The sequence below is a fragment of the Akebia trifoliata genome, chromosome 4 (genome assembly GCF_017979445.1).
Source record: "Akebia trifoliata isolate Shusen 1 chromosome 4, ASM1797944v1, whole genome shotgun sequence".
In the NCBI taxonomy this organism is placed as follows: Eukaryota; Viridiplantae; Streptophyta; class Magnoliopsida; order Ranunculales; family Lardizabalaceae; genus Akebia; species Akebia trifoliata.
Window position 1 is genome coordinate 21,274,255 of NC_141378.1, and position 68,777 is coordinate 21,343,031.

Here is a 68,777-nt window from a genome sequence, read left to right on the forward strand (position 1 = left end):
AGGCATCGTACGGTTGTGGTTGATCCATCACGTTTGATGGATCGAGTGCAATTTGTACCACACAATCATACTTGTATTTGATCGATTCCCGATCAGATACGATGGACAAATTAGTATCTGATTGAGAATGATCAAATACATTGGATCAAGTTAGTACCTAACCAGGATTGATCATGTGTGTTGATTCATGATTGGTATCAGATCGCGGACGATCAAATCAATTAAATCAAATAGTGACCGATCGGACGTGATCAAAACCATTTGATCACACATATTCAACCAATAGGTGTTGATTATAAGACATGTGACACATACCTTTGATAGGGTACGATCTAGATAGTTAGATCTGAGATCAAACATGATTCAATGGCTCTTGAACCAAGAGACATTGAGTCAATGTCTCTTGATCAATAGATACATAAATGGTTATAAAAAGCCAACTAGAGGTATCACCGAAAATTTATATGCTCTCTAATTTTCAACCTTAGAATTTGGCATCTTCAATTTCTAAATAATCTCTAAGTGTTCTAGGTTAAATCAGATAATACAAAATCTGATTTAATAACTTAAGTGTAGATTTCTGTATATCTTGCAAGCAATTCTTCTTAGACCCTCTGTGTATTGTGCTTCTAACTAGTAGGGGAGAAAAATGTCTAAAAGAGATCGAATCTTAGAGTCCTAATATATTGTTCATTGAATTATTCCATTTCCGTACACATTTTCCAACACCTATGTAGCGGCCCACATTGGTTGATGTTTATAAATGAGAGTTACTACTGCCACATTAACTTTTAATAATGCCACACTAGTTTTGTGCAATTCTTGGGCGATTTACATAAGAATTGATGAGATACTGGTAAAAGTTGGTGTGGTGATAGCAACTCTCTTATAAATTTGATCAAAGGTTTAATATGATTGTAGGAAGTAGGAATTTTTTTAAGAATCGTGATAATATGACGCCCCTCTGTTACATGCTCCCATCACAAACTCGTAGATCATTTGTCTTAGGAGACATAAGAAAAGATTTATGATTATGCATATCCCGAGGCAATATATCTACAGTTCTGTGATGGGGGTGTGTGTCAACGGGGCATTAGAAATCATTACACATTTTTTAATCTATGATCACATCAAGCTTTTTTGTTGGAAAGAAAAGAGATGTTGGAGGATTAAAAATCTCAAATTCCGAGAGTGAAATTAGGAAATCAAGGGTTAGAAGTACAAATCTTCATCTTTTTCAAATACCCATCTCAAAAATCCCAATAAATAACTACAAAAGCAAATAAATAAATAAATAATCCAACGGATCCACACATACCAAAAAATATAAAAAAAAAAAAGTTCTTAGAATAAGAGAGCTACTATTGGCACTCCAACTTTGGCTAACTCCAGACAAACTGTGTGCAATTCTTTGATGATTTACATAGGGATTGCTGTGGCAATAACAACGCTCTAGAATGATTGGTTTTTGGTAGAACAGGCTTCCAAGTAAGTTGGGTTTTGAGTGTCCTGGTCTTAGTGGGTATTACAATGATCCAGTCCCAGATGAAGATACAGTTGAATCACATTTTTTGATACGTCAGATTTTTATGGAGCCAACCAAAATCATGGTTGGGAAGGTAAGTGGATTCTTTGCTAAGAAGCTCATATAAGACTCGTTTGATTTTACATGCTTGGTTAGTTTAATTGGTTTTCTTTAAGTTTGGACAAAACATAAATCTTCAATGGTTAGTGATTTCTGTTCATTTTTTTGTAGTTTTGGCCCTATCCCCCCCCCCCCCCCCCCCCCCCGCCCCCCACCAATTTTTGGGGTGATTAGACATCCCTTTATACTTTGGTGTTCCAAAACTGATGATTTGCCCCCCTTTGAACTTTTCTTCTTTTCTAAAAGTACAAAGAAAATCTACTAAATACCATCGTTTTCAACTTATATCCAAAAATTCTTATTGTTTTCTCTTCCTAAGATCAGTCATTTTCAAGCACAATCTCTATAGAAAATTAGTTTTAATCTATTTATCTTCACTTTCAATCCATCATGTTGAGCAGTACCAGATCCCGTAGTCACATGGTTTAAAACATTGCAAAGCAACTTTTGGGCTCGTGTGTTCAAGTCCAGCTCAGCCACATATATATATATATATATATATATATATATATGGGAAATGTTCAGCACCCTAAGTTTTACCACACACTTTAACAAATGTTTTTTGTCCTACATGGGTTAGAAGTTTTGAAATGGGCTGATTTTTTGTGAGGATGATCTCTATGATTAGAAGATCATCCTCCCCAAAAATCAGCCCATTCCGAAATGTTTAGCCCCATGTTTACACGTTGAAAAATCATGGACCGTCCATTTTTGTAAACCATTTTTGATGGGGTTAAAAGTTTTGGAATGAGCTGATTTTTGGTGAGGATGATCTCCTCACCATAGAGATCATCCTCACCAAAAAGCAACCCATTCCAAAACTTCTAACCCATGTAAGACAAAACACGTTTGTTAAAGTGTGTGGTAAAGCTTAGGGTGCTGAACGGGACCCTATATATATATATATATATATATGGGACGTTTAAGAAAACTGCTAAGTAACCGATGGATGTCAATCGTTGGATATGGGAAAAACCACGGCTTGGATCGTGTGAGACGTCATTCCAATCTTTTATAATATTTGTAACAAATTCCAAACACATCCTTCTTCTCTAGTTTTTAAAAAAAAAAAAAAAGATATAAACTCTCTCTCTCTCTCTATCGTCACTGTCTCTTCTCTCTCTCTCGAAATCACAGATGATAGAACGACGGCTTCAAAGTCTCTCTATCTCGATCGATCGACGGTTTCAAAGTCTCTTTCTTGAACGATTCACTAAGTATCACCCTTGAGTCTCTATTTTTTACCACAGATAAATCTGCTCGAGAAGATCAAATCTAATTGGGCCTTTTTATTTTTACATTTGTTATAGATGCAAGAAGAGATCCCTTGGCATATTTTAGTCGTTAGATGTAATGATGATCTACGAAATTAGAGAAAGAAATTGCAACTAAAACCATGGAAGAATATATTAGAAACTAAAGGTTGAATGAAGGTGCCAGCAAGGCTTCCCTCACACTTTTAGAACAATTTTGCTTTTCGGAGAAAAAATAAAATTAATAGAAAAAAGGAGTGGTTGTCAAAGTCAATTCTAAGAAAATTCAAAGAATACTATTTTAGGCTAACAGACTCTTGTTACTATTAAATAAGGGAGATGGCCATATCCAAAGTTAGAATAATAGAGTATAGTATGTAATATTGTTTTGTAAACTGTAATATATGTCTGGTTAGATTGATGAAATTGTCTGAAAAAGTAGAGCATTATTTATACAATATCCTAGAATTATACCAAATTCAATCCTCTCCTTCAAGATTCAGTAATGGTGGTGGACGGAATTTGTTTGGGACTCCATTGCAATTGCGACCGATGGCGATGTTGTCTTCGTGGAGTCCTACAATAGGACCGTTGACCTGTACACGATACAAGATACTGCATGGATACTATTATGCTACAGATTGAGAGTCGATCGAGAGAGAGAGAACTCAAATCGTTAGAGACAGAGACCGAGAGAGAGAGAGAGAGAGACTTTGAAGCCGTTGATCGAGAGAGAGAGAGACTTTGAAGCCGTTGATCGATCGAGAGAGAGAGAGACTTTGAAGCCGTCGTTCTATCATCTGTGATTTCGATAGAGAGAAGAGATAGTGACGAGAGAGAGAGAGAGAGATAGAGAGAAGAGACAGTGACGATGGAGAAAGAGTTTCGATCTTTTCTCTAAAAAAAAAACAAGAAAAGAGGGATGTGTTTGGAATTTGTTACAAATATTATAAAAGATTGGAATGACGTTGCACGCAATCCAAACCGTGGTTTTTCCCATATCCAACGATTGACATCCATCGGTTACTCAGCAGTTTTCTTAAACGTCCCGTGAACCGCCCCCTATATATATATATATATATAGGGTCAGGTTCAAACGACAACCATTTCAACACACATATAGACAACGTGTTTTGTCTTATATGGGCAAAAATGTTTGGAATGGGCTGATTTTTTGTGAGGATGATCTCTGTGGTGAGGAGATCATCCTTGCCAAAAATCAGCTCATTATGAAACTTCAAGACCGTCCAATTTTTGTTGAAAAATTATAGACCATCCAATTTTTGTAAATCAATTTTGATGGGATTACAAGTTTTGGAATGGGATGATTTTTTGCCAGGATGATCTCCTCATCACAGAGATCATCCTCACAAAAAATCAGCCCATTCTAAACATTTTTTCCTATATAAGACAAAACACGTTGTCGCAATGTGTGTCGCAGGAACCCGACCCATATATATATACATCAGCTCATTCCAAAACTTCTAGCCCATGTTTTGAAAAATGTTTTGCCAAAATGTTTGGTGCTGAACATTTCCCATCAACTTATTTGCTAATAAAGTAGAAAGTCCATCCAAATTGAACATTCCACCATCTTTACCAAATTTTCTTGGGTAAAACCCCAAATCTTAATTTTATATATTTATGAAAATTAAATTAAAATAGGGGAAAAAAACATAATATTTAAATTACCTTGTAAATGTAAATCAGCCTAACAAAATTGATCCAGTTTCAACTGTGGTCTAAGTAATTTGGCAAATTTTTGGTCCAATTGTGAATAAATTCACTCGATGGGCCTACAAGGACTGAACCAGTGCTGGGAAATTAACTTATGGGCTTGTGTGAAAGGTACGCAAATCCAATGGCTAAGAATTTCTAATCAGACTGACTTTTGATTCGTGATTTAGAAAGGACCATGGGACTATTTGAATGGCTCGATGCATGAGAAATTCACTCAAGGGCCGAATTATTCAAGTCATGATCAATTTCTCCGATAAAACAGTTGAAAATTACTAATCAGACTGACTTCCTTTGTAGGTTTACAAGGAATGATTTTTTTTTTTTTAACTCACAACCCAATAAACATTTGACATGTGGCACAGATGACATCAGCAATAGAGAGAAAATTTCTCTCCCCGCTTCACATTGTCAATCTAAAACCACAGATTTTATGAAAAAACTCATAAAAAGAAATTTGTTCTTCAAGCTTGATCAATAGAAAATCAACGGCTACTGCGTACCCAAACTTAAAATTAAAATTCAACTGTGAAAATTAAAGTTTTGTATTTTTCTTTTATTTAAAAAAAATAAAATTCATAGAATTTTATCCTCTACAAGCCTGTTGGACTATGAGCAAATTTTCTCACATCCGTGTGAGAAAAAAAAGCACTCGTCTACAAGAAACCTGTTATTACTTAAGTACTGATTTCTTATGGACAGAAAGAGAAGAAGTTTGAAAAAATCCTGATTTTCAAATTGAATGTAAAAGAAATATATTACCTAAAAATAAAAATGGTTAAGGCATGCACAAAACACTATCATAAAACGAAATACGCCCCTACTACGGTACCACAGTTTATAGGCGTTCGTTCTCCTGAATACAATAACCCACATAGCCAAAAGGGTACTTTAAATTGGAAACGTAACTTCGAATTCGACGACGTTGTGTGCTCTCACAACGAAAAATAAAAGTGAACTAATAGTCGAAAATATAAAAAAATAATAAAAGATTTTGCACACCCCTGCTCGTACGTCATCTGTGCGCACACACATTAAGGTTTTCCGGACTGGTGGATCAAAATCCCAATAGGATCCTTGGGCTTTTCTCTTGGGCCCCCGTGTGCGTACATGAGCTCGCCCACTACTTCTATTCACTTTAAAGTCATTAGAAGTACAACTATTTAAGAATTACTAATCAATTCTTCTCCTAATCGATGTGGGACTAAAATTACTCAAGGCAAAAACAAAATTATCAACTAAACTTAAAGCAATAAAGTAAAAAGCATAAAGCAAATATGTGATTGATCATCTTATGGTTAATAGATTGATTTCCCATATGGTTAAAAGTAATTGAATATTAAAGGATTTTCAAATTCAACCCTCTAAATTCCAACAGAACCATGGGTCAAAAGCACAAACATGAGCTGGCCTAATAGAGCTTTCCAGAAGATTATTCGAAACTTTCAAGTATATTCTCTCAGTTATGGGTTGTTTTTCACCCACGTGTCTAATCATGAGAAGGCCCTTTATGTAAAGAAAATTATAAAAGAATGCTGATTTTCTAAAGTCTTCACTTGGTCAATACTTGGTTGATGTGGCATGGATATGGAATTGTATCTCGAGAAAAAATGATCTATAGTTCTGTGTTCATGCCATGTCAGTCGAGCATTGACTTAGTGAAGACTTCAGTTTAGTCATTTGCTTCCTTTGATCATATAATAAATTGACACATGTATACAGACTAGAGATACGATGATGTAAGTATCCTTCCACTCTCGAGATACCTGTATTTAAAAATAACCCATAACCTTGGTCTTCTCAGAGAAACTAATCGAAAATGACCTAAATGCCTTCATTCCACGAGTGTACATGCTATTGATACCGCACTACATGATCATGACTAGTTCCTTAAATTTTTAAAGGGCACTCTTTATTGATAATTGTACGAATTGATGATATTTAACTCTAATTTGTGGTGATTAATTATTGTTAATTTAATTAATATAGCCTAATTAGTTGGATTTTCTTTTTTGTAAGTCTTGGAGATTCAAATTAAGAGAAAAAGGCTAAGAATGAATTTTTGATGAATAAAACTTGAAAGGATGAAGGAGCAATTACGAGACAAGTTAAATGAAGAGCTAAAAAAAGAAAATTTTCTAAAAAATGGAAATCTCTACACATTCTCTTATGTAAAAGAATAAAAGCATATCTTATTTTGTCTTATTTTAAAAGATCTCATACGTTTCTATTCTCCTAACATTATTTATTTTTCTACACTTTTAATTTTTTTTCTTCTTCTTCTCCAATTTTCATCTCTAATCTCTCTTTCTCTTTAATTTATTTTAGTTTAATTTTTTTAGGTTGTTTATTCAATAATTTTGATGAATTCGTATATGGAGATTGTTGGTTAAAATCCTAATTAGAATTAAGGGTGAAATTTGAAGATTGTAATTTTATTTCGATCAACAATGGTGGATTAATGTTTATATTTTTTTTAGATTGATTTAATTATTTTTGTTTAATTATATATTTATAAATTCTTTTTGAGTTTTTGTTTATGATCATGACATTGAATGCTTGAAAATTTTTCTTGATTCATTGTTGATTTTGTTACATTGATTGCTTAAGGAATTCATATGCAACACGTGGCAATCTTATATTTTAGAAAATATTTTAGAAAATAGTTTTTGATTTAATTATTATATCATTCGGTTAGGGAGAATCTTTATTTGAACCTAACCGAGAAAAAATGTTGAAAGAATAAAATTGTGATTTTTGAGTGGATCCTTGATGTCTTAGTATTTTTTAATTTATGTATTAAATCTTTTAATTTTTGCTCCATACGAAAGTGTGGAAAATCATCTTTTTAATATCTTAGGTCAAATCTTCTTCTACCTCATTTGTGTTTTATTTCAAAATTTACATAATCCCAGTGGATCAACCTCGGACTTTCGAGATTTTACTATTTCACTACAACCCTGCACTTAGGGTATTTAACCTAAACTATTTCAATCATAGAATTTATGCTATCTTGCATTGAATGAAAACACAAATTAATTGAAAACGTACAAAATGAGTATTCAACGTATGCAATTGGGTTTTTCTTAAGCTCCAACCTTATCACCAACACTCTCTAAAGTACATGAGGGTCCATAAGTTGAGTCCAAGGTTTTATAGGTCATATCAAGTCCAAGCTTGTATTGGAAGCGTTGCTTATAAGCTTGCATTACTAAAAAGATCAAGGATTCACCCGGTTTTTCACGTATCTTTACTCAAGAAGCAAATTGGTGACTCAATTTCTCCAAGCACAACTCTTCCACCTTTGTCTGCATTAGAGTCACATGCTTGGCGTCCAACAAAAATTCTGGATCGTGGAGTCTTCAAACATCAAAATCATGCTATTACTAAGTTGATAATTCAATGGGAAAGTTGTCCAACGGAAGATGATGGGAGTTTTATGAAGAATTTGTGAACTGATTTCATGACTTTGTGACTTGAGGACAAGTCAGACGGCAACAGGGGAGTATTATTATGCCTCCAACATGTTATCCTACCATGTAGGATGTGATGAGTCAATAAATCTGCAAATTAGTTTAGGATTTATTATTATCTTTTGATATCATTTGAATTTTGAATTTTTGTTAGTTTGTTCCTATTTCTTGGGAGAGATTTGAGACAAGAGTCTTAAAAAAGATGTAATGGGTTGAAGGGAAGGCAAAGAAGAATTCTTTTTTTTTATTTTTTATATATTATAAATTTTGTTAATTACTTTCCATTTTCAATAAGACTCTACCATTCACCATGTGTACGTTGTGTCCTTTGTTATGTGTTCCCACGGATGACGTTAATTGTAGAGGTCAATTTTTTGATAAATCAACTTTGATCATGGTTTCATCATTAAATCCATAAAAATAAAAAAAATGAAAAATAGATAAGATAAGGATTTTTACGTGATTCAGCAAACATGCCTATGTCCATGGATTTGGGGAGCTGTTTCACTATAAATCTAAGTTTTTGACACGACCTCCTCACCTCGGTTTTCCCATTTTCTTCCTCATTTTACAATGGCCTCAAGGCCTTTAAATAGAAAAACAATAAAAAGAATCTTAATCCTAATTAAATTATAATTGATCATATTACCCCTTATTTAAATTATGAATTACATAAAAGAAAAAAAGAATCCTCTTAAATTTAGATTCTTTTTTAATAAGATAGAGTCTTCCTCAAATAATACTACATGTCTGTCTTGAGATGCGTCTTAATGGTGCGGATGAACGGTCCAGATGAGAGATGATTTTATCCATTCATAGTAACAATTATGTATAGGAAAAATATTAATACAAGAAGATAAATCATCCAGTGATCCAAACAGAAGCCTTCAATCATTAGGGTCTTGTTAATGGGTGTCCTAAGGGCACACATTAAAGTGCATTAATTACACTTGGGGATAAGAATTTGGCAGGGGATTAGACCCAAAACCCAATCAGTTTCAATCCGATAACTTCAAGTCTAGATCGAAATTTTGGATTCCGATCCGATAAGGTTTCAATCTGATATGTTATTGGATTGGATCTGGATCAATCATATCCTGATCCGATAATATGTTAGAAAGTATATAAATTATATTATATATTTATTGAGATGTGGGAAATTTATTTAAATTTTGTATATAAAATCAGATTGACCCGATTTGGACCTAATCCAATTGTTAATGGATCGGATTTGGATATTAAAATTGAGTTTCAATAAAACCCGATCTGATAAGGGTTTGATTCCAATCGGATCCTTATTGGATCGATACGAAATCAACCCTGATCCGATCCATTGCAAGACCTAGCATTTAGGGGTATTTTGATAAAAAAATAATAATTTTTAGGGCATTTTTGGTATAAAATTAAATTCTCAAGTGTAGTTAATGCACTTTAATGTGCCTGGGAAATAGGGCATTTTTTAGAGCTGCTATTGCCACACCAATTTCTTCCTAAATCGGAATTGCACAAGTTGGTGTGGCGTTAGTAATTTTTTTTGTTTTGTTTTTATATAACATTCAATTTTCAAAATGTATTTACTGCAAGTGCCCTCAGAGCAACTTTGACAAGGAAAAAACTTTGAAGCATGCAGTTCGCTTCAATGAGACCCTCTCCGTTAGATTACACGTGGAATTTTCAAAAGACTTATTTCAAATGTGGCGGAAATGTAGGATGAGAAATCAATTCAAAGTGACACGTGTCAGTAACGAGGAGGGTCTCTTCACATTTTGAAGTGGGTTACCCGCTTCAAAGTTGGACTCCATTAAGAAGATCTAGAAAAAAAAAAAACAAAAACAAAAACTAATGATAACAGGACGCACAAAAACATACGCGGCTATACTCAATTGATGTGGCAAGTGTAAAGAATCGTAGATCTTTATCTTATGTATCTCGAAGAAAAAGATCTATGGTTTGATGCATTTGCCACGTCAAATGCGTTCGTGTGAGGCTTCATTTTATCACGTCCATTAAAAAAACAGTTTTAACCGTTTCACTCGTTTAATTGGTGAGTGCAAAACCGAGTTTGAAACCATGGGGCATCAAACTCGGACTCTGTTTGGATTAGGCACATTATGTGGCGCTCACCGTTCCAACAAAAATATAATAAATTACAGTCGTAAGTGATCCTTTGTACACTTTTTGAGTTGACTTCTCTTTGTATCCTTAATCAAAATACCAAATCGAACTGAGTTCCTCTTTTGTTGTTGTTGTTGGAAAGACATGTCTGGGGATCAAAATTATCAAATTCCAAGAGTGAAATTAGGAAATCAAGGCTTAGTGGTACAAATCTTCATCTTTTTTCACATACCCATCTTTAAAATTATCAATTTTTAGAATAACTGATTCTTGGTCGAACAGGTTTCCAAATTGGGTTTTGGGTGTGCTGGCCTTAGTGGGCATTACAATGATCCACTTTCAGATGAAGATGGAGTTTCAGTAATAAAGCATGCTTTCAACCGAGGAATCACCTTTTTTGATACCTCAGATTTTTATGGAGCCAACCACTCTAATGAAATCCTGGTTGGGAAGGTAAATGAATCCTTAGCTAAGAAGCTCATTTAAGTCTTGTTAGATTATACTTGCTTGGTTAGTTTAATGGCTTTTCTTTAAGTTTTATAAAATGTCAAAAAATGGCAAAATCTAGAAACTTACCTAGACATGCAGTTAATCTTAAAATAAGAGACTCCTAGAGGTAAGCCGAGCCTTGATAAGCTCCTCAGGAAGGGTAGGTCAAGTGTTCGAAACCCCCCGAAGCTAGGAATTCCTTGGGGCCTCTAGGGCTCGGTTGACCCTTAACTCAACCAGTTGCATGTAGGACTTTCCGAGGGGGAGGTGTGTAATCCTGTCGGATTAGTCTCACCTGAAGGGTGGGGATATCCACGATAAGAAAAAAAAATTATATATAACTGAAATTTGAGCTCCAAAAGACCTCTTTTTCAGATGTGTCTTTGGACCAATGAACCTCCATAGACCTCATTGTTAGCTTTTTAGTGGTATCTTACACTACTGATTCTGATAACTAATAACAAAGTAATGCTCGAAGTTAAGGAGTCTGAAAGCATCTTACGAAGTCATCTACAACATTTTCTACACTAACACCAAAAATTGTACACAAAGTAATATGGTTTTGATAGGTTGGGCAATCGGGTACCCATTGACACCCCTAAATTATGCTCAAGTAGCACATAGATTTTAGTGACACTCGTTCTTATGATATCTTTGCTCTTGAAGAACTTGTAGATGGTTCTGCTACGACTGAAATGGTGTAGATTAAATACCACTAGAGCAGGGTTGTAGCGGAAGTAATAAAAATCTCAGGAGTTTAAGGTTGATCCACGAGAATTGTATAAAAAGTGAATGAAAAACACGTGTGAGGTGAAAAAAGATTGACCTAAACTATAAAAAAGATGATTTTTCCACAATTTCACATGGATAAAAAAAAGAAACGAATTTTAAAACAGAAACTAAAAAGTGCTAAGGCATCGAGAATCCACTAAAAAATCACAATTTTATTCCATTTAAAATTTTTTTTCCGGTTAGTTTTAAATAAAGATTCTTCTTAACAGGATGATAAATTAACTAAATTAAAAAAATCATTTGTTAAATTATTCTAAAAAATCTAAAGTCGCCACGTGTAAGACATTCACATACCACAGGAGTTCTCTAAGCAATTAGTGTAACATTCATCTACAATGAATTAAGAAGTTTTTTTCAAGCATTCAATGTGATGATCATAAACAAAAACTCATTTTTATTATTATTATTTATAAATATGGAATCAAACTAACATAATTAACTCACTTCAGATCAATCCAAAAATATGAAAATTAATCCACTATTGTTGACCAAAATAAAACTACAATCTTCGAGTTTCACTCTTAAGCCCTAGTTAGGATTTTAGCCTACAATATGCATAGACGAATCCATTAAAATTATTAAATAAAAAAAATAGAAAAAATAAACTAAAATAAATTATAAAGAAAATTAGAGATGGGGAGAGATTGGAGAGGAAGAAGAAAGAAAAAAAATGAGAGGTTTAGAGAAATAAATAATGATATGAAAATAGACAAAATAGAAACATATAAAAAAATAGAATGAAAAGATATGGAAGGTGAGAGAAATTGTTATGTGGAAGATAGAGAGAAGAAAATTGAAATAAAAAGATATTAAAAGAGATACATGAGATCATTTAGAATGAAACAAAATAGGAGAGGCTTTGGTGCTTTTATGTAAGAGTACATGTAGGGATTTCTCTTTAAAGAAACTTTTACTTTTTTTTCTTGTTTAGCTATTCTTTTAACTTATCCCATAATTTCTCCCATCCTTTTGCAAGTTTTCTTCACCAAAAATCTATATTTAGCATTTTTCTCCTATTTTGAACTTTCAACACCTGCAAAAATAAAAATTTAACTAATTAGGCTCAAGTAACCAAATTAACATTAATTAATCACCATAAATTGAGAGTAAATACCATCAATTTGTAGAATTATCAGGTTCCATATGTGATTTTGAATTCTTAAGTCCTTTCAGGCCTTGAAGGAGTTGCCTAGAGACAAAATTGAGCTTGCAACAAAATTTGGTATTAAGGTGGCAAACATGACTGACATGAAAGTTTGTGGGACACCTGAATATGTTCATATGTGTTGTGAAAGTAGCCTTGAGCGTCTTGATGTAGACTACATCGATCTTTATTATCAACATCGGGTGGACACATTGGTACCAATAGAGGACACTGTAAGTACTACATTGATATTGTTCTTTATGGGATGATTATTTGATCAATTTTGTACTTTTGGAAGATAGATGGGGGAGCTTAAGAAGTTAATTGAAGAGGGAAAGATAAAGTATATTGGATTATCCGAAGCTAGTCCTGAAACAATAAGGAGAGCGCACGCAGTTCATCCTATCACTGCATTACAAATGGAATGGTCTCTATGGACTCGTGATATTGAAGAAAAGATAGTCCCACTCTGCAGGTTAGTTCGAAATCCAAATACTAGTTTGCTTTAAAGTAGTAATTAGCCTGGCACCCACACTGCAGTTGATCAGTTTGTGGTAAATCTTCTTTAAACACATTGACGGCAAAGAGATTTATATAGTTGTACTTGATAATACTGAGTTTTTCAAATTTTCATTGATGACATATAGGGAACTGGGTATTGGAATAGTGGCATATAGTCCTCTTGGTCGTGGGTTTTTTGGTGGAAAGGCGGTTACAGAAAGCTTGCCTGAAAATAGTTTATTGGTATGAACTTGGATTTGGTGAAGTGTTCTCATTAAGTAATTTTTTTTCTCATTAAATAGAGAGAACCATGAGAATGGATATTTTTCAAACATTGTGCCAAACATTTTTCAAAATAGGGGTTAGAAGTTTCGGAATGGCCTGATTTTGGTGAGGATGATCTTCTCATCATAGAAATCATCCTCACAAAAAATCAGCCCATTTCGAAACTTCTAACCCATACATTTAAAAAATATTTGGTTATCTTTAGAGACTTCAAATGCCAACCTATATATATATATGGGATGCTAACATCCACGATCTCATGAGGATGTTGCCGTTCTCCACCACATTCACTTTCCAATAGTATCCTGCTCGTTTTGTTTTTTAGTGAAGGGTATGCTGATCTTTTACATAATAAATGCTAAGGATATTTTAGTCTTTGGATTTAAATGCCTTATTTGCAGGTAATACTTTGACAATCAATGTATTTATTTTGTGAACAAAGATTTATTGAAAGACAAGCATTTATTATATAAAAGACTAATATACCCTTGTCTTTTTTACTAAAAGACAAAATGACCAGGGGTATTATTAGAAAGTGAATATGTTGGAGAATGCTAACATCTCCATGAGGCCTTGGATGTTAGCATTCCTCATATCTATGTATAATATGTGTGCGTGTATGTATGTATGTATGATACTAATTAATATAATTTGAATCAACATTAAGTATATGTCACACTTCCATACATATATTACATGAATACCATCCATTTTTGTTCACTCTGGATTAGACTACACATCCAAGGTTCACAGGAGACAATTTAGAGAAGAACAAACTACTGTACGAGCGAATTGCAAACTTAGCTGCTAAGCATGGTTGCACTCCTCCTCAACTTGCTCTCTCGTGGCTTCTCCATCAAGGTGACGATGTCGTTCCAATCCCAGGTCAGTGATTATAACAAACTTATCTCTAGCATCTTCTTTAAGATGTAATAGCATACCGTTTCTTTTAAGTTTAAGATCACAAATACTACAACTCATATAAACAGAGAACGTTCATTTGTAGATATCTTCATTTAAAAAAGTGGGGATCTGATTGTTCTTTTTGTTTCTTGCTTATGTGTTGAGTTTATCTAGGGACAACTAAGATGAAAAACATAGACAATAACCTTGGCGCCCTAAAGGTGAAGCTTACAAAAGAAGACTTGAAAGAAGTTTTTGAAGCTGTGCCGATAGACGAAGTGGCAGGACCTAGAATATATGAGAAGGTAATTTTACATTCGTGGAAGTTTGCAAATACCCCAGTAAAAACTAGCAACATACCTTAAAATCTCATTGACTTTTGACTAAACATTATCTGATAAGTGCATTCTTGTACTTGTTTGACTTCACTTGTGGAGGGCAAAATCATTTAGTTTTCTATGAATAAATCATTTTGTTGTTGTTGTTGTTGTTGTTGTGTAATAATGTAAAATAATTAGGTTGATAATTGTGTGCATTTTTTTTTCCCGTTTTGAATGGTTATGTTGTGCGTACGTTTTGGATGATTACACACAAGCATAAGAATGAAAAATCAAACTCAATTCCTATTATAACTTAGCTCCTTGAACATTAATCTGTCATTGTTAGTATGAATTGTAAAGAGCAAATGTGGGCAAATGCTTATTTGAGATGTCCTATTTTTTTAAATTGATGACACACACACATTGACCTCAGTGGAGCAATCAAAATTTATCTAAATGCCTTCGTCTTCAACCTCTCTGTCCTCAAAATCTGTCATCTTTAACATCTCATAAAATAAAATAAAAAACATTGATTTTTTCTTCCCTAATATCCTATCTTCTTATAGAGGTTTCAAGGTTGGAAATAAAGAGAAAAAATATTAACCTGTAAGAGTTGAAGATGATGGATTGGAGGAGAAAAATCAAAATGTATTTTGGCATTTTCTATTGATCTCTCTCGAAGTCTATACTCTAGGGTATATAATCAATTTCATATAAGGGTATCTCAAATACTTATCAAAACATGTAAGTATATATCTAAATCATAAAAAATGAAAAAATTAAAAATTATGGGGACGAGGGGTGTCAATTGGTACCCATTTAATGGAATCAAATTCGAAACTGAAAACTCCAGTGCAGGTTTCCTTTTTATTGGAAAATTAGAATTGGGTCTAAAATGAAACCGAACCAAACAGAACCGATTGGAACTGGAATCATTATGTTCTATCCGATGGGTATCCGCAGTACCTGAAATCAATTTATTTGTCACTTTTTATATTATAAATGATTTAAGGTTTCCCTTCATTTTAAAATTAGTACATATTATGCAAAGCTCTTCAGTTTTCCATATAAATTTTAACTTTGGAAAAAAATCAACTTATACCTTTAGTAGAACAAATTATAACTAAATCGATAATTTTATAGATAATTTACTGATTTTTTAAAGGAAAAAAGATTTTAGAATAATTTGAAATAATTTTTTCTCATTCGATTCTTGAGAATTGGAGTCGATGGGTACTCATGTTTTTGGCTGTTCGGGTTCTGGTTCCATTTCTGATAGAATTGAAATCAGAATTGAAAAAATATAACGATTTTGATTCTAAGGATCTTAAGAATCGAATCAGAACTGACCTATTTTAATCTTCTAATCAATTGTTGGATGACATGAATTATTTTAAGATTCAAGTCAAATCAGATTCAGGTTGTTCACAATGCTAAACAACTCTGAAACTGAAGATCAGCTTTGAAGTGGAAAAAAGTATAGCAACTTCAAGTTGGAAAACATGGTGGGAGAACCATGGCGTCCAAACTTAGCATCGTTCTTATAGTTACCGGAAGGACAATGCTAACTTCAACCCTCCATCAACATGTCCGTTGGGATGTTAGGGAGTTACGGACTCCCTAAGAAAAATGTATCCCTAGGAAAAAGTGTATTAATCCTTAGAAGATTGAATCCCATCTTCAGGAAATCAACATTTTTCCTCTGATCCTAACTGTCTTGTTGATGGACAACCTCAATCATGGGTTGAGGCTAGAAATGTCCTTATCAGAATGATCACATTTCATGCATAATTGGGATTCCAATGATGACAAGACTTTGGAAATCATCGCTAAAAATATTACTAATAATTACTATAAAAATCATATAGAAAAAGAGATGTTTTTCTTGATTAATTGGATAATTGACTTGCATCAAATTTTTTTAATTTACATTGGTCTCAATGGATACCTATTTAGTTGGAATCGAACCAAAATAAAATATCCTGATTTTAGATCTCTTTTTATTGGAACAAATTAGAATTGGGTCTTTTAGAATCAAATTAATTGAGAGCTGGAATCAATATAAATCGAAATCGATTAAGAAGTAAATTTTTGATCCATTAATTTGATAATCAAAACTTAAATCGATAGATACTAAAACCAACTAAATTTAATGATTCAGATTCCTTTAGGAGTAGAACCAGAACCAAAACATTGACACCAATAGAAACCAAAACCGATTAAATTTAATGCTTCTGTTCCTTTAGGAGCTGAACCATTGACATCTCACATTTCACAAAATATTTCATGTCACCATCAAAAGATATCATGTGTCCCAAGAAAGATTGAATTTTAGAGGGAAAAAAAAACATGGAAAAAGGAAACTGTCTTTGTTGAAATGCGTCAAATCTTTATAATAAAATGTAACGGCGTTCTTCCTAATGTTTATCCCCCCCCCCCCCCCCTAAGTGGAGATTGGGATTTAATCATGTCACGAATCTTGAGGAATAATTTCAACTTTATTCTTTTTCTCATTCTTTTACAAGAATACCTCTTCAATTTTATTGTATTTTCTCTTCTACCATTTTCCAATGATACTCCCTCACAACTTTTTCTGCTTTTACCCTTCTTTCACTTTTTTATTAATCTCCTTATGACCTTGTTATCTTCCCGTGGGTCCCTAATTCATTGGTAGGGTATTGAATCTAGAATCGATTGAAACCGAACCAGTTCTTGGTACTGTTTGCTTGTAGTTTGTGAAACGTAGCGAACTCAATGAACCGCTTTTTTTATATTCTTTTTTACATGCCCCTCCCTCCACATGTTGATAATGTTTGAGATATCCCCCTAAAATGTTAATTTGACAGCATGTCCCTTTGACCTTGGTCTTTATTAATAGATGATGAAAAATAACTAAAATCAACTTATTTGCTAATAAAGTAGAAAGTCCATCCAAATTGAACATTCCACCATCTTTACCAAATTTTCTTGGGTAAAACCCCAAATCTTAATCTTATATTTTTATGAAAATTAAATTAAAATAAGAAAAAAAAAAGACATAATATTTAAATTACCTAGTAAATGTAAATCAGCCTAACAAAATTGAACCAGATTCAACCGTGGTCTAACCGATTTGACAAATTTTTTGTACAATTGTGGATAAATTCACTCGATGGGCCTGCAAGGACTAAACCAGTGCTGGGAAATTAACTCATGGGCTTGTGTGAGAGGTACGCAAATCAAATGGCTAAGAATTTCTAATCAGATTGAATTTTGATTTGTGGTTTAGGAAGGACCGTGGGCCTATTTGAATGGTTCAATACATGAGAAATTCACTCATGGACCGAATTATTCACTCGTCCACAAGGGACCATGGGTCAAAAGCACAAACATGAGCTGGCCAAATGCAGCGTTCCAGAAGATTCTTTGAAACTTTCAAGTATGTTCTCTCAGTTTGGGGTTATTTTTCACCCACGTGTCTAATCGTGAGAAGGCACTTTATGTAAAGAAAATTTTCGCTGAAAATTATATAAGAATACTGATTTTCTAAAGTCTTTCTCTTTGTCAATGCTCGGCTGACGTGGCATGAATTTGGAATCATTAGATCTGTTTTGTATCCCAAGAAAAAAAGATGTATAATTCTGTGTCCATATCATGTCAGCGGAGCATTGACATTGAATACTTTCTACTTAGAAAATCATTATTCACTGTATAATGGACCCAGTTACTCATTTGCTTCTTTCGTTCATATAATAAATAGACACGTGTATACAGATTAGATATACGATGATGTAATATCAACCCCACTCTCAAGATACCTGTATTTTAAAATAATACATAACTTTGGTCTTCTCAGACAGACTAATTGAAAATGACCACTAAATGCCTTCCTTCAGGTTCTAAGGTTGGAGATAAGAATCTTAGCTTGATTTTGATACATTTCTCAAGGTTTTGGTAAATATTTGGGGTATCAATAAATCCATTGTTTTTAACCCCTCACCTCTATCCATTTCTACTTTAAAATTGAAATTTTTTGCTCTAGTGGTTTAAAGGTTGTTGAAGTAAATAGAATCTTATGGTCAAAAGGATAAGATAAAATTTTTACCCAAGAAGGTAAAGAGGACTGGTTTTGAGGGAAGTAAAATCAAAGGGGTTTTGAAGTTTTCACAACAGGCTGGAAGAAGAGGGCATTTAGATCATTTTTTTCATTAGTCTATTTGAAAAGACGGAAGTCAAGGAGTAATGTCGTCACTTTGAAAATATGGGCTACCTCAAAATGTGTAAAAATAAGACGATCTAGTACTCGTCGAAATGTGTAAATGTCACTGTGTATGTGAAGCTAATGCGACAAAACTTAAAAGGTCACAAGAAAGTAAGTATATCGTGTAGGTTGTAGAGTCTTCGATTGTATTTAGTGGTTAATGTGAAGCCACGTCCATGTTGCCTTAAATGCTTGGTTGGTGGAAGAAGGCGACGTGGATGGACTTATAACCAACGCACTCATAGCCTTTAATGCCTATAAATATACAGCTCCTTCACTCTTTTAACTCATAACTTGAAAACCATCGAACACCTCATCCTACTATATTATTCTACTACAAGTAACTCTTCTTCAATGGCTTCAACAGCATCTGTGCAATCCATCTTCTCAAGCTCCATGACAGGTGTCATGCATAGAAGTAGTAGGCCAAACCTAACTCTCCCATCCACGTTCGTGCCACGTCAGAAAAGAACAGTCCGTTGCATGGCTGAGGAACAGCAGCAGGAGCAGCCAACAGTAACACCCATAACAAATCCTACACCGCCACCACAGACTCGTCCCCCTCCTCCACCTAAACCAAAGGTTTGTAGTTATTGAATCATTTTTAAAAAGCACTTTTCAAGGTTTTTTAAAAGCACTTTTAAGTAACTTATTATGTTTCTGTACAACTGCATGCAGGTTAGCACGAATTTTTCGGATGTGTTGGCATTTAGTGGACCCGCACCAGAGAGGATCAACGGTAGACTTGCGATGATAGGATTTGTTGCTGCTATGGCAGTTGAGGTAGCGAAAGGTGAAGATGTGGCAGCACAGTTGGCTAATGGAGGGATACCGTGGTTCTTAGGGACGACTGTCGTCCTGTCCCTCGCCTCCTTGATACCTTTGTTTCAAGGTGTTAGTGTTGAGTCAAAATCAGGAGGACTTTTTACTTCTGATGCAGAAATGTGGAACGGTAGATTTGCGATGTTGGGTTTGGTAGCTTTGGTCTTCACTGAGTTTGTGAAGGGTGGGGCCCTTGTGTAAGGGACCACATCATCTCTGATGTGTTTAATCATGATTAAAGGTTTTGTATGATTGTACGGCGTTCGAAATTGTAGATCTCTAAATAGGTATTTGTTGACGTAAACTTTACTCGCTTAACTTGTAAGAGAGAAAAAGAATAGAAATGAAAATTTCACTTTAAACCAATTATTTCGGTTCATGATTAAATCTCATATAATAATAGATCTGTTATTGGCACCCAAACTTTTACCTATTACACCCCCAATTTCTTAAATTATTTGTCACACCCCAATTATACATTTTGGCATCCCAAACTTTAACTTCTTTATCAACTATTTATTTATTTAATTTATTTTTATATGTTTTATTTATATGAAATATTACCATTTAAAATTTGCAATTAATCAAATCCTTTAGAGAGTCATATTATTTATATGAATATATTCCATAAATACATTTTATATGTATTTTTTTTTTTTTTTTGTTTTATAAAAAAAGGTAAATATTTTATTATTATTATTATTGTTGTTGTTGTTGTTATTAATTTATTATGCAAAAACAATTTTATGAAACTTCCCTCACAAACCTTGCTTTTACTAATATCACTCATATATTTTTAAATGAAAAAATTACCCCCCTGAACCAATAATTTTCTGATTTGCATCCGCACCAGCTTTTTATTATATCATTACTTAAATTAAATGGGGTGTGCAAGGGAAGGACCAACCATTCTTGACTTTTCATTATCACCTCTCATTTTTTCAAATATGATTAAAATCCAAATTCTACCATATTTTTCCCCTTTACTCCCTATAACTGGCCTATCCTTATTGGCTGCCTAACAATTTAATTAATTGAGTTGTTATAATAAGAATATGGTGTTTCTATATAAGCTCTCAACATATAAGAAATTGTTCTGTTGTGGACTCTAAATCAAGCAAGTGTTTATTTGTTTTTAATTACCTCGTAATACGGAGGCTATAATAGCACTTGAAAAGAGTATGAGCCCACAATTAAGCCGCCGCACATTTTTATCTCAATTCTTTACAAATATTACAAATTGGATGCCAATTATTGTCGATCACTGCTAATAATGAAAGTACCTCAATATCAATAGGATTCTAATTTGGAAATTTCAGTTGTAATTGAAACCTACTAATTTAAAGAAAGCTTCTAAAACTTTAAGAAAGCTCCTAAATCCTCTTTTCTCATCTATAAACGTGATTGATTTTATCCAAATGAGAGAGAGAAGATTTGGATTCAAAATGGTCACAATGTTACTAAAGTGTAGAATTAAAAGTTATAATAAAAATCCAAAGAATTAACTATGTACAAATTACCATGGAAGCTACAATCCTTACTTTCTAGGTTACTTGATAAAAAAATAATAGAGATTATTATTCGAAAGAACTATGATTAAATGAAGGTGCAATCTGAGGGAAGTGGTAAATCTAACAGTTTATTTGTTGATAAGTATAATTTTAATTCTAAGAAAGGGGAAGAATGTACAAAGGTAGTCTAGGTGACCAACCTTATAAAAAAAGAGAAGAAAAAGAAAATCTAGGACTCTCATTTAAACATAATCAACAACAACAACAACAAAAAACCCTTAAAACACAAGGAAAAATTTGCTCACAAAAAAAAATAATCACCCCCAATATGCTAATTATGATCTCCTAATAAGAAGAATTATTTTCTTGAAAAACTCTCTCATTTCTCTCCAACCAAATCTCTCAAAGCACTACTAAAGTTAGGATACTCCACAAGATCTTCTTTCTCCCAATGAACATAATTAGATTCCAACTTTGAAGAAAAGACAAGACAGAATTTGAGCACAATTAACTTAAGCCAAAGGGTAAAAATAAGAAGTCCCATATGGACGAAGATAGCAGGCAATGCAACAAGATGTGGAACAAGAACTCCCCACTTGATTTACATAAAGAACAAAAGTTTGGGATTACAAAACATCTTTTAATGAGGTGATCTAAAGTAAGAATTTTGATATGAAACACCAACTAAATGAAGAACACTTTAAATGACACTTTTGTGGCCCAAATATGTGAGGAGGAGAATTCAACTAAAGGGAGAAGGATCCACAAAGTTGAGAAAAATATTTCACAAAAAATAGTTACCTTTGGTATAAATCCACTCCCGCCTATCTAATTCGGATAGCTCCCTTGGATTGATCTCAAGCTGGTTAGTTAAGTTTGTCAGCTCCTAGATCTCTCAATCGTTGAAAACACTTCTAAAACCCAAATCCCATAAGGAGCATTCCCAATGAGATTTAAGAAGACTGCAATTGACAAATTCTTTTTCTTTGATAACGTGTAAAGTTGTTGGAATTGGAGGCAAAGAGGTATAACACCACACCACCAGTCCTCCCAAATTTTCATTTTGTCGCACCTCGCCACTATAAATCTAATTAATTTCCTAAATTTTGAGCACACTCTCATGACCTCCTCACTCTCCCATCCATTTAATTTCTACCCATATTTTGTCTTAATCACCCTTCTCCAAAGACTTGATCATTCATCCCCAAACCTCCACAACTACTTTTCTAGTAAATTCGAATTTAATATCCTAAAACCCATAATGCCCAAAACCCCCTTCTTTCTTTGGAGCACAAATCAACTTTCACTTAGCTAAGTGAAATTTCTTATTCCCATCCTTGTCATTCCATTGGAATTCTCTAATCAACTTTTCTAACCGCTCTTCAATACACATAGGAATGGAGAACATAGATAAGTGGTATATCAAAATGCTTGTCAATATCCTTTTAATCAAAGTTAGTTTCCTTCCGTTAGATAGATATTTTACTTTCTAAGAACATAATCGTTTTTTCCATCCTTTCAACCACCAGTTCCCAAATAGCCTTGCTCCTATATGTTATTCCTAAGGAAAGACCAAGATAATTCATCAATAAGTGATTCTTCTGGTAACTAAACATGGTGGCCCACCTAAAAGTTTTGGAACCTCTCGTACGCCAAACAGTTTGGACTTTCTTAGATTGATTGGTTGCCCATAAATCGCCTTGAAGCAACATAACATATCCCTTAACAATTTTACCTAATCTATTGAGGCATCTAAGAAGACGCCCAAGGTATCCTTTTGTAAATTGTAGGTGCGACCCTTGTAGACCATCCACCCCACTACGAAAGCCAAACAAGGCCCCTATGTTGGATTCTCTTATCAAGACTCTACCCAATGCCTCTACTAAAATAATACACAACAAAGGTGATAGGGGATCACCTTCCCTCAAGCCTCAGAAACTCTTAAAGAATTCAGTTGGACTCTAATTTACTAGGATTGAGAAAGATGTCGAAGACACACACTTTGGACATAGGCTATCTTCAAACGAAACCCAAGGGTTGCTGAGATGGACGTAACACACCTCAATGAAGCGAAGGTCTTGAGTTCGAGGTGAGATGGTCAAACTTGGATTGATTGTGGATTACACTCTTGAGGATTGGGAAAGCAAAATAGTCAAAACATTAAGAAGGGAAGAAAAGAAAGTGGAGAGTCAAAAAGAACACTAAACTATTGTCAAACTTGGATAAATCATAGATTTCATTCTCATTATTTGAAACAGCAAGATGATCAAATGGATCTTACCTCCACGTGGCACCCTAGAGCATGTTAAGTTTCCAAGTGGATGTTGAACAAAAAATTCTAAGAACTCTAAAAAATATATATAAAAATATTTTTCACCATATATGTGTGTGTGTATTTGAAAGACATCTAAAATTGACAACAATTTTTACACAACCACTTGGATGCTATATGTTCATTGTGTAAAGATATTTCTGAAAAAAAAATAAGAACAAATATAAATTTAAAAACCTACTTTAGATTGGCAAGTATGGTCAATCCCCTAAGGAATGGGGGACTAATATTCTAGGATTTAGAATCCAAAGGAAAAATGGTTTGATTTTTGGAGAAAAATTAAAAACTAATTAAATTAACTAAAAATTCTGAATTGGACAACATCTAAGGAGACTAAATCCACCTTGGATATTTAATTTAATTTAATTCATTTTTGGATAACTCAAATCAAGAAATCGGTAAAGGTTCTTGATTCAAAAAGTTTAACAATAAAAACTCATTTTTTTAAATAAATCTAAGAATTGATTATGATTTCATTTCTTTCAAAAATTTTATCATCCAATGATCTTACAATATAGCGAGCATCCGATATAATGAATTTTTTCAATAGTAACTGATCACATCCAAGATGAGGGAAAAAGGAAAAAAGAAATAACAAAATTTTAGCAATAAGGATTGTTGAAGAGAAATCTATTAAGAACTTTGAAAATATACTAGAACTTTAAAATTAAAATTAAAATTAAAATTAATTAAACATCTTGACTTCATCAATCTCCTTAGATTGAGAGATTAGTCAATACTTATTCTAGAAAATTTACAAGTAAATAGATAGAAAATAACTTATCTTTTATTGATATCTGAAATAAAAATGCAACAAATACTTGTCTTTCAATTTGTAGAAAATATAACTAAAATCTAATATAAAAAGAGAAGAAAAAGAGATTAAGAGAGGAGCGAGAGACAAAAGAGTACGCCAAGAGAGAATCCAAAAACTGAGAGAGTTAATATATTTTTATAGATAAAAACTAGGGTTGATAAGGCAACACGTTTTCGCTATTTTTTCATTTGAATTAAATCTTCTATGTGAAATAGAATTATCTTCCCATCTCAATTAGTGTTCTAACCTCACTGACCTTGATCCGTTTTAATAACCAAGTAAAAACGTTATGTTCAAGATAGTAAAATGTGATAGACTTGGAGTCTCTGCCTTGTTATATGTTTTTGATCCCACTCAAAGTTCGGATTAACTTTATTACATGAAATACAAATTCCACTGAATTAATTTTCTAATACTAATATCTCATCCTATTTCGATAAGTGAGTCAAAAGTTATGGTTAAAACGGTATGAACTAGCAGATTTAGAACTTGATCCTATCAATCTGGAATCATTGAATCTCTTGGATCATGCTTTGACTTTGATAATTTACTTTTGACTTTGGTAGTTGTTTCACTTTTTGATTATTTAATTCCCATATATTTTACCTACAAGAAATAGACATATAATTAAACCCTAGAAATTCATGAAAATACATATAATTTAATTAATAAAATATAATTTATATTGACTTAACTATTATGCATGATTTTATGAAGAAATCGTAGTTATTAAGTTAGAAAACCTTGATTTTTTTATTTTAACTTTTTCACTAATTTGACTTTTGTTTCTTTTAAATCTTTTCACTGCATTCTGCATTCCATATTTTAAATTTATTTTATCAAATTTTTTTCATGACACATTTTTTTAAAGCAGGTAGTCCTTCTCGAGATATCCAGTATAATCTTAAGGTTGTTGTCCAATATGTAGATCCCCCATTCTATTTTTCATTTTATCAAGTTCAACATTAGCCAGATTAGTCAACATGTATATATTTCGATGCAACAACAAGATATTATTTGTAACAAGCAGTGTTAATAATGAATTTGCCTCCTTTCGTCAAGCTGCTACACCAATGTGGTACTTGTTAAATATCCTCCATTAATGCTCAAGTTAAAACCAAAACAACAGAAAGTAATGTTTATAAGATTGAACTACCACCTCATGGCTCCTTCCCTTCTTTATAGGTCAATTCATTTCCGTAATTCCCACCTTGGACATGCAACCCGTTTCGTTATTGAAGGAGATTTGTCCTTATCCTCTCCTGAACCTTTGGGTTAGATAAAGGAAAGCCTTTACGAGATTGGAAGTTATATATTCTGAAAAGAATGTGATTAATATGTTCAATTACTCCAAGATTCTTGGGATACTTTTATAGTCTGATTGGAGGAATACACTTCCTAACTATCTCATATACATTTAGATTCAACTAAACATAATTTTTTTGTTAAATAAATTGGATTAAAAGATGACCTATCATGAGATATTATTTTTATTTTAAAAAAATATTTAAATCGTTAAAAGTTAATTATTTTTATCAAAACATACAAAAATAAAATTTACTCAAATGAGATTACTAAACTTGGGTGAGATTTAAAAAATGTGAACAACCCAACCTTATACAAGTCAACATGAAAAACCATTCACATAAACCATCTCATTCGTTCACAAATGATACGAAGATGACTCGGACGAATCATCTTATTCTCCAACAATTCTAGTATGATTGCATTGCTTTTCAAACAACCCATGCCCTTAGTTTTCTCAAAGAGACTAATCGAAAATGACCTAAATGCCTCCATCTCCAACCTCTGTCTAGAAAAAACACCTATTGTAAAAGTCTTTGATTTTTTTTTTCTCAAAAGTTCAACTTTTCCCCAGACAACCTACATTTTCCTTGAGGTTCTAAGCTTGGAGATAATAGTCTTAGCTTGATTTTGATATACTTCTCAAGGTTTTGGTAAATATTTTGGACACCAATAAATCCATTGTTTACAACCTATCGTTGTCCTTTTTCTACTTTTAAAATTCCTTTTATGTTCTAATGGTTTAAAGGTTGTTGAAGTACATAGAATCTTATGGTCGAAGCATAGGATAAAATTTTTACCAAAAAAGGTTTAGATGCCTGGTTTTGAGGGAAGTAAAATCTAGAGGTTTGAAAGTTTTGATTACAAGTTTGAAGAAAAGAGCATTTGGATCATTTTTCCTTAGTTTATTTGCAAAGACGAAGGTCAATGAGTAACGTCATCACTTTGAAAACATGGGGTATCTCAAATGTGTCAAAATAAGATTATCTAGTACTCGTCAAAATGTGAGAATGTCACTGTGGAAGTGAAGCTAATACGACAAAACTTAAATAGTTATGAGAAAGGAGTTCGGATCCTATGCACCCAGGGTGGAGGAACACCTCAATACATGACACGTCAACCACATTTCAAGGAAATTTTGAAAAGGAGATATTTCCAGCTTTAGTTCCTTGAAATATGGCTAACGTGGCATGTATTGAAGTGTGGGAAGAAGGTTTTATTCCTCCATCCTAGGTGCACACAATCTGGATTACACAAGAAAGTATATCATGTAGGCTGTAGAGTCTTCAATTGTATTTAGTAGTTAGAGTCCAGACCCTATGCATCCAAGGTGGAGGAATGAAATCCTCCTCCCATGGAAACGAATCCTTTGTAGTACCTTGCAGCACAAATCCTATGGATGAGAGAGAACTATCTTAGATATAATTAAAAAAAAATTAACATCTAAGTTTTTTGTGATCATGATTTAGATCTAATTTTAAAAAAAATTCAAAAAACAATTTTTTCTTCTAGATTCATATCTTAGAAAATGAATGACTATTGAACACTCAATATTTTAAATGTAGAATCTAAGAGTGACTTATGTGGCATTCTTTCAATCGTTGGATCTGTGCAACATGGTGCTATAGGAATTGTGTGCTATAGAGGATCAGCTTCCTCCTCCCACACCTCAATACATGCTAAATTAATTACATTTCATTTAATTAGACTTTAAAATATCTCCTTTACTTTGAATAGCACCTTAGGTGGCATGTATTGAGTTGTAGGAGGAGTCCTCCACCCAGGGTGGACACGATCTGGATTCTTAGTAGTTAATGTGAAGCCACGTCCATTGTTGTCTTAAATGCGACGTGGACGGACTTATAACCACCACACAACTTGCCTTTGATACCTATAAATATAGCTTCTAGAGTTACTTAACTCATAACTTCAGAACTCTCGAACACTTCGTCCTACCATATTATTCTACTTTCAGAAATTCAAATGGCTTCATCAGCATCTGTGCATTCCATATTCTCAAGCAGCATGACACATGTCATGCATAGAAGCAGTAAGCCAAACCTAACACTCCCATCCACATTCGTGCCAAGTCAGAAACGAACAGTCCGTTGCATGGCTGAGGTATTGTAGATTATAAACTACTTTTCGTTATATTTCATGAGAAATGATTCCCTGCATCTAACGGTTGAGAAATGATTTACCTGTGCAGCCAACAGTAACACCTCCTCCCCCTAAACCAAAGGTAGGTAGTAATAGAATCACTTTTAAAAAGCACTTGTCCAGGTTTTCCAAAAGCACTTTTAAGTGACTTATGTTTCTGTACAACTCTGCGTGCAGGATAGCAAGAAGTTTTTGGATGTGTTTGCATTTAGTGGGCCCGCACCAGAGAGGATCAACGGTAGACTTGCGATGATAGGATTTGTTGCTGCGATGGCAGTTGAGGTAACGAAAGGTGAAGATGTGGCAGCACAGTTGGCTAATGGAGGGATACCGTGGTTCTTAGGGACGACTGTGGTCCTGTCCCTGGCCTCTTTGATACCTTTGTTGCAAGGTATGAGTGTGGAATCCAAATCAGAAGGAGTGATGACTTCTGATGCAGAAATGTGGAACGGTAGATTTGCGATGTTGGGTTTGGTGGCATTGGTCTTCACTGAGTTTGTGAAGGGTGGGGCCCTTGTGTAAGGTCCCACATCACCTCTGATATGTTTAATCATGATTAAGGATTTTCTATGATTGTACGAAGTTGGAAAGTATAATTCTCCTCTAATCTAAATAATAGGTATTTGTTTACGTATGTATACTTTACTAGCTTGTTGTAAGAGAGAAAAGAATAGAAATGAAAATTTTACTGTAAAGTTTATACCAATTACTTCTGCTTATGATAAAAACTCATAGAATAAGAGATCTGCTATAGGGAATCCAACTTTTACTTATTACAACCCAATTTCTCAAATTATTATCACACCCCAGTTAAAGATTAAAACACTCTTCAAACATTATAAAGGTTTACTTATTATGCTCTTTAAATTATAATCTCAACATCACATAACATTACACCCGCTTCAAACAATTTCAGAACTTGTTTACAATCATGATTTGGTTCCTTTAAAATCGTAAATCCGAAAAATAGAAATCTTAAAATAAAGCTTTATTGGCACCCCAACATTTTCTTATAAGTAATATCTATATGAAATACTACCATTTAAAATTGGGTAATTATAAAAGCACCCCATGAATTAATAAGGACAACCCACACCGTAGCTGAATTTTTTTGTAAATCAGTTTTGTAATTCTATTAAAACTGATTTACAAAAAAAAAAAAAAAAATGGATGATTTACGGTTCACGAAGTTGTTTTGATGGGATTAGAAATTTCGGAATGGGTTGATTTTTGGTGAGGATGATCTCCTCATCATAAAGATCATCTTTATCAAAATCAGCTCATTTTGAAACTTTTAACCCATATAAGACAAAACAATTTGGCTATGGTGTGGGTTGCCTTATTAATTTGTGTACTAGTTTTATAATTACCCTTTAAAATTTGTATTAATACAAATCCTTTTAATATTCATATTATTTGTATATATTCCGCAAATACATTTTATATGTATATATATGTATATATTTTATTATTTTTATTATGCAGTAGCAATTTTATAAAGAATTCTTTATCGGGTACACCCGAGAACCAAATATTGTCTATTTGCATATACACCCTAAAGTTGGAATAATTGCCCCTCAAACCTTGCCTTACTAAAATAATAAATAAATAAATAAATAACCATCCCAATATGTTAATGATGATCTCGTAATAAGAAGACTCATTTTCTTGAAAAACTCTCTTATTTCTCTCCAACCAAATCCCCCTACACACCGTTAAAGGTAGGATACTCCACAAGATCTTCTTTCTCCCAACAAACATAACTAGGTCCCAACTTTGAAGAAAAGACAAGATCTAATTCAAACACAACTAACTTAAGTCAAAGAGTAAAAATAAGTGGTCCCATATGGACGAGGATATCGGGCAATACAACAAGATGTGGGCCAAAGACTCCCCACTTAATTTATACAAAAAATAAAAGTTTTGGGTTATAAAACATCTTTTAATAAAGTGATCTAGAGTAAGAATTTTGGCATGGGATGCCAACTAAATGAGGAACACATTAGATGGATTTTTGTGGCCTAAATAAGTGAGAAGAGAAATACAACAAAAGGGAGTAGAATCCAACAAAGTAGAGCAAAAAGATTTCACAGAAAAATAGTTACCTTTGGTACAAATCCACTCCTACCTATCTAACCCTAATAGCTATCTTGGATTGATCTCAAGCTGGTTAGTTAAGTTTGCAAGGTCCTAGATCTCTCAGTCATTGAAAACCCTTATAAAATCCCAAATTCCATGAGGGGCCACTCCTAGTAAGGTTCAAGAAGATTGCATTCGACAAATTCTTTTTCCTTGACAAAGTGTAAAGCTGTGGGAATTGAAGGCAAAGAGGTATAATGCCACACCACCAATCCTCCAAAAATTTGATTTTGTCATCCCTCCCCAAGCAAGCCTGTAAAAATGATCGTACACCACAAACGTATCTAACAAACAAGTAAACAAAGCAACATAAGGTAAAACTCGGAGGCAACTTTGTTGATATAATATTGAGATTACACGGTGTAACACATAGGTGTGTTAAAAAGTAATAGATGTTCCTATGACACGTGGGACTCCACGTAGTTTGGCTCGAAGGCTTCAATCAACGTGGGTGTAGGCCGGGGATTGGGAAGCACACAAAAGATGTCACTAAAATATTTTTGATTTATAACGGTGTTTTATAACAGCGGATAATTTTATTCGTCGCTATATATACATTTATTGCAGCGGATATATTTATCCGCCTCTATAGATATATATTTTTGCAGCGGATAATTGTATCCGTCGCTAGAGGGACCTACACAAACCCAGAAAATTCACACTAATAGTTTTCTGTTTATTCAGGCTCATATAGCAGCGGACAAATAAATCTGCCACTAAAAAATCAAATTTTTTTAATATAAAAAACTCACTTTAGTATAGGTTCTCCCCTATGAATTTTTTTAAATTGAATATAGCAGCGGATGATATTTTCCGCAGCCGTAGAGTCCAATTTCTTATTAAAAAAAGTGTTTTTAAATGGAGTATAGCAGCGGATGGTATTGTCCGCAGCTGTAGAGTTCAATTTTTCTATTAAAAAATCTCGTTTTAGTGAGTTCTTTCTATCAATTTTTGTTAAATTAAATATAATAGCAGATTATATTTTTCATAGCAGTAGAGTGAAATTTTTTATTAAAAATCTCGTTTTAGTGTGCACGGCCAAAATTTTGAAATTGAGTATAGCAGCGGATTGTATTTTTCGAAATTATAGAAGTCAATTTTTCTATTAAAAAAGTCGTTTTAGTGAGTTCTTTTTATCAAATTTTTTTAAAATTTAATATAACAACGGATTATAGGTTCCACAGTTGTAGAGACTACAATATTGGATCTGTACCGTCGATTTATAGCAGCGGAGGAAAATTTCTGCTACAGTATGGTGGTTTTTTGTAGCGGATAATTTGATCCATTGTGATAGGGACACATTCGTATTTCGATCTATCTACAAATGGCAGCGGAAACAAAATCCGTCTGTAAAAATTTCTCAACCTTGCGGAAAGAATAGTGCGCGAAATTAAAATTTTTTCCGTCTTCCCTCTCATTTTCCCTCCTCGTTCCTTCGTTTCTGTCACTCTCTCGTTTTCTCTCTTCGTCTCTGCCACTCTCTCTCGTTTTCTCTCATTCTGTTGGTGCTTGTCACTACGTGAAAACTTGTTAAATTCGAATATTTCTAGGTTTTCATTTATAAGTAAAGAGATAACAACAGAACCTAGATCTGTATTCATCTATCTCTCGATCTCCTATCTTTTTCACATTCTCCGCTTGTGTCATTCTCCTTCAATTTTTCTCATAGCTTCTCTCCTGGTCTCATTTCTTTCTTGATCTCCTTTGATCTGTCTCTCATTCTCTGTCTCGATCTCTCTCATTCTTCGTCTCAATCTCTTTTGATTTCTCTCTCTCATTTTCCCTCTCTTGATCTCATCTTTGTCATGATATCTCGGTCTAATCTCCTCTGAGAAACGAAGGGAATAGAGAAAATCTCTCTCTCTTTGTAAAAAAAATTTGGAGTCTTCGAGAGAAACATGAGCTTCTTGTTTGTCTTCAAGAGTTCCAGATCGATTGGATGAAATTCTACTAACAGAGGTAAGGATTTCAAGTTCGGATTCAAAATTTTTATTTTTATTTTTTATTGTAGACTTAATTTCACATTTTCTTCATACTTTGTGAAATTCAGATCGTTTAGAAGTTCTTTTAAGAAAATTGAGAGTTTGAGCCCAAATTCACAACTTATCCTAAGTTGTTTTTGTTTTCTATTTTTCAAAATTTCAGATCGAATAGATCCAATTTATTTTGCTTAAATTTTGAATACGAAACTCTTTATAGTTTTTTTGACAATATTTATACATTTGATATGAGCGTGTATACGCACTTTCACATGAAACATGGCAAGTCCTAGAACAAGATTTGTCAAAATTTTTGGTCTTTGGCATTTCTGAAGTATTAATAAAGGGTGTGTTAACACATGAATATGTAGCTTAAATGTTTATTGAACAATTTGGGTAAAATATTTAAGAAAAAATAGTGTATAACCATGAACATTGAGAATCCTAGGCAAATTAAACATAAGAAGCTAATGTTGGAATTGTGCAGTAAAAGTAATGTGAGTGTGGGACTGATTAAGGCATCTACCATAAACTAGGTATGAAGGAGTTAAAATTATGCCCAGAGACGAATAATTGGGTACTGCATGACTGTAGGATAGCACTGCTTTCTTTTCAGTCTGTATAGCAAATGAGTTAGAACCTTTTCATCCTATAATCATTACCACAACTTCAAGGTTTTCTGTAAGATAACTCTTTCAATTAATAGAACGAGGTTATTCCTCAATATGATCCATAGGGAATTCGAGTGGTTTGTCATCTGCCAGGAGATCATTCAAGCCTCTTGAGGTTTTGATGACATTGTGTGGGTGAAAGATGTTTATAACTTTTCTTATTGCTCAGTGAAGCAAACAAGTTGGGTGTTTATTATTTGGGGAATGAATGATCTAAGAATAAATTATGGAACATTGAGTAGTAGCTAGTTTTCAAGTTACTGAAAAATGGTACGGTTGATTCCTCCTTTTAGAATCATTTAGACATTTCCACAAAAAGGAATCTTGCACCTTTTTCAATTATTTTTGTATAAAACATAGAAAAACTTATCCATAAGTAAATTGGACCACCTAAGGGGAATGAATTTTTGGATAATAGGATATCCACCACTACTTTTTTGGGATTTGTTAACTTATATGACGTTTCAAATAGATATTGTTTGTTGCATTTTCTTATGAGCTTGCTAGGCATTAGATATTATCCTTTTTTTTTAAATAACAAATTTCTTTAATTTTGATGAGTTGCATTTAGGTCCTTCAAAGTTCTTTGACTCGAATGTTTTATCTATAGGTTCCCTGAAAAAGTCTAGGCAAAGAATCTATTATTGTTCTTATTGACTGCGTCTTTGTTTTTGCGCATCCTACTCCTGATGGACGAACGCTCAAGGTATGGAATATTAATTATGTTAGTTCGTTGAGGAAGGAATTTTCTTTTGTTTCTAGTTATTACATACTTTGTGTTGAATTAGAGTTTACTTCACTTTTCATAATTTTGTGTAGGAAGAAGACAGGGAAAATTTTTTTGAAGCCAAAGTTCAACAGATTGAGGTGCATATATTTCATTAATATGGCTCATATTTTGTTACATTTTGAAGCCCATTGTACATGATATTTTTTCTACTATTTTTGTCACACTTAGGAGAATTGGTGTATGCTTTTGGATTTTGTGTTTTAATTATGCTTTTATTTAGTAAGTAAATTCTGTTTCTGTGAAAGCATGATCTAGTACTTATGCATTGAGATGTTTTTATTGGTTATATCCTTCTATGTGATGTGGCCTGAATGAATAAAATATCTGTCACGTGTCCTACTTAAATTTGTTACCTTTCATGAGGAGCTGTCAACTTAACCCTTTGAAAGCCTTATTTTATTTGAGATTAAGTTGTCACATCAACATGGACTACTTGTTTGCATGTTGCTAATGTTCTTCTATCCTACTGTTGCGTTGTATGAAGCTTTGAGGATAATAATTAAGTAGCGGTTGGTTCTAATGCTATTTAGTTCATTCCTCTTTCAAATTTCTTGATTTCTTTGTGCACACAGGAGGCAGAATCAGCAACCCTTGAAGCAAAGGCTAGATCTAAGATGGGAAATGTAAGCCTTTTTTTTCCCCTATCTATCTTCCCTTTTGTTGGAAATACAATTGTCTATCTTATAAAATAGTCACTCATATTATTCAACTTTATGTTATTCTTGATTTGATCCATTTTGCTATTATTAGATTGTATATTGTAATATTCCTTTCAGTTGACTCAATTGATGGGTTGATTATTCTGTGGAAGTTAAATGTAGCATTAGAGTCATTGTGGCAAGAATTGAGTGACTGTATAAGCATAACTGAGGCGAAGCTGTGGCAGAGCTCATCTTCTTGTCCTATATCAAATCCAATTGCCGGGGAGCATGTAGCGGGTGCCTCCTCTGTTTCCACCCCTTCCTTTTGGCACACAACGACTCTTACCATTTATCGAGGCTTTTTTTTGTTTTGTGTGAGAAGCTGCAAACGAACCATTCCATCATGTTGCAAGATCATGTATATGCTACTGCAAGAGAAGTCAGAATTTGCTGACAGTTCGTCATAATCGTTAGTTATGTATGGGGGGGCTGTCCAGGGGTGACATGATGCTGCTGCCATGACATTTGCAAGGTTTGCTGAGAAGCATTGACGCCTTGTGAATGCTTTTGTCAGACAGAATCCTAGTTTGCCGGAGAAATCAATTTCTATGATGTTGAAGGTACCAAGGCTTATCGATTTTGACAACAAAAGAGCATATTTTTGCTCAAGAATCAGGCAACAACATGAGCAACTTTCTGTCCCATTATGCATAAGTGTTCGTCGTGTATATGTCCTAGAGGATTCTTATAATCAATTAAAGATGCGACCTAGTCAGGACTTGAGGGGACGTTTAAATGTGCAGTTTCAAGGTGAAGAATTGATGCTGGTGGTTTGACAAGAGAATGAGGAGAAGCACATCCTTTATGAGAAAACTGAGGTAAGAAGATGCCAAATTATACTGTGAGCATTTTTTTGGGGAGGGGGTTGGTGGGGGATACTAAAATCCCTTTTGGGATGGGACTAGTCCCTACGATCGCACATCTACACCTTATCTAAGTACTAGGGTCACAACATGGATCATATTTTACCATTCAACTCTAGCTAGACCTATATCTACTTTCTAAGGTATGCATCTTCAGAACTTTTCTTACTTCCTCAATTTACACCATTTTTGGCCTTCCTCTTGTCTTCTTAGAGCCTTCACAAATATCTCTAATGTCAATCTCTGTGATCTTCAAGAAAAATATACTAAGTTTCATCTTTTTAACTTTCCACTGAGAAAACTGGAAAAACTTCTATATCTTATACTAAGGTAGGTTCTGTTTTTTTTATTTTTTTATTTATATATATATATATATATATATATATATATATATATCTATATATATATATATATATATATATATATTTTATAATTATCATACCTCATTCTTCGAGTTCAATCAGTAATGTATTCGTTTAAATTAATATGACATTTACTGCTCCAATCTTTGATATGTTTTCTCTTTTTTGGGGATTTGGAAAGAAAGTAAATTTAGACCCCTTTTCTTGCTTCTTGCTATCCATGAAGCTAGCGAAGGATCTGGCTTTGGTTGATGAAGTTCCTTTAAGCTGATTTTACACCATTGAAGGAAGAAATCTTTCTTGGAGTTTCCATGTACAGATTAGAGTTTTCCATCTCATAGACATGGAAATTACTTATTTTTATCATCTAACACTGTTGTTTGGGGCTAGTTTCCCAATACAAAATCGTGGAGTTGCAATAATTGCAAATGATGTTTCTCATTTTGGTTTCCTAGCAATGCTCTCCCTTTCCTCGGTAGTTGGGGCAGCATTTATGTTCTACCGATGGTTAATAAATCCAACTGATGAACAAAGAAAGCTTTTCTCCTTTGATCCTCAGTTTTGCTGCATAATCCCCACATTGTTGCAATGCTGTTGTTAATTTAAATTAGGTACACTAGTCTCCAAGAAACATACCATTTAAATTTAAAACTCACCAACCAGTTGTCAAAAGGACAGTTCAGTTGGCGGGCCACCATTTGTCAAAACATCACCACCTAAAACCCCTCCTGCAATGATTACAACCTAGAAGACCCATATGACCCACAACTATGCATAGGAGCATTTGAAAAAATAGCAAAAGAGTCCATTTTTTTGCTAAAACTTTTAAAATTTGAGGATTTTTTAGACATGGGCTCAATAACACCAATTATGAGATGATTTGAATCATGAATTAGATTTATTTTTTCATAGTTGAGATGAGGTAATGGGGATGCTCTAATCAGATTTATTTGCTAAAAAAATGTTCCAAGGTTGTGTTATCTTGTAGAAACTGAAGTTGAAATTAATGTGAGCCATTTTTTTGTTTTTGTTTTTGCTTATTGATGATAATAGTTCTGTGGGTCACGTTGTGATGGTTCCTCTATGGTACAATTTGTGTTAAATCACTCATGGTTGGGTGATATCTCAAAAAAGTAGTCTATAAAATCTTTCTGTTAATTCGTGTTAATTTTGTAATTTTATTTTAGGGGTATTTCTGTAGTTCAATTTGTGGAGGCCCTAATTTGAGGGAGGTATCTCAAAAAAAAAAAAACAAAAAGCAGTATGTAAAATTTTCTGAATGCCAACAACCAAAATAACATTAACAATAGATGCTAAATAGAGAACTTGGTAGGTTGAGTTGATTAACTACTTAGAAAGCAATGTATTACCAGAACAACCCAAGGCTTTTTTATGGGGAGAAAAGGTGGCAAAAAGGCTTCAACAAACAAATGTCTAATGAGGGTTGAGTTAAAAAAACAAAAGAATAAGCCTGAATATATAGTATAGGAGCTACTTCTACATAGAGAGATTCAATAGAACTTGGATCTTTACCTTAACCTCGTTATAGGGAATGGATGGGTATCATGTTACCCTGTACTCCACTGACATTAGATATGTCGATGAAATGGAAACAACATATGAATCTTCAATCTTCAAGCCATTTAGATAAACTTACAAGCAGAAAGTCACAACTTTAGAGAGAACATCACAAAAGTAGACCTTGAGTTGCCCAACCAACAATAATTTTGATCGTGGAAGATTAATCACAAAAGTAGATCCTCAGTATCCTTAACAACAGAATGTATGAAGACTTGGACTAAGCTTCAAATGAAGATGAAGACGATTTGGAATGCTGCCACCAAAGATTTACTATATGATGGACAGTTGTGATCAACATTTACTACATTCCAACCAAAGAGACAATTACTTCAATACAACTAGCAAAAAAAAAACATGAAACAACACCACCAACACAGGTAAAGACCAACTAAATAACTTCAATAGAAATTTCTTGACATGTCAAACAATCTTAGTAATGTGTCATACAGATTATAAATCAAAATTTTTTGACATGTACTAAACTTACTCAGTATGTGCTGGGTTCGCCCATTTGTTCCATACTTCTGTTTTATGGTTTAATTTTTTTTCTTTTTTTTTCCTTGGTATGTTTATAGTGATCGTTTATAGTGCAATCTGTCTAGACCTCTGACATTTAGCTTGTGGAGTGTGTTTTATTTAGGTTGCTTGCATATGAGAAAGTTGAATCTGTAAAATCAAAGGAAGCAGCTCAGCAGAGGAGTCATACAAAGAAAAGCTGATTTTCTTTTAGATGGTTCGTGGGAACGCAAGCTTCTTCTCTTCTCTTGAAATTGAATCTTCTTCTTCAAGGCTTCAAAGGTCATTTCCATTTCTTGTATACATTTCTTCTTTGCTTCTTCTCCGAGCATTCTGCTTGTAGTTATATTTATTTTAGACAACTTATTTCAGATGCTTTTTTAAATCTCAGGCGTACTTCCTCTGAAGATGACTCTGACAGGAATGATTCTGAGGGATCATAGTTGACAAAGGAAAGACTAACAAATTAAGAATGACAGGCAATTAATAAGTTACTGAGTTATCAGCCTAATGAGGATTTGAATTTTTCTTCAAGAAAGGGTATGCAGAATATGGTACAATTCGTGGTAAACATCTCTAACGGTCAGGATGCTGCCAGAATCATCAACAACAACCAGACTGAGATTCTTTGTAGTAGATTTGAACAATTTCATGTCACCACCAAGTTTTATCATCTTAGCACCCATCATGATGTTTCATTGAGATTTAATGGCTTATATGCTCCAAAAGGTTCACTTGCACAGGTTTGTTTGCAACATAATATCCTTATATTTGTCTCTTTTTTTTTTTTTTGATTTTCTCCTTAGTGCATTCCTTTTCTGATATTGTTTGTTGAACAACATGAATTCAGAGAGTCAGCAGCGAGCGGAAGGTGAATGCTTTAGCTGCCACTTTTGTGCACTCACCTATTGGAGAGAACGTGGACTGGCGACTTTCGACTAGCTACAATTGCTCCATGCTATGTCACGGTGTTTTTTTTTAACCTTGGCTATTTTTTTTATTGGATTGCTATTGAGAAGCACATGAATGAATTTTCATTCTTCCCTCCCTATGGTGTATATGTTTTTTCCTGCATGTGTGTTTTTTTTTTTGGTGGGCTCATTCCCCTCCTTTTTGATTAGAAGAGGAGGGGACATGACCTGGGAAACCCTTCCGGACGGTATTATCCATTATTTTTATTTTTATCCTGGGACAAGGCACTTAGGTGCGGTTACAGTCTAAAGTGAATGTTTTGGAACACTATGAATGTTTTTATTCTATATGTTTCCATTTCTGTGTTCGAAGAAATGTTTTGGAACACTATGAATGTTTTTGTTCTGTATGTTTCCATTTCTGTGTTCGAAGAAATGTGAAAGAATGCAATGATAAGGTATTTAATCTTTTTTTTCCCCACTAAAGTCTCGGGGTTTTGCTTTCGATTTGAAGGATTGAAAGTTCACATTTTGAAAGAAACAATTTATTTGTTTCAATTTTAATGAATTTGGACTTTTTATTTGGATGTCAAACTTTGGAATGTGAAAATGTGAATTTGTTATACTTGTATAATATATGATTAGTTTCCATAGACAAACTTCTAGACAAAGTGTTGTCCTATATAGGCTAAAAGTTTCAGAATGGCCTGGTTTTTTGTGAGATGATCTCTATAGTGACAAAATCATCATCACAAAAAAATCAGCCCATTCTGAAATTTCTAACCCTATTTTATAAGTTGAAGAATCATGGACCGTCAATTTTTATCATTAGTTTGTAACCACTTTTCATGGGATTATCTCCATCCTCACAAAAAATCAACCCATTCTGAACTTTTTAGCCATATATCTTTACTTTCACTCTTATTACAGATATATATGAGAATGTGGGAGGTCAGACGGAGGTGCAGATACCCCCATTTTTCATTTTTAAAAATAGACCTATTGCAGCGGATATTAATAGTTGCCGTTACATGTAGTATATTTTATTAATTAAAAATAGACCTATTGCTGCAGATATTAATATCCGCCACTAAATGTAGTATATTTTTATTTATTAACAATTGACCTATTGCAGCGGATTTTCTTATCCGCTGCTATATGTGGTATATTTTATTTGTTAAAAATTGAATTATTGTAGCGGATCTTAATATCTGCCACTATATGTAGTATTGTTCGAGCTGTAGATGATGATAAAATAAAGAACAAAAGAAAACCTTGGCAAGCAAGGGGTCGAACCACAGAGACAACGTTAATCCAAAGTAAATTTCTTCAAATCCAATTCAAGTTTTCGAAAAACTTTAAAAATAGTTTGCAGGAGATGATTTATTTAAAATAAACTACTAAAATAGAATAAACTTAAGAATATGAGAGAGAAGTGTAGATCAATTGGATCTACCTTCACAAGCTTTATCAGTGAATTCTGATTCTCTATTTATCTCGATCCACTAAACAAAACTAATGTTTGTGGATCGAAAAATTAAACAGTTATAATATAAATAAAAATCAAAAGTATGAAATAGTTTAGGTCGAGATTATTAGGTAAACATTAACTATTCTCTGTAGAGCATGGATCTTCTTGAACTTATCAAAGAAAGAGACCATCAAAACTTTAAAAATAATTAATATTCAACTTAATAATAAATACCTATGTTATCACAATAAACTATTAAATCATTATTAGAATCGTAAAACACTAACAAAACTTACTCAGGCTTCTTCAATCGATCTACCGAAGATTTAACCAATAATTATTGTAAGAACAATAAAGCAAAAATAAAATAAAGGAAACATGGAGAGAAAAGAAAGATGGACGAAAGAAGTTATCTTTATTGCTTGACTTCAAACCAACGGAGCCTCCTTACAACTTTCATAAAACTCAGAAAAGAAAGAAAATAAAACACTAATCTAATTCTCTGAAATCTATCCTCAAACTAACTCTCCCTTTCATCTCCCTTCAACTCTAGGTCTGGTCTTCTATTTATAGAGAGACCAGATTAGGGTTTTCTATTGAAATTAAGATTTCGGAGACTTTCCGCATTTACATAAAATACTAAAAATAATCTACTGCGAATGGTATCCAGCCGCCAAGTTTCAATACAAATCTTGAGGTTTGACTTTCTTAATTGACCGTGCCACCGCAGTTGACCATGGCGCAGCCGTGAAGTTTTAATCAATTGATTTGACTTTTGATCTACGGTCTTCTTTTGGATCCCGGATCATAGTGTTAACTTCAGTTTTTCCTGATTCATCTTGAAACTTTACGAATAATTCTTGTTACGCGTAAATAATCGTAATTAGTACCGAATTACATAATTAAATGGAAAACACGAATTATTATGGACTAATAATGAAATATATGTAATTAGTGGGTTTCGCGTATAATTTATTGATAAAGTCTATGTAATTAGGGTTCTAGAAACGACTTTCTAGACCTTGATCACACCCCGAACCTAGATTTTGCTAGTCTCGAGTAAAAATAAATTAAAACTAAGTCACAAACAACTTTCGTAGGTTACACGACTGCATTTAGCGAATGCAGCAAGCCCTTAAACCCCTAGGTTAATCCTAGTGGACGAGTTTGACTTGTGAGGGTTTGCAGTAAATATACCCACAAAATTCTAACACTTTATAAAAATATCAAAGTCAAACTCAATGTATGTAAGGTAAACATAATGATATTTCACAAATCAGTCAAAGGTCCATACGTTTAAGCAAAGTTCTAGTTTTCACTCCTCAGTTTAGAAAATTTCAAACATAACTTAAGTGCTCGTGCAATTTTTTTGATTTTTCTTTAAAAAATATCTTTTGTAGGAACAAGATTTCACCTCCTAACTATTAAGAATTGTCGGTTCTTTCTCAGTTCTAACTCAAAACTAAGCATCCTGTCTAGGATTTTGAGAGGTGTGGATGTTTACTTTAATACCTCTAAGGGGTTTTATCGATGATATTCCAGTTTACTCATGTTTTTACTATTGACGACTTTCACCCTATTGACTACTTTATTTTTCCACATTCGACTCTTTTCCTTTTTGCACTTTTTTAGCTCAAGTATTTTTATTATATATTTTTACTTTTTTTCTTTTCTCAACTTCACCACTTTTCTGGTATTCTTTTTACAAAAAACAGGTAGCCATTTTCAAGGTACCCAGTCTAATCCTATGGTTGCTGTCTAAGTCATATTATCTCTAGTTCTGTTTTTCTTCTAACCAGCCAACCAAAGAACAAGGAAGTCATAGCTCACTAGATTCGGTTTCCCCTAACATCCTAGATAGAGAAGAGGGTCAACACTTGTTCCATAAAATCTTATTTTTACTCAATTAGAAGTGTCATGAATTTTTTAAAAATATTCTTTTGATTTTTCTTTATAAGGAATATCAACAAAAACTTATGATAAAAAATTAAGACATAAGCCTGAAATTTGAAATTCATATGTAAACAGTACATAGAAAAAGTTTGAAGAAAATATTTTAAAAGTGCTAAATAAAATTTTTTTTCAATTTTTTTGTTTCTGAAAACATGAAACTAAACTAGCAGTGAAGTAAATATGAAACTAAACTATCAATAAAATACAATGCAATTGTGAGTGTAGACACCCCATTTTTGCACTCTCCTGATTAATCAACTCGTCAACCCGATCGCAAAGGTTCCCAATGATGGATGTTTATTCCAATACTTCATTTTGTTACCAGATATGTTTCAGAAATCCGGATGAGGTATCTCGAACTGACAAAACTTAGAAACCACGCTACGCTAGGTAAATACGACCCCAGAAACATAGAAATCATCATCTTGCAAACCAAAAAGAAGCTTCACGATAAAAATCACTAAAAATGACCAAATTATCAAAATACCCCTAACATCAAAACAACCTTAGAGCCTACATTACGCTTAGGAAAACCCACTCAAACACATAAAATAACAAATCGAAACCAAGTAAACCACTTCGTCAATTTTCACAAAATTTGGTAAAATTACGAAAATACCCCTCATAAAGTTCACGACCATTTCATAAAAAAAACTTCATAAATGACAAAAACCAACATTCCCATTGAATTCCTTATGAAAAACTGATTCCAAAACATCCTGGAACATTGAAAAATGACTTAAAACGTAAAAAATCCTCTCCGAGGGCAAAATGGTAATTTCACAATCTTAATAATTAAAAATTTCAAAATTAAAAAATAAATCATTAAATAATGTAAAGTGAAACATTAATAAAATTAATTATTAAAATTTAAACCAAAAAATTTATCAATCAGGTTTTAAGCAAAATTGTTGAGGGTTCGCAAGATATTTCTTTAAGGACCCCTCCATTTGGGAGTCCAAAGAATCAAAGATATAATAGAGGGGGGTTCTCCAAAAATTTAAAGTCAATCAAGCAAGACTAAAGTCAAGATATTAAAGTCAATCAAATAAGACTAAAGTCAAAATTAAAGTCAATTAAGTAAGACTAAAGTCAAGTATTAAAGTCAATCTCATAAGATTAAAGTCAAAACCCTAATCTAAACTAATCAAGTCAATCTCATAAGACTAAGGTCAAAACCCTAAATCAAAACCCTAATCTAAACTAATCAAGTCAATCTCATAAGACTAAAGTCAAAACCCTAAAACCCTAAAGACTAAGTCAAAACCCTAATCAAACCCTAATGCTTCTAAAAACTTTATAAATAGGAGCCTCCACACCCTATTTTCGTATCAAAGAAAAAACCCTAAAAAAGTAGGTGAAGAAGCCTCCACAACCTCCCAAAAACCCTAATTTTGGAGCCCCAACTCCTTCCCTAACACTCCTACTCCGATTTTAGCCTAAAAAACACCCAAAAACCTCTAAAAAACATCCCAAAAATCCACAACAAATTCGAAGCACCCAGATCCAAGAAGGAGATACCTTACCTCGAAGATCAGAAATCAGATCCGAAGATAGAACGAAGTCAGGAATACGGTACAAGGAGTCGTTTTCACCAGATCTGAGGGAATATCACTTTTGCAGATCGAAGGTAAGATTTTTCATTATTTTTTAATCTAGGTTTGTCATTAGCGATGTAGATTTATTTGGGATAAGTAGAGACCGGCAATGGCCGGGCGGGGTTGGTGCCTAACACCTTCCAACCCCGTAACATGATCCCCAGATTCAGATTTTCTATAGTAGATTAGTTCATTATCCGTTTTAGAGTCAGTTTGGTTCCTAGACCATAATAACTAGGTGGCGACTCCCAAACCTCAAGGGTCAAAAGCGGATCCGCGCACCCCGCGGATCGAGGGCGCTTTCAGTGAGCTAACCTAATACCCCTAAACCTAAATGACATATTGTCCTCAATATGCAAGAAATAAGGAAAAAAAGAGAAATGTTAGATCACACCTGAATCAATTTTGGCGTTAATGTGCAAACTTTTGTTATAACTAATCTAAAAAAAGTGAAAGTTATAACAATAATAATTTCCAAAGCAATTATTGCATAAAAGAAATCCTACCTAATATTTGAAAAATAGCCTAATTAAAAACATTCTAATCTAAAAAAGGAAATCTTAACTATACTACTAAAAACAAACAAATAAAAACACATGGGTTGCCTCCCAAGCAGCGCTAAGTTTATTGTTGTCAGCCAAACAATGACATGAAGCTAATCTTGATACACAGGATTCCTCAGATATGAATCTTTTTTTTTTGGGTGGTAGTGTGAGAAATGGCTTGAGTCATTGACCATTGACTTGAAAAATACTACCATCCGTTGTATTGAGTATCTCAATGTTGCCATAGGAATTAATTTTATGGACCACAAAGGGTCCTGTCCATCGAGATTTCAATTTTTCGACAAATATGTGAAAGCGGGAATTATAGAGTAATACCTGTTGACCTATATGGAAGGACTTTCTTGGAATGTATTTGTCATGCTAGGCCTTTGTACGCTCCTTGTATAGTCGAGCATTATCGTATGCATCATTACGCAGTTCTTCTAACTTAGAGAGTTGAAGCTTTTTGTGCTCTCCTACTTTGACGAGATGAAAGTTAAGATGTTTTATAGCCCAATATGCACGGTGTTCGAGTTCTACTAGGAGATGATAGGCTTTTCCAAATATGAGACGATAGGGGGACATGCCAATCGGAGTTTTGAAAGCAATCCGATATGCCCACAATGCGTCATTTAATTGCAAAACCCAATCCTTTCGTGAGGGATTGACTATTTTTTCAAGAATGATCTTGACTTCGTGATTGGAGATTTCGACCTATCCACTCGTTTGAGGGTAATATAGAGTGGTGACCTTGTGAGTGATAGTGTATTTACGCATGAGACTTTCAAAAATTCGATTACAAAAATGCTTACCTCCATCGCTAATGATTGCCCTTGGGATACCGAAATGAGCAAATACGGTGTTTTTAAGGAAGTTGACAACGACTTTGTGATCGTTGGTCCGACAGGCTGTTGTTTCTACCCATTTAGATACGTAATCGACCGTGACTAAAATAAATTGGAATCCATGCGAAATGGGAAAGGGTCCCATGAAATCAATGCCCCAAACATCGAAAATTTCAATGATCAAAATGGGTTGTTGAGGCATTTCATTCCTTCGGTTAATCTTTCCTAAATGTTGGCGTCGATCACACCATTTAGCGAAGATGTGGGCATCACGAAAAAATGTTGGCCAGTAAAAGTCACATTACAACACCTTTGCTGCTGTTTTCTTCCCTCCAAAGTGTCCACTACAGGCGTGGTTGTGGTAGAAATCGAGTATATGTTTCTGATCATGGACAGAAATACACCAACAAATTATTTAATCTGGGGAGTACTTAAATAAGTACAGGTCATTCCAAAATAACCATTTAGCTTGGGCGAGAAATCTAAGTTGCTCTTGTTTCTTCCATGAGGTCAGTGTTTGTCTAATCACCAGGTAATTGACAATGTCAGCGTACCAAGGTGTATCCATATTGGAGATAGACATCAGTTGTTCATCTGGAAAGTTCTTAGAGATTGGAAGGCAGTCAGAACTTGTTTCAACTACCAGTCTGGATAAATGATCGGCAACCACATTCTCGCATACTTTCTTATCTCGAATTTCCAGATCAAATTCTTGTAGTAAAAGAACCCATCGGATTAACCTTGCTTTTGCATCCTTCTTGGAAAGAAGATATTTCAGCGCTGCATAATCAGTGAAGATTATCACCTTGGATCCTATTAAATAGGAGCGAAATTTTTCCAGAGCAAAGACTACTGCTAGCAGCTCTTTTTCAGTTGTTGAACAGTTAAGTTGGACATCGTTTAACGTTTTACTCGCATACTGGATAACATGGGGGAGTTTGTCAACTCGTTGTCTTAGTACAACACCTATTGCATAGTCTAAAACATCATACATCACCTCAAAGGGCAAATTCCAGTTTGGTGGTTGGATGATAGGTGCTGTTGTCAACTCAGTTTTGAGTTTGTCAAAAGCATTTAGACAGGTGATAGAGAGTTCAAAGTTTGCATCTCTGGATAATAAGTCGCATAGAGGTTTGGAAATCTTTTTAAAATCCTTAATGAAGCGCTTGTAAAAACCTGTATGCCCTAGGAAAGAACAAACTTTCTTCATAGTTTTAGGGGGAGGTAGATTAGCGATAAGGTCAATTTTTGCCTTATCTACCTCAATTCCCTAGTGGGATATGATGTGTCCCAAAACAAATTCGGAAGTGACTATGAAATGACACTTCTCCCAGTTTAACACTAGATTCTTTTCATGACATCTAGTTAAGACTAACTATAAGTGATGTAGGCAATTGTCAAAGCTAGCTCCGAAGACTGAAAAGTCATCCATGAAGACTTCAAGAATTTTTTCGACCATATCAGAGAAAATGCTCAACATACATCGTTGAAAAGTTGCAGGAGCATTACAAAGCCCAAATGGCATGCGTCGATAGGCAAAAGTCCCGAAGGGACATGTGAAAGTTGTTTTTTCTTGATCTTCAGGGGCAATCGGGATTTGATTGTACCTAGAATATCCATCAATAAAGTAGTAGTAAGCATGTCTAGCTAGGCGTTCGAGCATTTGATTTATGAATGTGAGAGGGAAGTGATCTTTTCGTGTCATAGAGTTCAATTTCCTGTAGTCTATACAAACTCACCACCCAATTTGATTACGAGTTGGTACTAGTTCATTGTCTTTGTTGGTCACAACGATGACACCGAATTTCTTTGGGAGCACTTGAACAAGACTTACCCATTTACTGTCTGAGATGGGGTATATAATACCTACATCTAACAATTAGAGGACTTCTCCTCGAAAAACCTCTTGTAAGATCGGATTCAATCTCCTTTGTGATTCTCTCGATGGTTTGTAGTTATCCTCGATGTATATTTGGTGCATAACCACAGAGGGACTGATGCCTTGATAGCAGCTATGGTCCAACCAATAGCTTCCTTATGTTCTCGAAGGACTTCTAATAACTGCTCTTCTTGGGACTTTTCTAAGTCAGGTGATATGATTACAGGGAAGGTTTCGACCTTCCCTAAGAATGCATATTTCAGCGTGTTAGGCAACTGTTTGAGTTCAGGTTTAGGAGTCTCTTCAACTGAAGGTTGGGATGAAGTGTGGGGAGACTCTCTATTTTAGGTTGCCAAATTGCGAATTCTATCTCGGGGACGGATTCTAGGAGGGCATTTACCTCCTTGATGGACTGTTCTTCATCAAACTCGAGGTCAAATTGACCTAAGTATTCTTCTAGCGGATCAATGTTCTCCGCTTCCTAGAATGTTCTGCTGACCAATGTATCAATCATATTGACCTCCTCCATATCATCCATATTAATGGATTGACACTTGTTGTAAAAGACATTCAATTTTACTTTCATGTCTCCAAATGCTAAGGTCATGATCTCGTTTCTGCATCTGATCACAACATCAGATGTAGCTAAGAATGGTCAACCCAAGATTACTGGAACATGATTGTCTGGATTTATGACGGGTTCAGTGTCAAGTACCACAAAATCAATGACAAAATAGAAGTCTTTAACCTTAATTACTACATCCTCCACTATTCCTTTGAGAATCTTGACTGAACTGTCTGCCAAATTGAGAATGATATCTGTAGGTTTGAGTTCAACCAAACCTAGTTGTTTGTAGATAGAAAATGATAGAAGATTCACATTGGCCCCTAGATCTAGCAGACATTTCTTAATCATTGTTTCCTCTATAATGGTAATTTCACAATTTTCATAATTAAAATTTTCAAAATTAATAAATAAAACATTAAATAATTAAAGTGAAATATTAATGAAATTAATTTAAAATTTTGAACCAAAGAAATCGATCAATCAGGCTTTTAGGCAAAATTGTTGAGGGTTCGCAAGATATTTCTTTAAGGACCCCTCCATTTGGGGGTCCAAAGAATTAAATATATAATAGAGGGGGGTTCTCCAAAAAATTAAAGTCAGTCAAGCAAGACTAAAGTCAAGGTATTAAAGTCAATCAAGCAAGACTAAAGTCAAAATTAAAGTCAATTAAGTAAGACTAAAGTCAAGGTATTAAAGTCAATCAATTAAGACTAAAGTCAAAATCTTAAAGTCAATCAAATAAGACCAAAAGTCAAAATCCTAATAGAGTTCTAATTAAATGATAACTCTATGTAATAGAGTTCTAACTAAAATATAATTCTACCTAAAACAGTTCTAACTAAAATATAACTCTACCTAAAACAGTTCTAATTAAAATACAACTCTAACTAAAAGAATTCTAATCAAACACTAATTCTATTTCAATCAACCCTTAAAAAAAATCTATAAATAGGGGTCCTCATACCCAATTTTTGTATCAAATAATAAACCCTAAGAGAAGTAGGTCAAAAAGTCCCCCAAGCCTGTCATAAACCCTAGTTTTGAAGTCCCAAGTCCGTACCTAACACCCATACTTCGATTTTAGCCTAAAAAACATCTAAAAGCCCTTCAAAAACACCCATAAAATTCATAAACAAATCCGAAGAATCCAGATCTAAGGAAGGGATACCTTGCCTCGGAGATCAGAAATCAGATCCGGAGACAGACCGAAGCAAGGAATTCTGTACAAGGAGTTACTCTGTCAGATCTGAGGGAACGAGAACATTGTTTTCGGAAATGTATAGATTTCTCAACTTTTTAACTATTACTTAGGTCTTTTAGCGATGTTGGTTATTTGGGAATTAGTAGAGATCGACGTTTGCCGGACGAGGTTGGTGCCTAACACCTTCCAACCCCGTAACGTGATCCCCGGACCCTTTTTTTCTTTCGTAGATTAGTAATATTTACCTTTTTTAGAGTCAGTTTGGTTCCTAGACCGTAATAACCAGGTGGCGACTCCCAAATCTCAAGGGTCAAAAGTGGATCCGTGCACCCCGCGGATCGAGGGCACTTTCAATTGGTTCCAAAGTCACTCCTACCAAAGTCTCCTAAATTGGTGCTCCAGTTTCGAGCATTTTCAGCGAATTCTGCGAGGAAATCGTAAGTTCAATTTAGAGTCTGATTCATGAATTTTCCTTTGTGCATAGACTCCAAAAGGATACGTTGTGCTGTTGTAAGACCACAATAGAAGAAATTGACCAGTTGGACTTTATTAATCCCATGATGTGGATATTTTACAAGCAGGTCATTAAATTTTTCCCAGGTTTGGGAAAATTTTTCATCAGGTTTACCCTTGAAGTTCCTAATGGAATTTTTGATTTGTTCTGTTTTTGCCATTGGAAAGAACTTAGTCATGAATTTACGGGATAACTCATCCCAAGTAGTGATCGAGTTCAACCATGCTGCTGCATGATCTTCTAGAGGTAGAGGGAACAACCTTAATTTGACATTTTCATCATCGAGGTGACCATTTCGAAAGGTTTGACATATGGTTAGAAATTTGTTCAAATGGTTATAAGGTAGTTCACTCTCGAACCCATGAAACTTAGGGAGTATATTGATAGTGGCTGCCCTAATTTCGAATTGTGCCACATTAGTTGCTAGCAAGACAATACAGGAGGGGGAGTGGCTGTAGTGGGTGCGAATAACTCGTTAAGAGTTCGTTGATCTTCCTCGATGTTTGGGGCAATTGGTTGAGCCATCTCAGGTGGCTGAAAGATAGGTGAGGAATCGAACTCTCTTTTTCCTTTGAAGTGGGTGAGATCTTGTGATCTAGAGATCGAATGGTTCAAGTGAATTCTTTTGAGATATTCTACCTAACATGCACTAATGATGAACACAGATAATAGGGAGGAATTTCACACGTGCTTGATGGATTCCTATTAGACTAGACAGCTCCTAACTATTTCAAAGGAATAGCTTGAGCCTCCAACCAGTTCTCTGAAATCGAAATCAGCCAGTTTAATCCCCAGATGAGAGGTGGCGCACGATGCTGAGTAAGGGTACTCTTAAATCACCTCTTCGTCTAGAATAGACGTAGTCTATCCCCTTCGTACAATAGGGTACAACGGGGCAGGATTTCGCTTAGGCACTGACTTCAATCAAGAAGTGTAATTGGTGCAGCTCAGGCTAGCTTTGCCTATTAAGCTCGATGGGACCTATGGTCAAATCTAATCAGATTTTAATTAAATTTGAGTTTGTGTGAATTAATTTCCTAATAGGGCAAGAATGCGGTGATGAAATCTGATTCTTATGTTATTAGTGTCAGCCTCGTAAGGGTGTCCTTTTTACTATTGTGCAATCGGAAGTGTGCAGTAAACTCAATCAAATTCAATAGAGAAACCCACTTGCAAGGGATACGTGGGTGTTTAGAGTTCTACCTCTCGTTCTAGATGGGCTATGATCGAGTTGAGTCGACTCGGGCCACCGACACCAAACTTGGTGTACGAACCCGAGGAGCCGAGATAGTTACGTCCCACTGTCGTCCTCCCTTAATTCTATTACACTCCGAGCCTTCTCGAAATAATGAAAATTAAATAAATTTAAAACTTCTAAAAAGAAAATCCTAATGTAGTTCTACTTTAAACAAAAAAAAATAATAAATAAATTTCTGTTTATTCATCAAAGAATCGGATCCGGGTGGTGAGATAAAATTTTTGAACCACGTTGCTCCTCGTCGACTCCTTCGGCTAAAAACAGAAGATAAATCAAAGTTAGAATTCCAAAAAAATTATATGTTCATTAAAATCTAGAAGTCTGAAGAAAAATTCTGCAAAAATATGAAATGCGAATCTAAAGGTTTGATCGCAGTGCCACAGTTGATCTAGCCGACGCAGAATTTTTTTTATGAAATTAACTCAAATTTTAGGGTTTTATTCGCGTTAACTTCAAGAATCCAACAATAGTTTTTTTGGATTTTTCTGAAATAAAAATTTTGATCAACAGAAAATCGAATCAGATTTTCGGATTAAAAAAAAATATATTGGATTACACCGTTGTCCCCGGCAGTGGCACCAATTTGTTCGAGCTGTAGGTGATGATAAAATAAAGAACAAAAGAAAACCTTGGCAAGCAAGGGTCGAACCACAGAGACAACGTTAATCCAAAGTAAATTCTTCAAATCCAATTCAAGTTTTCGGAAAACTTTTAAAAACAGTTTGCAGGAGATGATTTATCTAAAGTAAACTACTAAAATAGAATAAACTTAAGAATATGAGAGAGAAGTGTAGATCAATTGGATCCACCTTCACAAGCTTTATCAGTGAATTTTGAATCTCTATTTATCTCGATCCACTAAAGAAAATTAATGTTGTGGATCGAAAAATTAAACAGTTATAATATAACAAAAAGTCAAAAGTATGAAATAGTTTAGGCTGAGATTATTAGGTAAACATTAACTATTCTCTAGTTGGATCTTTTTGAACTTATCAAAGAAATAGACCATCAAAACTTTGAAAATAATTAATATTCAACCTAATAATAAATACCTATGCTATCACAATAAACTATTAAATCATTATGAGAATCGTAAAACACTAACAAAACTTGTTCAGACTTCCTCAACCGATCTATCGAAGATTTAGCCAATAGTCATCGCAAGAACAATAAAGCAAAAATAAAATAAAGGAAACATGGAGAGAGAGAGAAAGAAAGATAGAAGAAAGAAGTTATCTTTATTGCTTGAGTTCAAACCGGCGGAACCTCCTTACAACTTTCATAAAACTCAGAAAAGAAAGAAAATAAAATACTAATCAAATTATCAAATTTACATAAATCACTAATCGCAAGAATAAGAAAATGAAGACCTTCCATATTTACATAAAATACTAAAAATAATTTACTGCGAATGGTATCGAACCGCCAAGCTTCAGTACAAATCTTGAGGTTTGACTTTCTTAGTTGATCGCGCCGCCGTAGTTGACCATGGCACCGTCGTGAAGTTTTAGTCAATTGACTTGACTTTTGATCAACGGTCTTCATTTGGATCCTGAAACATAGTGGTAACTTCGGTTTTTCTTAATTCATTTGAAACTTTGCGAATAATTCCTATTACACATAAATAACCGTAATTAGTTACGAATTACATAATTAAATGGAAAAACACGAATTATTATGGATTAACAATGAACTATATGCAATTATAGAGTTTAGTGTATAATTTACTGATAAAGTCTATGTAATTAGAGTTCTAAAAATGACTTTATAGATCTTGATCAAGTATATTTAATTTTTTTTTAAATTGACCTATAGGAGTGGAGATTAATATCCGTCGCTATATGTATTATATTCTATTTGTTAATAAATTGACCAATGGCAGTGGGTATTTATATTCGCTGCTAAAGATAGTACCTACAACAGCGGAACCGGCTATCCACTGCTAAATTTAGCAATCGAGGCAACAACGACGGATTCTGGTTCCGCTGCTCATTCGCCGCTATAGCCTTTACCGTGTTTTTAACCTCCTTACTCTCTCATCTATTTAACTTCTCCTCATATTTTTTCTTAATCGCCCTTCTCCAAAGACTTGATCATTCCTTCCCAAACCTTCACAACCATTTCCTTAGTAAATTCGAATTTGAGATCATAAAAATCCAATGCCCAAAACCCCTTTCTTTTTTTAGAGCACAAACCAACTTCAACTTAGCTAAATGAAATTTCTTCTTCCCATACTTGCCATTCCACAGGAATTCTCTTATCAATTTTTTAACCGCTCTTTGACATACCTACGAATGGAGAACAAATATAGGTGGTATATCAAAATGCTTGTAATTGTGCTTTAATCAGAGTTAGTTTCCCTCCCTTAGACAGATATTCTGCTTTTCCAAGAGCATGTTTTTTTTTTCTATCCTTTCAACCATCGATTCCCAAATAGCCTTGTTTCCTATGTGTTGTTCCTAATAGAGAAAACCAAGATAATTCGTTGGTAAGTGATCCTTCTGGCAACCAAACATTGTAGCCCACTTAAGAAGTTTTGGAACCTCTCCTACCCCAAACATTTTGGACCTACTTAGATTTATTCGTAGCCCATAAATGACCTTGATACAATATAACACACCCCTCAAGAATTTTACTTGATCTATTGAGGCATCTAAGATGACTAAGGTATCATTTTGCAAATTGTAGGTGCAACACTTATAGACCATCTACCCACTATGGAAGTCAGACAAGGCAACTACATTGGATTTTCTTATCAATAGTCTACCCAACGCCTATGCCACAATGACGAACACTACGTGAAAACTTAGAAAATGGAAGAGAAAAATTGATGGGCTCGGCCCGACGAATTTTAGATACAAAAGTTTGACGGCCAAGGCACACGAAATTTAGAGAACACCGGCTCATTTCTTCTCTCTCTCTCTCTCTCTCTTTCTTTTTGGTTACTCTTTTCTCTGCGTTTTCCCCCCCTCTCTCTTTCTCTGGTTTTTATGCGTTTTCCCCTCTCTCTCTGGTTCGTGAGAACCTCTCGATTTTGAGATATTTTTCTGTGTTTTTTCCCACCTCTTTCACTCTCTTTCTAATTCGTGAGAAGTTCTCCCGATTGTGAGAATCTCTCTCTCTGTGTTTGTCTCCCTCGATCACATCTCTCTTATTTGATCGATCTCACTTTGTTTCTGATCTCTCGATCTCTCACCAAAAATGATGGAGTGAAGATGATATCTAGGGTTAACTGGAGCCTTAAACTAATCTCTCGAAGCCAGATCTGTTGAACCAGTCTATCGTCCTTCAGAATCCCACCTCTCTCAAGCTCTATCATCTGTCCCGATCAAGGTTCATTTTATGATGGTGATTTGTAGATCTGATCATAAAATTAGGTTTTTGAAGATTGATTTGGTATTTAATTGCAGCATTATTATTTTTTATTGAATGTTTGTGTTTTGGATTCCATCTTGAATGTGTAGCAGTAGTTTTGGGGGAAATTCTAAGTATATTTGGTTCAAATCATGTAATTTATGAAAAATATACTCGTGCTATTAGGTCTAGGTTGGTTTGTTAGTATTTGGTCAGATTGTGAGACTCTGATGTTGGATTGGTTCATCTGAAATATCTTTATACTATTGAATATGCCTTAAAAGGACGAGGAGAGGAAAAGAGTGAAAAAGGATGTGAGTGGACTACAGTGGACTATAGACCACGTATTCATGAAGCTAAACCCAAGTAGTTGGTATAGTGTGTCATTGATTGATTGAAAGATTTTTAATTTCATTGTTGGTGTCACAGCGGAAAGAGCACATAGTGACATTGAAGATCTCATCAACATTAAACTGGTGAAAAAACTTGACAGAAAAACTTTAGATTTTTCTTACTCATTTGTCTTCTAGTTTGTTTAATGGCTCTGAACTAATTATCATTAATTGCACTTGTTCCAATTTCTCTCTTGTACATGAGGGATGAATTGTGTTATTAGTGTTAGCTGTTGGATAATATTGATCTATGTTATCCAGGTTAGATAAAGACCATGTGAAGGTTTTAATTAGGTCACGACATAGTTAAATTGGTACGCTGTTAAATTGGCAACATAATTTACATTTGCGGTAGGTAGGTAACTAACTGGTATATAATACCTGTTCATATAGCCAACAATGGTGGTAAATCCTTTGAGACTAACTACGCCTTTTGAAGCTTTTGCTAAAACATGTTATGTTGTTATCATTCTCATGAACATGCCTCTACTGCATTTTGTAACCCTCTCATAGGCTCAACTGTTGGAATTAAGGTATTTTCAGCATCACAATGCCTTTTTCTTATTCTTGAACTATGGACATCTGCCCTCTATTGTCATTCGTGAACTACAATGAATTGTCTCAAATCTGATTCATGGTTTGAGTAATTTCTAAAGGAGTACAACTACTTCCTTTTTAAAATGCTTGCACTACTCATCAACATAAAGAAATAAAAGGAAAAAACTCTGACTAACATAAAGCAATTTTGGAAGGAAAGTGCTGAAGTAACATTAAATTTGACATTGATTCTCACATTACTGACATGGATGTATGTACGGAACCATAGATGCTTTTCATTGAGATATATGAATGAAAAGCATCTATGGCTATGTGTGCTCCTACACATCAGCAATCTGAGAATAAACAATGTGCAGGCCACCATGATCTCTCCAACTGGTTCTCACCATCAACTCATTTTGCGGAAACTGCTCTCTTACGTGTGCCACATGTGATGTAGTTAATTCTTATGTTTATCATGATCAACATGAGCTGAATGGTAATTCTCTCATCATGGTGGAGTTCCTATCTGAATTCAGGGCCATTGTAGTTGTTACTAGTTAGTCCATGCCAACTTTTCTGAATTTTTTCCTAGGTCATGCTACACTTTGCTGTTGATGGGGATGTATTTGTGCCTCCGTCAGGAACTTTGGGGGGAGCAACACTGGGTCCTGATTTTTGGTCGTGGACACCTCCTCTGGATAGTACTACAACTTCAGAGGATATCAGTAACTTAAAACCAGCAGGAACAGCCGCACCTCCAAACCCAATCCAGTCAGTGTCAGAGAAAGATCGGTCCCTAGATTTTTTGCCGATTCCCTTTGAGAGTACCTCAATTGAAAGCCACAACCCTCCACTTCCACCTTTTCAGTCACTCGTGGAAGTTCAAAAAGCAGATGTTTCTAATACCAATATAGAGCTTCCTAACTTGGGTGAGAAACATGAAATTGGATTGCCATTTTCAGTAAATGCAGCAGAGGCAGCCGAGGCTCTTAATAAGGTTGGTGAAGGTTTATCTCAAGGAGTGAAACCTGATGGCTCAAAGTGGTGGAAGGAGACGGGTCGAACAACGACCTGATGGGATTGTTTGCCGGTGGACACTAACTAGGGGAGTTAGTGCTGACAAAAGCATCGAATGGGAAGATAAGTTTTGGGAGGCTGCGGACCAGTTTGCTCATAAGGAGCTTGGTTCAGAAAAATCTGGACGTGATACGGAAGGAAATGTTTGGCGTGAATATTGGAAAGAATCCATGTGGCAGGTTAGCATGACTTGCATGCTAGAACTTGATTTAGTACCTATGCCATGTATGCTTCATTGTATTGTACAAGACCTAAATTGTTGTATTGTGGACAGAAGTTGTATGTCTAGGAAGTTTTAGAGTTGTCTAGTGTCCCATGTTCATGCCTAGAACTTCAAATTTATATGCTTGTACTTATGTGGCTAATTGTTACATTACAAGCTGAATTGTGGGTTTTGATTTGTATAGGATCTTGGGAGTGGGCTTGTACATTGCATTTAGCCAAGGTTCCTCTCATTGCATTTAGCCAGGACCGGTGCTTAACACTATTCGACCACCTATTGGTTGGCTCACTTCATTTTGTATATCACAAGCCAAAGGTAGGTACCTAGCTGCACTCTTGGATTGTTTATTCCTCAATATTTGAAGTTTGTTTGATATTGGGATTTGGGAGTTTTCTGCAGGCAGAAGTCATGCCTTCAATCGAGCACCTCTTAGCTGCTGCTGACATACAGGTATGTTATTGTGGAAAGTAGACATTATATCGACCTAACTGTAATTTACACCACCAAGTCATGAAAAAAATTGTGTAACTTTTATCTCTAATATATATGTTTTGTAAATAAGTAAATCTAGAAAAGATGCAAAGCTATTAAAGTAATAGTGATGACAGTTTTAGAGTTGAGCTTGTCACTCAAATGGATGGTTCCATGACAAACTTCCAGGATTGCAAGTGACTAGGCATGTACCTAGTTCTTGGTTTGTTTTAATTTGATTGAGATCATTTGGGAGTCCAAGCACGGATATTTTAATTTCTAATGCATTTACTTGTGTTCAAAAAATTTGGGAGTGCAAGCATTGATATTTTAATTTCTAGTGCATTTACTGTAGTCGAAATTTTTGGATGATGTACCTACCAATTTTTTTTTCTTTCTTTTTATGTGTTATTTGAATGCTTTAATTTCTCGAATTTTCTCATATATTTGGATGCTTCTGTGTGTTTGATTTTCCATTTTCTTTCTCTTCTCCTGATGAGTTTTGAACTTAGGACGTGGGAACAACACTCTACACGTCTTACCAACTTAGAGTTTTCTTGTGCAAGAGTTACAATATTTTCCGAAAATGCCTATGTTGACCCTGCCAGTTGATCTCATTGGGCGCATATGCAAACAGCCAATCAATACAACAGATTGCAGAGTATTACTAACACCTATGTAGCTTTCAGAGACATTTTGAACGAAAAATACTTGAATTTATTGAACTTGGTCCCCCATCACCCATGCAGCTTTATGCTTCACCAATTTCTTCTTCAACTCCTATTTCCCATCATCTGTTTCATTCATCTCAAGCCAAGCCGGAGTCAGGCCCTTATGTTACCCATTTTTTTAATCTGAGCGTTTCCATGATGATGGTAAGGAAAGTGTTTTTCTTATAAAATACTTATTTCTATAATGCCCATTTCATTAGATGAGTAAGAGTACTTTTGTTTAGCTTCTATGATTGTTCCATTTAATTTGAAAGTACACATTATAGACAACAAATAAGTAGAGAATCAAAGGTAGGTATTGGCAATATCAAAGAGACAATGACATAGCTCATGTGGCTTACAAAATTGAACCTTGAAAACTGTTCAGGGTACAATAGCCCCAAAGGCTATTATTTGGGACTGATTTCATGATATAATGTGTGGGTGTTTGAGGCCGATTAGGTCTGTTTTCATGTATATATTTTGCATTAGTCCTATGTAATGCAATTGCTTAAACATAGTCTTGATCAGGTTGATGCCTTAAATTGTTGCTGAATTTGCTTAAATATGACATAATTGTGTTCTCAAAGCTTTCATTCATTCTGTTTTTTTTTTCCTCTAAACTACATGGTTTTGGTGCTTCACATTCTCTATTTGTGTGAATTTATGGTTGATTATACGTGTCGTGTCCTACAACCAAGTGAATTTCACATTTTTGGTTATGCAAGAACCAAGATTTCAGATGATGAGTTAAGGGATCATATACGTGAGTGAGATATCTTACTCAAGGTTTTATCTTCATGTGGTTCACCTGAAGTTATTTTCTTATATCATAATTTAGGAATAAAAAAATGTGTATACCATGACTTATCTTATTCTAGTTTATGATCAAGTGTGGAAAGCTTAATCTTGTCGACCTCGCTGGTTCGGAGAACAGGGGAGGGCAAGGGAAGCTGGAGAGATCAATAAAAGCTTGCTTACACTTGGCCGGGTCATTAATGCACTTGTTGAGCATTCGGGTCATGTTCCATATAGGTATGATTGTGATTTCACCTCCACATTTTTCTATTGGCATCTTGGATATGTTATCGAAAGTAAAATATGAGGAGTCACAGAAGAACTTTGCTTGGACATCAGGGATAGCAAATTAACAAGATTATTGAGGGATTCTTTGGGAGGGAAAACAAAGACGTGCGTAATTGCCACTATATCCCCTTCTATTTACTGTTTGGAAGAGACACTCAACACCTTAGATTATGCATACCGCGCTAAAAATATCAAGAACAAGCCTGAGGTCAGTTTATTGTGATTGGCATTGGTTGGTAGTGGTACCATTCTTTCTTTTTTGCTCTTGAACTGTCTTTCCTTGGATCCACCTCAACTGTTCTGACCTATTCGCACTATTTCCAGGTTAATCAGAAGATGATGAAATCTGCGATGATCAAGGATTTGTACACTGAGATTGACCTCCTTAAGCAAGGTGAGTGCTTCCTAGTTCGGGTGATTGATTGTAGTTTCATTTGATCTTTTCTCTTGATTATCTCTCAAATTATAAAGAGTATTATGTAAGTGCTTTAATTAACAATTATTCTTAAGCAATTGAATGCTTAGGTAAGGTTTTATCAAAACTAGGATCTCATTTATACAATTATGCTTTACGTTTTCTAATCAGTGGTGTATACTGCAAGAGAGAAGAATGGCATCTATACCACGAGATCGTTATCTACAAGAAGAAGCTGAAAAGAAGGTTTGATTCTTACCATGTAATTCATCTTTAATGTATTCTCTCTCGAAGTTCCTAATGAGAGGGACATTTCAACTTTGTTCTCCAGGCTATGTCTGAGAAAATAGAACGCATGGAACTTGATTTAGAGTCCAAGGACAAGGTGCAATCCACAACCTCTGTATTTGGTTTTTTTATTTGTCTTTTTGGTTACTATATGTATAGATTTAACCAGCTAATTGTATATCGTGAGCAGCAAGTAATGGGACTTCAAGAACTTTACAACTCTCAGCAACTGTTGACCGCAGAATTAAGTGAAAAACTTGAAAAGTCTCAGGTGACTTGTTGTATAGTCATTCTCCTGACCTTTTAAGCTTTGCCTCAATGCAAGAAATTAAAGTCTTTGCTGTTGCATGTATGTGTCCATAGAAAAAACTCGAGAACACTGAACATGCGTTGTTCGATCTAGAGGATAGATATAGACAGGCCAACTCAACGATTAAAGAAAAGGAATTCTTAATCTTTAATCTCCTCAGATCAGGTGAGTAAAGTTCCATCACTTTCCTTCAGCACCCTTCCTTATTGTTTTATGAAATGGTGTTTCTTTTTTGTTTCCTTCGAGAACTTCCATGTTAGGCTTGAATTTTGGAAAAAAATATTTTGAGATGTTTTGGCATTGATATTTTTATCTCACTCATTATTTGGATTGGATGAAGGGTGCCTGAAAAGGTTGTAATCGATTGGAACATTTAGTTAACAACTTAGTTTAGCTTTAAGTACATGTTGACCATTCCATTGGTTTTTCACACTCATCACATCTGTATCTACTTTACATAGTTTGAACCAGTACCCTTAATTCAAATAGCTTCCATCTTGCTAGGGGTGTTGGACAGTTGCCATCTTGTATTGGTCCTCACTCTGTCTTTCCTCCCTCAGTGACATTTATTGTTTATTTTTCAAAGAAAGCACTCATGGAGCGGGCATTTGAGCTTCGATCAGAGCTAGAGAATGCAACATCTGATGTGTCTGGATTGTTTGCCAAAATTGGTTTGTGTCCATGTTTTGAAGTACACAATGTTGGGTATATCATACTAAAAAACAAGGCATGAAGATTGCCTATAAACTTTTGCAATGTGATTGGTGTGTAGAATGCAAGGATAAAATAGAAGATGGAAACAGAACTCTTGTTCAGAAATTCCAGTCGCAATTGACTCAACAACTTGAGGTCTTGCATAAAGACTGTTGCAGCTTCCATAATGCAGCAGGAACAACAATTAAAAGAAATGGAAGAAGATATGCAGTCGTTCGTTTCCACAAAAGCAGATGTAAGATGTAAATTATGAAGCGGAGTACGTAGATGGTGTGATGAGGCTGTATGTTACAGTGGTGTTGCCGAAGAACATGACGGGGGCGACGGTGAATCAAGTGTGGCAGGTGTTCGAAAGGAACACTTGATTTGTGTTTTGTGTTCTAAATTAAATCAGGAGTGTGACATAAATAGCTGTATATATATCATATACTGCTTTATTGTCAGTTATTTGTAGCTTCGACAGAATTTTTGATCTTAATAAAGAGGTTTACATGTATATTAATTTTGGGTTATTTAATTTAATTTGGAGCTTGTTTTAGGATTTTTCTTTTTCTGATTTTTTTTATATATTATTTCGTTCATTGTGATTAGTGAATTAGAGGACCGTGTTATTGTTTGTTAAACCTCCAAATTTGACGGGGATACTCTATGGATTTTTTTTTGTTTTTTTTAAAATCCATTCTCCAATAATTTGATAGTCTAGGGCCGTCAAAAGAAAAATTCTACAAGAGAATATTTGACGGGAGGGTCCGTCAAATTTCTCAAAATTTGACGGGCTAAGACCGTCAAATATGAGCCTTTTTCACATAGTGGAATGACATAGGTGATAGGGGAACGATCCCCTTGCCTCCAGCCTGAGAAACTCTTAAAGTAATCAACTGGACTCCCATTGACCAGGATTAAGTAAGATGTTGAATGCACGCACTTCAAAGGCCAACCAATCAACTTCTCTCCAAAACTCATGCAATGTAACATGTATCTTTAAAAATGATCATACGCTTTTTATATATCAATTTCGCAGACCAAGCCTGTTTCCCTTTCCTTTAAAAAAAAGTCTATACACTCATGAAAGATCACTAACTTAAATACTTAATTACCTCTTGTGCGGCTAACAAACACACTGATAACCTTCCCCTTTTCATTCTTTATCAAAGCCTCTTGGCCTCCAAAAATACCTCGTAGAGAATCATTGGTATTTAGTTGTCAAGATCCCAACAGAGGGGCTACCCACTTGCATGGCAGAAGAGAAAGTTGTTGAAATAGCTAATGAATCAAAGAGAAAGTTAACTCATGGGCTTATGTGAAAGGTACGCAAATCCAATGGCTAAGAATTTCTAATCAAATTAATTTTTGTGTGGTTTACAAAGGGACCATGGACCTATATGATTAGCTCAATACATGGGAAGTTCACTCATGAGACGAATTATACAGGTCATTATAATCTAGTTCTCCAATCTATCGGCTAAAAATTACTAATCAGACTGACTTTGTTTGTATGTTTACAAGGAATGATTTTTTGCTCGCAGCGCCCGTTTGACATGTGGCATAAATGATATTAGCTACTAAGAGAAAATTTCTCTCTCCTCCCTGCTCATCCTCTGCCCACAAATTTAAATTTTAAGATTTAAAATCTTAAAATAGGTTATTGAGTCCACATGGATTATCACATTAGCAATCTGAAACCACAATCTTCTTGATTTATGGAAAACTTATTAAAAAAAAAAAAGTTTTTAAGTTTGATCAATGGAATTGAAAATGCATAGCTACTGAGTACCCAAACATAAAATTAAAATTCAATAATGAAAAATAAGGTTAATTTTTTCCTTTTTGTTAAAAGAAAAATCATAGAATTTTGTCCTCTGCAACCCGTGACATCGGATCATTTTTTGAAAGGCATTTATGCCACATGTCAACTGGATTGTGAGCAAAAAAAGCTCCCGTTTACAATATGGGTAAAAAGCACAAACATGAGCTGGGGAAACTTTGAAGTACATTTTCCTACTTAGGGGTAGCTTTTTACCCCTAAACCATGAGAGGGCACTTAATGTAAAGAAAATTTTCGTAGAAGATTATATAATGAGTCGTGTTGGAGGAACATTGAAATGTAAATCAATTCTCACATTATTGATGCGGAGGTGCGCACAAGACCATAGATTTTTACTTGTATCTCGATGAAAACAATTTATGGTTTTGTATTATACATCCACATAACGATGTGAGAATTCAATGTACATTTTAATGTTGAATAATGATGCATGCACATGGTTTTTTGTGCGCCCCTAATGTGGCAAGGGCACATTAGCACATATCTTTTTTCCTGTGTATCCCAAAGAAAAAGAACTATGGTTTGTGCCCTTGCCACATTTGCCACGTAGAAAAAATCACGTGCATTCGTCACGACTCTTTGATGTTACTTCAACATTTTCCTTATATAATTGATATGTTTACTCATTTGCTTCCTTCATTCTATAATACAGAGTGCTGATTTTCTAACTTAATCAAATGACATAACTCAAAAACTCACTGATGTGGCATGTGCAATAATGATAGATTTTTCCCTCAGGATACACAACTGCACATTCCCATAAACAATGTGCAGATGTGTTCCGAGGGAAAATTCTTTGGGCAGCGAGTTTTTGAGTTAGTCTATCAAAGTTGACTTAGAAAATCATTACACGATAATAAATTGACACGTAGATACAGGATTAGAGATACAATGATGTAGAGATACCTGTGTTTTCTAAGAATCCATAACCTTAGTTTTCTCAAAGAGACTAATCGAAAATGACCTAAATGCCTTCATCTCCAACCTCTGTCTAAAAAAAACACCTCTTGTAAAAATCTTTGATTTTTCTTCCCAAAAATTCAACTTCTTCCCAAACATCCTATATTTTCCTTGAGGTTCTAAGCTTAGAGATAATAATCTTTGCTTGGTTTTGATATACTTCTCAAGGTTTTGGTATCATATATAGTTACCAATAAATCCATTGTTTGCAACCTCATCTCTATCCTTTTTCTACTTTTAAAATTCCATTTATGTTCTAATGGTTTAAAAGTTGTTTGTAAATAGTTATGGTAAATACAGGCGAAGGACAGGAGTAAACTTTTAAAAAAAGGTTTAGATGCCTAGTTTGAGGGATGTAAATCTAGGGTGTTTGGTTTTTGTACAAGTTTAAAGTAAAGGGCATTTGGATCATTTTTCCTTAGTCTATTTGAGAAGACGAAAGTCAATGAGTAATGTCATCAAGAAAACATGGGGTATCTCAAATGTGTCAAAATAAGATTATCTAGTACACGTCGAAATGTGTAAATGTCACTGTGGAAGTGAAGCTAATACGAAAAAACTTAAAAGGTCGGGAAAAAGGAGTCCGGATCCTATGCACCCAGGGTGGGAAACACCTCAATACATGACACGTTAACCACATTTTAAGGAAATTTTGAAATGGAGAATTTTTAACTTTAGTTCCTTGAACTATGGCTAACGTGGCATGTATTATAGTGTGGGAAGAGGGTTTTAATCCTCCACCCTAGGTGCATACGATTTGGATTCCACAAGAAAGTATATCATGTAGGCTATAGAGTCTTTGATTGTATTAGTGGTTAGAGTCCAGATCCTATGCATCCAAGGTGGAGTAATGAAACCCTCCTCTCATGAAAATGGATCCTATGTAGCACCTTGTACGACAAATCTAATAATGAGAGAGAACTATCTTAGAAAAAAAGAAAATATTAACATCTAAATTCTTATGATCCTAATTTAAATCTGATTTATTAAAAAAAAAATCAAAATAAAAAAACCATTTTTTTTCTTCTAGATTCATGTCTTAGAAAATGAATGAATGACTACTGAACACCCAGTATTTTAAGTGATAAATCTAACAGAGGCTTATGTGGCACTCTTTCAATCGTTTGATATGTACAACAATGTGCTACAGGAACTGTGTGCTCCTCTTACCCACACCTCGATGCATGCTAAATTAGTCACACTTCAACGAATTGAAGCTTTAAAATATCTTTTTTTTCAAAATTTTCTGAATTGTAACTTACGTGGCATGTATTGAACTGTGGGAGTTTCCTCCACCCAGGGTGCAAAAACGATCTAGATTCTTAGTAGTTAATGTGAAGCCACGTCATGTTGCCTTCAAATGCGACGTGGACGGACTTATAACCACCACACAACTTGCCTTTGATACCTATAAATATAGCTTCTAGAGTTACTTAACTCATAACTTCAGAACTCTCGAACACTTCGTCCTACCATATTATTCTACTTTCAGAAATTCAAATGGCTTCATCAGCATCTGTGCAATCCATATTCTCAAGCAGCATGACACATGTCATGCATAGAAGCAGTAAGCCAAACCTAACACTCCCATCCACATTCACATTCGTGCCAAGTCAGAAAAGAACAGTTCGTTGCATGGCTGAGGTATTGTAGATTATAAACTACTTTTCGTTATATTTCATGGGAAATGATTCCCTGCATCTAACGGTTGAGAAATGATTTATCTGTGCAGCCAAGAGTAACACAACTCCTCCTCCCCCTAAACCAAAGGTAGGTAGTAATAGAATCACTTTTAAAAAGCACTTGTCAAGGTTTTCCAAAAGCACTTTTAAGTTACTTATGTTTCTGTACAACTCTGCGTGCAGGATAGCAAGAAGTTTTTGGATGTGTTTGCATTTAGTGGGCCCGCACCAGAGAGGATCAACGGTGACGATTGCGATGATAGGATTTGTTGCTGCAATGGCTGTTGATGGTTAACGAAAGGTGAAGATGTGGCAGCACAGTTGGCTGGAGGGATACCGTGGTTCTTAGGGACGACTGTGGTCCTCTCCCTGGCCTCTCTGATACCTTTGTTGCAAGGTATTAGTGTTGAATCCAAATCAGATGGAGTGATGACTTCTGATGCAGAAATGTGGAACGGTAGATTTGCGATGTTGGGTTTGGTTGCTTGGTCTTCACTGAGTTTGTGAAGGGTGGGGCCCTTGTGTAAGGGCCCACATCACCTCTGATGGTGTTAATCATGATTAAGGATTTTCTATGATTGTACGAAGTTGGAAAGTATAATTCTCCTCTAATCTAAATAATAGGAATTTGTTTACGTATGTATACTTTACTAGCTTGTTGTAAGAGAGGAAAGAAGAATAGAAATGAAAATTTCACTTTAATGTTCATACCCATTACTGCGCTTTGCTTATGATAAAAACTCATAGAATAAGAGATCTGCTAGGGAATCCAACTTTTACTTTATTACAACCCAATTTCTTAAATTATTATCACACCCCAGTGAAAGATTAAAAACACTCTTCAAACATTATAAAGGTTTACTTATTGTGCTCTTTCAAATTATAATCTCAACATCACATATATCATTACACCCGCTTCAAACAATTTCAGAACTTGTTTACAATCATGATTTGGTTCCTTTAAAATCGTAAATCCGTAAAAATAGAAATCTTAAAATAAAGCTTTATTGGCACCCCAAAATTTTCTTATAAGTAATATCTATATGAAATACTACCATTTAAAATTGGGTAATTATAAAAGCACCCCATGAATTAATAAGGAACAACAACCACACTGTAGCCGAATTTTTTGTAAATCAGTTTTGTAATTCTATTAAACTGATTTACCAAAAAAAAAAAAAAATGGATGATTTACGGTTCACGAAGTTGTTTTGATGGGATTAGAAGTTTTGGAATGGGTTGATTTTTGGTGAGGATGATCTCCTCATCATAAAGATCATCTTTATCAAAATCAGCTCATTTTGGAAACTTTAACCCATATAAGGACAAAACAATTTGGCTATGGTGTGGGTTTGCTTATTACTTTTGTGTACTAGTTTTATAATTACCCTTTAAAATTTGTATTAATTACACATCCTTTTAATATTCATATATTTGTATATATTCTGCAAATACATTTTATATGTATCTATATGTATCTATTTTATAATTTTTATTATGCAGTAGCAATTTTATAAAGAATTCTTTATCGGGTACACCCGAGAACAAATATTGTTCTTTGCATATACACCCTAAAGTTGGAAATAATTGCCCCTCAAACCTTGCCTTACTAAAATAATAAATAAATAATAATAATATCCTAAACCATCCCAATATGTTACTGATGATCTCGTAATAAGACGACTCATTTTCTTGAAAAACTCTCTATTTCTCTCCAACCCAAATCCCCCTACACACCGTTAAAGGTAGGATATCCACAAGATCTTCTTTCTCCCAACAAACATAACTAGGTTCCAACTTTGAGAAAAAGACAAGATCTAATTCAAACACAACTAACTTAAGTCAAAGAGTAAAAATAAGTGGTCCCATATGGACGAGGATATCGGGCAATACAACAAGATGTGGGCCAAAGACTCCCCACTTAATTTATACAAAAAATAAAAGTTTTGGGTTATAAACACATTTTTAATAAAGTGATCTAGAGTAAGAATTTTGCATGGGCTGCCAACTAAATGAGGAACACATTAGATGGATTTTTGTGGCCTAAATAAGTGAGAAGAGAAATACAACAAAAGGAGTAGAATCCAACAAAGTAGAGCAAAAAGATTTCACAGAAAAAATAGTTACCTTTGGTACAAATCCACTCCTACCTATCTAACCCTAATAGCTATCTTGGATTGATCTCAAGCTGGTTAGTAAGTTTGCAAGGTCCTAGATCTCTCAGTCATTGAAACCCTTATAAAATCCCAAATTCCATGAGGGGCCACTCCTAGTAAGGTTCAAGAAGATTGCATTCGACAAATTCTTTTTCCTTGACAAGTGTAAAGCTGTGGGAATGAAGGCAAAGAGGTATAATGCCACACCACCAATCCTCCAAAATTTTGATTTTGTCATCCCTCCCCAAGCAAGCCGTAAAAATGATCGTACACCACAAACGTATCTAACAAAACCAAGTAAACAAAGCAACATAAGGTAAAACCCGGAGGCAACTTTGTTGATATAATATTGAGATTACACGGTGTAACACATAGGTGTGTTAAAAAGTAATAGATGTTCCTATGACACGTGGGACTTCACGTAGTTTGGCTCGAGGCTTCAATCAACGTGGGTGTAGGCCGGGGATTGGGAAGCACACAAAAGATGTCACTAAAACATTTTTGATTTATAAGGTGTTTTATAACAGCGGATAAATTATTCGTCGCTATATATACATTTATTGCAGCGGATATATTTATCCGCCTCTATAGATATATATTTTTGCAGCGGATAATTGTATCCGTCGCTAGAGGGACCTACGCAAAACCCAGAAAATTCACCCTAATAGTTTTCTGTTTATTCAGGCTCATATAGCAGCGGACAAATAATCTGCCACTAAAAATCAAATTTTTTTAATATAAAAAACTCACTTTAGTATAGGTTCTCCCCTTGAATTTTTTTAAATTAAATATAGCAGCGGATGATATTTTCCGTAGCCGTATGAGTCCAATTTTCTTATTAAAAAAAGTGTTTTTACATGGGAGTAAGCAGCGGATGGTATTGTCGCGCCTGTAGCTGTAGAGTTCAATTTTTCTATTAAAAAATCTCGTGTTTAGTGAGTTCTTTCTATCAATTTTTGTTAAATTAAATATAATAGCAGATTATATTTTTCATAGCAGTAGAGTGAAATTTTTTATAAAAATCTCGTTTTAGTGTGCACGGCCAAAATTTTGAAATTGAGTATAGCAGCAGATTGTATTTTTCGAAACTATAGAAGTCAATTTTTCTATTAAAAAAGTCGTTTTAGTGAGTTCTTTTTATCAAATTTTTTTAAATTTAATATAACAACGGATTATAGGTTCCACAGTTGTAGAGACTACAATATTGGATCTGTACCGTTGATTATAGCAGCGGAGGAAAATTTCTGCTACCGTATGGTGGTTTTTTGTAGCGGATAATTTGATCCATTGTGATAGGGACACATTCGTATTTCGATCTATCTGCAAATGGCAGCGGAAAAAAAATCCGTCTGTAAAAATTTCTCAACCTTGCAGAAAGAATAGTGCGCGAAATTAAAATTTTTTCCATCTTCCCTCTCATTTCCCTCCTCGTTCCTTCGTTTCTGTCACTCTCTCGTTTTCTCTCTTCGTCTCTGCCACTCTCTCTCGTTTTCTCTCATTCTGTTGGTGCTGTCACACGTGGTGAAAACTTTTTAAATTCGAATATTCTAGGTTTTCATTATAAGTAAAGAGAAAACAACAGAACCTAGATTTGTATTCATCTATCTCTCGATCTCCTATCTTTTTCACATTCTCCGCTTGTGTCATTCTCCTTCAATTTTTCTCATAGCTTCTCTCCTGGTCTCATTCTTTCTTGATCTCCTTTGATCTGTCTCTCATTCTCTGTCTCGATCTCTCTCATTCTTCGTCTCCAATCTCTTTTGTTTCTTCTCTCTCTCTCATTTTCCCTCTCTTGATCTCATCTTTGTCATGATATCTCGGTCTAATCTCCTCTGAGACGAAGGAAATAGAGAAAATCTCTCTCTCTTTGTAAAAACAAAATTGGAGTCTTCGAGGAGAAAACATGAGCTTCTTGTTTGTCTTCAAGAGGTCCAGATCGATTGGATGAAATCTACTAACAGAGGTAAGGATTTCAAGTTTGGATTCAAAATTTTTATTTTTATTTTTTATTGTAGACTAATTTCACATTTTCTTCATGCTTTGTGAAATCAGATCGTTTAGAAGTTCTTTTAAGAAAATTGAGAGTTTGAGCTCAAATTCAACAACTTATCCTAAGTTGTTTTTGTTTCTTATTTTTCAAAATTTCAGATCGAATAGATCCAATTTATTTTTCTTAAATTTTGAATACGAAACTCTTTATAGTTTTTTTGACCATATTTATACATTTGATATGAGCGTGTATACGCACTTTCACATGAAACTGGCAAGTCCTAGAACAAGATTTGTCAAAATTTTGGTCTTTGGCATTTCTGAAGTATTAATAAAGGGTGTGTAAAACACATGAATATGTAGCTTAATGTTTATTGAACATTTGGGTAAAAATTT

At 34.4% G+C, this 68,777-nt stretch overlaps 4 protein-coding genes and 1 pseudogene across 12 annotated transcripts in view; all 5 read left to right on the forward strand.

Moving 5' to 3' along the window:
• Positions 1–10,275: 10,275 nt before the first annotated feature.
• Positions 10,276–14,820, forward strand: LOC147404441 (perakine reductase-like). The gene is made up of 7 exons (XM_086440380.1): positions 10,276–10,427; positions 10,506–10,676; positions 12,678–12,881; positions 12,951–13,123; positions 13,296–13,392; positions 14,166–14,319; positions 14,512–14,820. The coding sequence occupies exons 1-7, from the start codon at positions 10,368–10,370 to the stop codon at positions 14,700–14,702; spliced, it is 1,050 nt and encodes a 349-aa protein (XP_086296506.1). The 5' UTR covers positions 10,276–10,367; the 3' UTR covers positions 14,703–14,820.
• Positions 14,821–19,176: 4,356 nt separating this feature from the next.
• LOC147404442 (early light-induced protein 1, chloroplastic-like) lies at positions 19,177–20,085 on the forward strand. The gene is made up of 2 exons (XM_086440381.1): positions 19,177–19,479; positions 19,576–20,085. The coding sequence occupies exons 1-2, from the start codon at positions 19,252–19,254 to the stop codon at positions 19,918–19,920; spliced, it is 573 nt and encodes a 190-aa protein (XP_086296507.1). The 5' UTR covers positions 19,177–19,251; the 3' UTR covers positions 19,921–20,085.
• Positions 20,086–27,622: 7,537 nt separating this feature from the next.
• On the forward strand, positions 27,623–28,544 carry LOC147404443 (early light-induced protein, chloroplastic-like). The gene is made up of 3 exons (XM_086437740.1): positions 27,623–27,805; positions 27,894–27,926; positions 28,022–28,544. Exons 1-3 carry the CDS (start codon positions 27,668–27,670, stop codon positions 28,364–28,366), a joined length of 516 nt encoding a protein of 171 aa, XP_086293866.1. The 5' UTR covers positions 27,623–27,667; the 3' UTR covers positions 28,367–28,544.
• A 2,750-nt stretch (positions 28,545–31,294) lies between these two features.
• On the forward strand, positions 31,295–60,271 carry LOC147404444 (kinesin-like protein KIN-5D). 8 transcript variants are annotated; one of them, XM_086440385.1, is made up of 19 exons: positions 31,304–31,942; positions 33,244–33,339; positions 33,453–33,500; positions 33,996–34,046; positions 34,235–35,130; positions 37,571–37,728; positions 37,838–38,189; positions 38,297–38,414; positions 55,960–56,090; positions 56,175–56,225; positions 57,894–57,991; positions 58,094–58,250; positions 58,367–58,436; positions 58,645–58,703; positions 58,789–58,842; positions 58,936–59,016; positions 59,109–59,220; positions 59,616–59,726; positions 59,828–60,271. In XM_086440385.1, exons 7-19 carry the CDS (start codon positions 37,989–37,991, stop codon positions 60,013–60,015), a joined length of 1,431 nt encoding a protein of 476 aa, XP_086296511.1. In that variant the 5' UTR covers positions 31,304–31,942; positions 33,244–33,339; positions 33,453–33,500; positions 33,996–34,046; positions 34,235–35,130; positions 37,571–37,728; positions 37,838–37,988; the 3' UTR covers positions 60,016–60,271. The 8 variants fall into 8 exon arrangements, 7 of the variants coding, with proteins under 7 accessions (XP_086296514.1, XP_086296511.1, XP_086296510.1 ...); XM_086440384.1 differs by having other exon boundaries at positions 34,245–35,130; XM_086440386.1 differs by lacking the exon at positions 34,235–35,130.
• Positions 60,272–64,054: 3,783 nt separating this feature from the next.
• Positions 64,055–68,777, forward strand: part of LOC147404445 (early light-induced protein 1, chloroplastic pseudogene) — a 62,524-nt pseudogene continuing 57,801 nt past the window's right edge. The window contains exons 1-2 of the transcript XR_015177284.1: positions 64,055–64,166; positions 64,287–64,324. The product of XR_015177284.1 is annotated as an early light-induced protein 1, chloroplastic pseudogene (transcript). The remainder of the gene's footprint in view (positions 64,167–64,286; positions 64,325–68,777) is intronic.

What these genes read in the sequence shown, in the direction of transcription:
- LOC147404441 (XM_086440380.1), top strand. Translation starts at nt 10,368, where the DNA reads ATGTCTGGGGATCAAAATTATCAAATTCCAAGAGTGAAATTAGGAAAT. An exon ending in TAGGAAATCAAGGCTTAGTG is followed by an intron (nt 10,428 to 10,505) that starts GTACAAATCTTC and finishes TTGGTCGAACAG; the next exon opens with GTTTCCAAATTGGGTTTTGG. An exon ending in TGCCTGAAAATAGTTTATTG is followed by an intron (nt 13,393 to 14,165) that starts GTATGAACTTGG and finishes ACTCTGGATTAG; the next exon opens with ACTACACATCCAAGGTTCAC.
- LOC147404443 (XM_086437740.1), top strand. Translation starts at nt 27,668, where the DNA reads ATGGCTTCATCAGCATCTGTGCATTCCATATTCTCAAGCAGCATGACA. An exon ending in CAGTCCGTTGCATGGCTGAG is followed by an intron (nt 27,806 to 27,893) that starts GTATTGTAGATT and finishes TTACCTGTGCAG; the next exon opens with CCAACAGTAACACCTCCTCC. An exon ending in CTCCTCCCCCTAAACCAAAG is followed by an intron (nt 27,927 to 28,021) that starts GTAGGTAGTAAT and finishes CTCTGCGTGCAG; the next exon opens with GATAGCAAGAAGTTTTTGGA.
- LOC147404444 (XM_086440382.1), top strand. Translation starts at nt 37,989, where the DNA reads ATGCAGAATATGGTACAATTCGTGGTAAACATCTCTAACGGTCAGGAT. An exon ending in TAGCTGCTGCTGACATACAG is followed by an intron (nt 56,226 to 57,893) that starts GTATGTTATTGT and finishes TTCGGAGAACAG; the next exon opens with GGGAGGGCAAGGGAAGCTGG. An exon ending in AAAAACTTGAAAAGTCTCAG is followed by an intron (nt 59,017 to 59,108) that starts GTGACTTGTTGT and finishes ATGTGTCCATAG; the next exon opens with AAAAAACTCGAGAACACTGA.
- LOC147404442 (XM_086440381.1), top strand. Translation starts at nt 19,252, where the DNA reads ATGGCTTCAACAGCATCTGTGCAATCCATCTTCTCAAGCTCCATGACA. An exon ending in CTCCTCCACCTAAACCAAAG is followed by an intron (nt 19,480 to 19,575) that starts GTTTGTAGTTAT and finishes AACTGCATGCAG; the next exon opens with GTTAGCACGAATTTTTCGGA.